Source organism: Heterodontus francisci, unplaced genomic scaffold, assembly GCF_036365525.1.
Source record: "Heterodontus francisci isolate sHetFra1 unplaced genomic scaffold, sHetFra1.hap1 HAP1_SCAFFOLD_43, whole genome shotgun sequence".
Lineage (NCBI taxonomy): Eukaryota > Metazoa > Chordata > Chondrichthyes > Heterodontiformes > Heterodontidae > Heterodontus > Heterodontus francisci.
The window spans coordinates 5,416,157-5,488,245 of NW_027141852.1; the positions used below are offsets into that span (position 1 = coordinate 5,416,157).

The 72,089-nt window shown below is 46.5% G+C and overlaps 2 non-coding genes across 2 annotated transcripts; both read right to left on the reverse strand.

Moving 5' to 3' along the window:
• Positions 1 to 29,331: 29,331 nt before the first annotated feature.
• On the reverse strand, positions 29,332 to 29,405 carry trnat-ugu (transfer RNA threonine (anticodon UGU)). The gene has a single exon. It is a non-coding gene; the product is annotated as a tRNA-Thr (tRNA).
• Positions 29,406 to 35,261: 5,856 nt separating this feature from the next.
• On the reverse strand, positions 35,262 to 35,343 carry trnas-gcu (transfer RNA serine (anticodon GCU)). The gene has a single exon. It is a non-coding gene; the product is annotated as a tRNA-Ser (tRNA).
• Between the last annotated feature and the right edge of the window lie 36,746 nt (positions 35,344 to 72,089).

Genomic DNA, 72,089 nt, shown 5'->3' on the forward strand with positions numbered 1-72,089 from the left:
GTCATTGGCGGACAGGATCAAGGAAAACCCGAAGGCTTTCTATAGGTATATCAGGAATAAAAGAATGACTAGAGTTAGTTTAGAGATACAGCACTGAAACAGGCCCTTCAGCCCACCGAGTCTGTGCCGACCATCAACCGCCCATTTATACTAATCCTGCACTAATCCCATATCCCTACCACATACCCACCCGTCCCTATATTTTCCCTACCACCTACCGACACTAGGAGCAATTTCGAATGGCCAATTTACCTGTCAACCTGCAAGTCTTTGGCATGTGGGAGGAAACCCACACAGACACAGGGAGAACTTGCAAACTCCACACAGGCAGTACCCGGAATTGAACCCGGGTCGCTGGAGCTGTGAGACTGCGGTGCTAACCACTGCGCCACTGTCCCGCCCCAGATTAGGGACAATCAAGGATAGTAGTGGGAAGTTGTGTGTGGAATCAGAGGAGATAGGGGAAGCGTTAAATGAATATTTTTCGTCAGTATTTACAGTAGAGAAAGAAAATGTTGTCGAGGAGAATACTGAGATTCAGACGACTAGGCTAGATGGGATTGAGGTTCACAAGGAGGAGGTGTTATTTTGGAATTTTGGAAAGTGTGAAAATAGATAAGTCCCCTGGGCCAGATGGGATTTATCCGAGGATTCTCTGGGAAGCTTGGGAGGAGATTGCAGAGCCTTTGTCCTTGATCTTTATGTCGTCATTGTCGACAGGAATAGTGCTGGAAGACTGGAGGATAGCAAATGTTGTCCACTTGTTCAAGAAGGGGAGTAGAGACAGCCCTGGTAATCATAGACCTGTGAGCCTTACTTCGGTTGTGGGTAAAATGTTGGAAAAGGTTATAAGAGAAGGATTTAGAATCATCTTGAAAAGAATAAGTTCATTAGCGATAGTCAGCACGGTTTTGTGAAGGTTAGGTCGTGCCTCACAAACCTTATTGAGTTTTTCGAGAAGGTGACCAAACAGGTGGATGAGGGTAAAGCAGTGGATGTGGTGTATATGGATTTCAGTAAGGCGTTTGATAAGGTTCCCCACGGTAGGCTATTGCAGAAAATACGGAAGTATGGGGTTGAAGGTGATTTAGAGCTTTGGATCAGAAATTGGCTAGCTGAAAGAAGACAGAGGGTGGTGGTTGATGGGAAATGTTCATCCTGGAGTTCAGTTGCTAGTGGTCTACCGCAAGGATCTGTTTTGGGGCCACTGCTGTTTGTCATTTTTATAAATGACCTGGAAGAGGGTGTAGAAGGGTGGGTTAGTAAATCTGCGAGTGACACGAAGGTTGGTGGAGTTGTGGATAGTGCCGAAGGATGTTGTAGGGTACAGAGGGACATAGATAGGCTGCAGAGCTGGGCTGAGAGATGGCAAATGGAGTTTAATGTGGAAAAGTGTGAGGTGATTCACTTTGGAAGGAGTAACAGGAATGCAGAGTACTGGGCTAATGGGAAGATTCTTGGTAGTGTAGATGAACAGAGAGATCTTGGTGTCCAGGTACATAAATCCCTGAAAATTGCTACCCAGGTTAATAGGGCTGTTAAGAAGGCATATGGTGTGTTAGCTTTTATTAGTCGGGGGATCGGGTTTCGGAGCCACGAGGTCATGCTGCAGCTGTACAAAACTCTGGTGAGACCGCACCTGGAGTATTGCGTGCAGTTCTGGTCACCGCATTATAGGAAGGATGTGGACGCTTTGGAAAGGGTGCAGAGGAGATTTACTAGGATGTTGCCTGGTATGGAGGGAAGGTCTTACGAGGAAAGGCTGAGGGACTTGAGGTTGTTTTCGTTGGAGAGAAGGAGGAGGAGAGGTGACTTAATAGAGACATATAAGATAATCAGAGGGTTAGATAGGGTGGACAGTGAGAGTCTTTTTCCTCGGATGGTGATGGCAAACACGAGGGGACATAGCTTTAAGTTGAGGGGTGATAGATATAGGACAGATGTTAGAGGTAGTTTCTTTACTCAGAGAGTAGAAGGGGCGTGGAACGCCCTGCCTGCAACAGTAGTAGACTCGCCAACTTTAAGGGCATTTAAGTGGTCATTGGATAGACATATGGATGAAAATGGAATAGTGTAGGTCAGATGGTTTCACAGGTCGGCGCAACATCGAGGGCCGAAGGGCCTGTATTGTGCTGTAATGTTCTAATTCTAATTCTAAAAAAAAGTTGTGAAAGAAATCAGTTTTCTTCAAAGCAGGAGTGAGTTGCCACACAATCCTTCCATTCCTTTTTTCATGTCGTGTACATTTTACAGCAAACCCACATTTGGTGTATACAGCCCGAGGGGTTTCCCATGGGTCCAGCCCCTCAGTTCACTATGGTGGGAGGACTTTACACTGTGGTCTTTCCCCATTGAGCCTTTGTGACGGCAGCCCCAAGCTTGAGTGCATCCCCCAGCCTGTAGTCCTGGACCTTGGAATGCGCCAGTTTGCAACACTCGGTGGTGGACAACTCTTTGCGCTGGAAGACCAGCAAGTTTCGTACAGACCAAAGAGCGTCTTTCACCAAATTGATAGTCCTTCAGCAGCAGTTGATGTTTATCTCAGTGTGTGTCCCTGGGATCAGCCCACAGAGCACAGACTCCCGTGTTACAGAGCTGCTTGGGATGAACCTCGACAAGTGCTTTTCCACACATGCTTTGCAAAGACACATTCCAGAAGGAGTCTCTTCCCCACTGCAGCCACCTCAAGGGCAGCGTGTGGAGGGGGATAGACTCCGGGTGTGCAAGAGGGATCTGACGGGGAGGGCCCTTCTCACCAGCAGCCAAGCTACATCCTGGTGCTTGTTTGATGGTTCTTGTGATGAGGCATTCCGCCAAATGACTTTGACGGTCTGCTTGGGGAACCATCCGACCGGATCCACCATCTCCTTTTCCCATAGGGCCTTGAGGACATTCTGTGCAGACCACTGCCTGATGGATTGGTGGTCAAAGGTGATTTCCCGCAGAAACATTCCCACATAGGATAGTTGGTACGACATGGTCCAACTGGATGGAGCGTTCCGCGGCAATGTGACCAGACCCATCCTTCACAACAACGGGGACAGATAGAACCTCAGCACGTAGTGACACTTGGAGTTTGCATACTGGGGGTCTACACACAGCTTGATGCAGCCGCACAAGAAGGTGGTCATCAGGATGAGGGCGATGTTGGGTACATTCTTCCCGCCCTTATCCAGAGGTTAGAACATCGTGTCCCTCCGGACCTGGTCCATTTTAGACTTCCAGATAAAGCGGAAAATGGCTCGGGTGACCACCACAGCGCAGGAGTGGAGAATGGGCAACTTGCGCCACGTACAGCAACAACGTGAGCACATCGCACCTGATGACCAGGTTCTTACCCACAATGGAGAGATTGTTGCTCCCACATGCTCAGTTTATGGTGGACCCTGGCTTCCCTGAACTTTTTTTTAATTTCCAAAATATACTTTATTCATAAAAATCTGTAAAAAATTACATGGCAAAACAGTTCTAAACAGCACCAAGTCAAAAATTACAAATAGTGCAAAGGAGGTCAGTTTCCTTCAATACAGGAGTGAGTTGCCTCACAACCCTTCCATTTCATTTTTCATGCCATTTACATTTTACAGCAAACGGAAATTTCCCAAAACAGTTCGAGGGGTTTTCCATGGAGCCAGCCCCTCAGTTCAGCTTGGTGGGGGGACCTTACACTGTGGTCTTTCCCCATTGAGCCTTTGCTGCAGCTGCCCCAAGCTTTAATGCGTCCCTCAGCACGTAGTGCTGGACCTTGGAATGTACCAGTCTGCAACATTCGGTCGTGGACAACTCTTTGCGCTGCAAGACCAGCAGGTTTCGGGCAGACCAAAGGGCGTCTTTCACCGAAATGATAGTCCTCCAGCAGCAGTTGATGTTTGTCTCGGTGTGCGTCCCTGGGAACAGCCCGCAGAGCACAGACTCCTGTGTTACGGAGCTGCTAGGGATGAACCTCAACAAAAACCACTTCATCCCTTCCACACCTGCTTTGCAAAGACACATTCCAGGAGGAGGTGGGCAATCATCTCTTCCCCACCACAGCCACTGCGGTGGGAATTGCGCGGAGGGGACGAGACTTCGGGCGTGCAGGAAGGATCTGACGGGGAGGGCCCTACTCACCACCAGCCAAGCTACATCTTGGTGCTTGCTTGAAAGTTCTGGTGATGAGGCATTCCACCAAATGACTTTGACGGTCTGCTCAGGGAACCATCCGTTAGGATCACCCGTCTCCTTTTCCCGTAGGGCCTTGGGGACATTCCGTGCAGACCACTGCCTGATGGATCGGCGGTCAAAGGTGTTTTCCCGCAGAAACTGCTCCACGAAGGATAGGCAGTACGGCACGGTCCAACTGCATGGAGCGTTCCGCGGCAATGTGACCAGGCCCATCCTTTGCAACACCGGGGACAGATAGAACCTCAGCACGTAGTGACACTTGGAGTTTGCGTACTGGAGATCTACACACAGCTTTATGCAGCTGCACACGAAGGTGGTCATCAGGATGAGGGCCACGTTGGGTACATTTTTCCCGCCGTTGTCCAGAGATTTGAACATCGTGTCCCTCCGGATCCGGTCCATTTTAGATCTCCAGATGAAGCGGAAAATGGCTCGGGTGACCGCCACAGCGAAGGAGTGGGGTATGGGCCAGACCTGCACCACATACAGCAACAAAGTGAGCGCCTCGCACCTGATGACCAGGTTCCTACCCACAATGGAGAGAGATCGCTGCCCCTCCCTTCCGAACCATATCCCCAGCACCTTCAGGTAGTCTGACCTGATGGTGAAGGGGACAAAGGATCGGTCAGCCCAGTTCCCAAAGAACATGGCCTTGCTCTTGCCATGGTTAACTTTGGCTCCCGAGGCCAGTTCGAACTGGTCGCAGATACTCATCAGTCTGCGCACGGACAGCGGATCCGAGCAGAAGACGGCGACGTCATCCATGTACAGGGAGGTTTTCACCTGAGTGCCTCCACTGCCTGGGATTGTCACCCCTCTTATGCTCGCATCCTTCCTAATAGACTCAGCAAAGGGTGCAATACAGCAAACAAACAAGACCGGGGAGAGAGGACAGCCCTGTCTGACTCCAGATTTGATCGGGAAACTTTCCGATTCCCACCCGTTGATTGAGACTGCGCTACTGATGTTTGTGTCGAGCAGTTGGATCCAATTGCAGATTCCCTCCCCAAACCCCATTTTGGAAAGCACGTCCATCATGTCGGTGTGCGATATCCTGTCAAAAGCCTTCTCCTGGTCCAGGCTGATGAGGCAGGTGTCCACCCTCCTGTCCATACATAGGCGATCGTATCCCTGGGTAGTGCGAGACTATCAGAGATCTTCCTGTCGGGTACAGTACAGGTCTGATCAGGGTGAATCACCAACTCCAGAGCAGACTTGACTCGACTGGTGATGACTTTGGACAGAATCTTGTAATCAACATTAAGCAGTGAGATGGGCCTCCAATTTCTGATTTTTGCCCTCTCCCCCTTCCGCTTGTAAATGAGGGTGATGATGCCTTTCCTCATGGATTCTGACATGCTGCGGGCCAGGAGCATACTCTCGTATACTTCCAGCAGGTCCGGGCTGACCCAGTCCCACAGGGCCGAGTACAACTCAACCGGTAAGCCGTCGCTCCCGGGAGTTTTACTCGTCTCGAAGGACTCAACGGCCTTTGTCAGCTCGTCCAGAGTTAGCGGCTTGTCCAGTCTCTCCCTCCTGCTGTTATCTAAGACCTCTGTGATAGATGATAGGAAGGACTGGGAGGCTCTGCTGTCTGTGGGCTTCGCGTCATGCAGCCCAGCATTAAAGTATTTGCTAATCCTTAGTATGTCGGACTGTGAAGACGTGACTGAGCCATCCTCTTCCTTCAGGCTGCTGATAACAGAGCTCTCTGTGTATACCTTTTGGAAGAAGTAATGCGAGCACATCTCATCCTGCTCAATGGAGCCAAATCTGGACCGGAAGATGATCTTGGAGGCCTCCGTGGCAAAGAACGAGGCCTGCTGGCTCTTCACCTCTTGGAGGTCCTCCTTGACCTCGACCCCCATTGATTGCAGCCGGAGCAGATTTTGCATACTTTTCTGGAGTCGGGACATTTCCCTCTGTCTCTCTCTCGCCCTCTGAACACATTTGTGGATGAACAACCTCTTGATGTTCTCCTTGATCGCTTCCCACCACTGAACTGGAGACTCAAAGAGAGGTTTCACGGTCCTCCAGCCTTTGTTATCCCTTTTGAGTTCCTCAACGTTCTCTGGGGTCAGCAGTGTTGCATTGAGCTTCTACCTCCCTCTGCCAACCCGCTGGACGTCCTGAAAGTGACAGTTGGCCAGTAAGAGGCAGTGGTCGGAGAAGAACACCGGCTTGACATCGGTGGATCTGACCGTGACAGCACGGGACACAAACAGGAAGTCAATCCTGGAACGGGCAGACCCGTTCGATCTTGACCATGTGTATCTGCGCTGCGCTCCGTCTGCAGGTTTGCTGAAGACGTCGTGCAGTTTGGCATCTTTAACTGTTTCTATTAGGAATCTGGACGTAGTGTCCAGTTTGCTGTCGTCACTGCTGGATGGTCCAGCCGCATTGATGATGCAGTTGAAGTCACCGCCTAGGATGACTGGCCTGGACGTCGCCAGCAGCAGTGGGAGCTGCTGGAAGACGGTCAGCCGCTCGCTGCGTTGTACCGGGGCGGACACGTTGATCAACCGGAGCGGAGCGTTGTTGTCCATTACGTCTGCTACGAGGAGGCGACCGCCCACCACCTCCTTAACTTCGGAGATGGTGAAGTTACCTCCCCGCAGCAGAATACCCAGGCCGGAGGAACGGCAGTCATTACCCCCCGACCAGATCGATGGCCCATGGGACCACCATCGTGACCACTGCCTGTAGGTGCTGAGATGTGGTATTCCACACTCCTGCAGAAACAGGAGCTCGGCTTTGACCTTGGCAAGGTAATCCAAGGTTGAAACATATCGCGTAGTGGAAGCAATCCTTATACCCATTTTTTAACAGTTGGTTGTTGCTTCCCATACCATTTGTCCTTGCTAGTCCCAGTCCTTCGGGATGTTCCTGCATACCCATAGTGTACGCAAGCTGTTTCACATTCGTTGGGCTCAGAAACCCCTCCTGGTTTTTCATGCAGGGTTTGTTCCGCTGGGTTGACATCGGGGGGGTCTTGTAGGCAGTAAGGATAGGGTTGTCCTCTGCTGTTCCCCTCTGTTCCTCCTCGAAAACATCACTGCTCCCTGCTTCCCGGAGCTGAGGTGCGCCAGACGTGTCTTTGCTCTCAGTGTCCCGGAGCTGGGATGCGGTGGCCATTTCGTTAGGTGTGGCACTTTGGGGTTGGGGCTCGTCAGGCCTATCACATCTTCCTGTGTCCGGGGGCTGGGGGGCGTTATCTTCCAGCTCCTTGGAGTTCTGCCGCTTCTTTTGAAGGGGCCGTCGTTCCAGCACTTCCTCATCCAGTGAAGAGTAGTTGTTGTAGTCTGTCTCAGAAGGTAGTCTCCTCTTGCCACTGGTTTGGGTGGTGACCTGTTCTGCTTTTGGAGGTCTTTTCTTTGTGGTTTTCCTTTGTACCACTTTCCACTGACCGGTTTGTCCATCTGCTGCCTCCTCCGCCATTGATTCTGTCTGTGGAGGAGGGGTTTCCGGGTGCAGGGGAGGTGCTGGGTCGCTGGTTTCAGCTGCCTCCCCTTTGTTCTCTTTCTCAGGGAGAAGTTCCTCACTGCGGAGAAGGTTGCTTGTCTTCTTTCCAGCACCGGACGCCTTCGTCGAACCTTCTCCCGGCCTTTCCTTGGACCTTGCCGCCTGAGCATAACTGAGGCAGCGTTTGGGGCAGGTTTTGTAGAGATGGCCTGCCGCACCGCACAAGTTGCAACACTTAGTCTGCTTACAGTCCTTGGTCTGATGGCCTTCCTCCTTGCATTTCTTGCAAACAACCAAGCTGCAGTTAGCTGCCGTGTGACCAGATTTGCCACAGGTGCAGCAAAATCTGGGCTGCCCAGCGTAGACCAAGAAGCCTCGACTTCCCCCGATAGCGAAGCTGGAGGGAGGGTGGATAATGGTTCCACTGCATCGACCTTCAAGGTCACCTTGACCTGCCGCTTGCTGGTCCAAATCTCAAAGGGGTTCTTGACATCAGTGCTGCTGCCGGCCACCTCGACGTACTTGGCGAGAAAGGTGAGTACATCCACCACCGGAACATGGGGGTTGTAGAGGTGAATCGTCACCACCTGGTCACGTTGTGAAGAGTGCCTTCACTGTGAGGATCGACAACGGCGCCTGGTCCCCTTTCTCCTTGAACGCCTTCAGGAACTTGATGCATCCTGCCACATTCTTGAGCATCATGTCGAAATACCCACTGCTGGGGAAATCCTGCAGGCAGAAGATGTCCGAAGCTCGAAATCCACAGCAATTGATGAGGATTTTCTTGATGAAGAAGGTGCGATCGACCAGTGCATCTCCTTCCTTGTCCTTCACCACCACCCGAACGGTGTTCCGCACTCCCTGGCCTGAAGCGCGAAGATTGGTTATAGCCATTTTACTCAAAGCCTACCCAGGATCAAAAGCCAATGATCATGCTTTCTTCTCTTCCAAATAAGCACCGATAAGAACAGATACTACACTTGATCTTAGCCAAAAGGCCCTTATTTATGTTTAAAATACTAGTCTGGGACCCACTCTTCTCTCCCTCAAACTGAATGTAAAATTCAATCATATTATGATTGCTACTACCTAGGCGCACCTGAACTATGAGGTCATTAATTAATCCTATCTCGTTGCACAATGCCAGGTCTAGTATAGCCTGCTCTCTGGTTGGCTCCAGAATGTTTTGTTCCAAGAAGTTATCCCAAAAACATTCTATGTATTCCTCATCTAGGCAACCTCTGCCCATCTGAATTTTCCAGTCTATATGTAGATTAAAACCCCCCATAATTATCGCTGTACCTTTCCGACAAGCTGCCATTATTTCTTCCTTTATACCCCATCCTACAGTGTGGTTAATGTTAGGTGGCCTATACACTGCTCCCACAAGTGACTTCTTGCCTTCATGATTTCTCATCTCTACCCAAACTGCTTCTACATCCTGATCTCCTAAACTTAGGTCATCCCTCTCTATTGTTCTAATACCATCATTAATTAACAGAGCTACCCCATCACCTTTTCCAAGCTTCCTGTCCTTCCTAAATGCCATGTCACCTCCAATATTCACATCCCAATCTATGTCGCCCTGCAGCCATGTCTCTGTAATGACTATCAGATCGAGATCGTACTTATTTATGCTATTTGTGCTCTCAGTTCATTTGTTTTGTTTCGAATGCTCCATGCATTCAGATACAGAGCATTTAGTTTTGTCCTTTTATTATTTTTGTCACCTCTAGCCTTATCTGTTGATTTACTCTTTGATTTGTATGCTTTGTCTCTTCCTGTCTCGGTCTCTTTATCATTTCCCCTATTTATACCTTTCTCTCTTGCCTTGTCTCTCCTCCTTGATTCACCATATCTTCCCAAATTTGATCCCTTGCCCCCACTATTCAGTTTAAAACCGTCTCTACTTCCCTAGTTATGTGGCTCGCTAGAACACCGGCCCCAGCATGGTTCAGGTGCAGACTGTCCCAACGGTACAGCCACCTCTTTCCCCAGTACTGGTGCCAATGCCCCACGAACCAGAACCCACTACTACCACACCAGACTTTGAGCTGTGCATAAGTTTCTCTAATCTTATTTGTCCTATGCCAATTTGCACGTGGCTCAGGTAATAATCCAGAGATGATTACCTTTGAGGTTCTGCTTCTTAATTTGCTGCCTAGTTCCTCATACTGACGATGCAGAACCTCGATCCTTGTCCTGCCTATGTCGTTGGTACCGACATGTACCACGACAACTGGATCCTCCCACTCCCATTGTATGTTTCACTCCAGCCCTGAGCAGATGTCCTTAATCCTAACACCGGCAGGCAACACAGCCATCTGGACTCTTGCTCTTTGCTGCAGAGAACAGAGTCAATCCACCTTACTTTTCTGTCCCCGACTACCACTACGTTCCTTTTTTCTCCCTCTTTGAGCCGCAAACACTTACTGCAGACGTGTTTGCCCTGGATCACACTGGCATCAAGGAGCTCCCACATGCTGCAGCTGTGACACATCACCTGTCCTGTCATCCTTAAAGTGTTCTAATTAACTACTTAATTATTTTATTCAATTATTTATTTTATTGTATATTTTATTAAGCTTACCACTAGTTTGTTTACTATTTTAAACGTTAGGACTAAAATGGACCTTAATCACTTACCAGATAGTCATCAAACATGCAGCTTTTTCCAAATCAATGAACTACCTGCTTGCCTGTGATGTCACAGCTTCCCAGATCCTCACCAAACAGCTCCTTCCACTGCACCGAAGCAAGAACCAAATCCTGTATCCTCACCCCAGCGGCTCTCTGTTTCCCTGCTCTCACTCTCCATTGTGATGTCACTCCTGCCTTGCTCTGTCTCCAAGTCTGTGTTTTTGACGCACTTTTTATCTCTCTGTTCTGTCGTGCTCCTGTGTCTCTGGTCCAAAGTTAGACTTTGATGAGACTCGAACCCACACCTTTGAATATTTTCTCCATCATTATTTACAAGGTCCAACACGCTATCCATTGCACCACAGAGACACATATGTTTTAAGGAACATCACCAGGGCCTTTGATCTTGTCAGCAGAGATGGTCTCTTCTTCTTTCCACAAGAACATGCACAGTTCCATCAGTTCCAATGGAGCAACATCAGACACTTTCAAGATCAGCAGTGGGGTAATGCAGGGCTGCGCGCTGGCGCCAACTCTCTTAGGAACAGCGGAACATCGGACTAGGCCATTCAGCCCGTCGAGCCTGCTCGACCATTCAATTTGATCATGGCTGATTATCTACCTCAAAGCCCCTTTCCCCTGCTATCCCCATATCCCTTGATATCATGAGTATCAAGATTTCTATCAATTTCTGTCTTGAACATGCTCAATGATTGAGCTGCCACAGCCCTCTGGGGTACAGAATTCCAATGATTCACCACCATCTGAGTGAAGAAATTCAACCCTATCTCAGTTTTAAATGGCCTACTCCTTATTCTGAGACTATGTCCCCTGGTTTTAGACTCACCAACCAGGGCAAACATCCTGTCGACACCCACACTATCACGCCCTGTACGAATTCTGTCAGTTTCAATGAGATCACCTCTCATTCTTCGAAACTTTATGGAATACAGGCCCAGTTTCCTCATCAGACAATCCCACCATCCCAGGGATTAGTCTGGTGACCCTCTGTTTCACTCCCTCTATGGCAAGTATATCCAACCTTAGATGAGGTGACCAAACTGTACACAATACTCCAGTGCGGATTCAACAGGGCTCTATACAATTGCAGCAAGACATCTTTACTCCTGTACTCAAGACCCCTCGTGTGAAGGCCAACATACCATTTGCCTTCCTAATTGATTGCTGCACCTGCACAAGAGCTTTTAGTGTCTCATGAACAAGGACACCCAGGTCCCTTTGGACATCAACACTTCCCAACCTCTCACCATTTAAGAAATACTCTGTCTTTCTGTTTATTCTACCAAAGTGGAGAACTTCACACTTACTCACATTATATTCCATGTTCTTGCCCATTCACTTAGCCTCTCCAGGTCCCCTGGAAGCCTCTCTGCATCCTCCTCACAACTCACACTTCACCGAGCTTTGTGTCATCTGCAAACTTGGAAATATTACATTTAATCCCCACATCCAAATCATTTATATAGGTTGTTAACAGCTGTGGCTCCAACACGATCCTTGCAGCACCCCAATAGTAACAGCCTGCCATCCTGAGGAGGACCCGTTATTCCTGCTCTCTGTTTTCGGTCTGTTAACCAATTCTCAATCCATGCCAGTATATTATCCCCAATCCATTGTGCTCTAATATTGTTTACTCACCTCCTGTGTGGGATCTTACCAAAGGAAAATGCAAATACCACACATCCACTGGTTCTCCTTTATCTGTTCTACAGGTAACATCCTCAAAAAACTCAGCAGGTTTTTGAAACCTGTTTTCCTTTTCATAAATCTATGTTGACTCTGCCCAATCATATCATTATTTTCTAACTGTCTAGTTATCACATCCTTTACAATTGGTGTATTCTTCTCCATGCTGCTATTGTACACTTTCAGTGACTCAGATGGGGGTGTTCACCTGCACATCAGAGCTGACGACAAGCTGTTCAACTTGGCAAGACTGTGCGCCAAGACCAAAGTGGGTAAATTCCTAGTCTGTGAGTTGCTGTCCACCACTGACCACCTCCAGGCGCGTATCCATTGTCTCTCGAGATAAGGAGGCCCAAAAGAAAGAAGAAAGAAAGAAAGAGTTGCTGTTTGCTGATGATGCTGTGCTGACATCCCATAATGAAGTTCAGTCACAGCAGCTTGCAGATCGGTTCTCCCTGGCCTGCAAAGAGTTTGAACTGACGATCAGCCTCAGGAAGATGAAAGTTATGGGCCAGGACGTAGAGACTCCACTTTCCATCAACATCGACAACCTCACTTTGGAGGTTGTCAACAGCTTCACATACCTTGGATCAACAATCACCAGCAATCTGTCCCTTGATACTGAAATCAGCACCAGGATTGTCAATGCTGCAGCTGTCATGTCAAAGTTGAGAAGACGAGTGTGAACCGACAGCAAATTGAACGATACAAAGCTCCACGTGTACTCGGCTTGTGTTCTCAGCACCCTCCTTTATCGTCAAGAAGCATCAACAACTTATATAAGCCAAGGAAAGCAGCTGAACAGCTTCCACCTCCGCTGTCTCAGATGGATATTGGACATCTCCTGGCCGGACAGAGTGCCGAATGCGGAAGTACACCAGCGTGCAGGGATCCACAGCATGTTTGCCCTCTTGTGTCAGCGGTGACTCTGTTGACTGGGCCAAATGAATGACGGTCACATTGCCAAATAAATGCTCTATGGTGAGCTTGCGATTAGCATGAGACCAACAGGTCAGGAAAAAAATTCAAGTCATTTGGAGAGGTTTGAGTTAACTAAGGAGAGTGAGCATGGATTTATAAATGGGAGTTCATGCTTGACAAATCTAACTGCATTTTTTTATAAACTATCTGAGAAAGTTGATGAAGGGAATGCAGTGGATGTTGTTTATTTGGATTTTACGAATGCGTTTGAAAAAGTACCACTTGCAAATTCCACACAAGCAGTACTCAGAACTAAACCTGGGTCATTGGAGTTGTGAGATTGCAGTGCTCACCAATGTATCACCTTTAGAATGTGGATAGAATAAAAAGTGAGATTGGATGGACAGAAGCAGTCTGAAAAGATGGCTCAAACAAAAGGTGAAAACCCTGAAATGTTAATTCTGTTTCTCTCTCCACAGATGCTGCCCGAGGTGCTGAGCATTTCCTGCACTTTCTGTTTTTATTTCAGATTTGCAGGATGTTGCTTTGATCAGAAAAAAATGGATGATCGGCTGTGGGCGCCAGTGAAATTCCACAGGAGCAAATAAAATGTTCACCAATAGCGGCTCGTTGGTCTAGGGGCATGATTCTCACTTTGGGTGTATAAATGATTAACATATCAGAGGTCCTGCGTTCAAATCCCAGACGAGCCCTTCTCTGTTGCTATTTTTAGTTTAAGGTCATCGATTGGTTTCAGCCTTCCAGAAGGTGGAATCAATTTCCATACTGAGCCTGCTTGAGGACGGGTGAACTGGATTCAAAGAGCTTGTCGACAAAATTGAAATGAACAAAATATACAGGTTGTCAAGTGGGAATATAAAGTTGCAGCAGTAACTAAAGGCCTGCTCAGGTCAGCAAATGTAACCCGACCCAAGCCTGACAGCACCACATCCGACCTGGTCCGAGTCCTTTCATTTTTTCCCGTGCCCGAACCGACCACCAGAATGTTCAGTTAAACTTGCTTCCGTTTTTCACTTTTTAAGCTTGTGCAGATAAGGCAACAAAAACTGTAACTGGACTTGAAAGGTTGTTTAAATGTACATTAAGATTCGAGCTACGTACCGGAGGTGATGAGCTGAAGATTGTTACCATAGAAGTTAGTGATTGTTAGGTCACTAGTTAAAGAGAAAGTCATGGAGTTGTGCCCAGACAGGTTGTCCCACACTGTATTGATTAAAATATTGCCCGAAGGCTAGAAAATATCATTATACATTCCCTAGACTCCTGCTTTACAGGTTGAAATACATGCTGCAAGTTTATCCAGAGAGCAGCTGAGATGCAGAGACCAGGAAGGTCTTGAGTGATTAATTATTATAAAATATACATTCTTATATTAAAGAGATTGTGCTCTACCTTCAATAGAATCGCTCACTGCAGACTAGTGCAGAGTGTTTCCCACCTTGACGTCCTGGCTGTCACTGGATCTTGAGTCCAGGCCTCTGGATTACTGGTCAAGTAATCTTTGAAATGTCTCCTTTGATTTAATATTTTAGTCTGGTAAGTCAGATTTTACAAAAAAAAATTAACTTATTTAAGACTGCTTCGTATTTAGCAGTGTCAAATGAATAAAGAAATTAAAATATATTCAAAATTATATATCAACTATTAAATACTAATGCCCAGCTTTGTAAATAAAAAATGCCTCTTAATTTCATTAATTATCCATAAACACTGAGGCCACATTAAACTAAAAGCAGCGATTTATCAAGTCTGACACTTAATTGATTAAATATATTCCAAATTTAGAGCATAATTCATTGTCTTTCCCCTTTAAATCTCTTAATTTGCATTACAAGCCTCCTTTACTTTACAATCTTTATTCAATACAATATGTTTTGAGGCAGGCACAAGAAGTCTTGCCAACCCCTAACGGGATGTAGTCAATTCATTTGCAAACTGTGCAATTAAAGAAAAGGGTGAAGTTGCTATTAATGCAGATTGTAGCTGTTCAACTGCTTTTGTCACCAAGAATACAAAGCACGAAGGAAAACCAAGAGAGAAACCAAAACACAAAAAGGTTAAATTTGTGTCAATGAAAAATAGAACTCATTAAAAACATCATATTACACAACAGTGCAGCAACTGATTACATTGTACATATTTCATTATGATTAAAATGGCAAAGGCCTTCAACACCCCTCGAATCAGGAAAGGGCAAGAAAGGGCTAACTGGATAATTATGTGCCTGGGGCTGAGTTCTGCTACAATGTACGCCAAAAACTGTTTATTGATTAGTACACAGTAAGTTGAAATACCAAGCAGAGTAGGAAGTACACTTCAAAAGATCTGCGGTTTCCAGTGTTTCACTAACACAATTTGAACACAAGGCATTTCGAGTATTCGAGTGTGTCTGACCCAGCCTGGCCTGACCTGAGCCCGAATGCCGAACCCAAATGCTGAACCAGGAGGAGCGACCCAAACCCGACACATGTCATCGGGACCCGTCGGGTTAGGGTCAGGCAGGTAGCCATGTTCTAGCATTAACTGAGACCTGGCTCCAAAAGCAACAATACTGTGTTCTGGTCAGGAATGGAATTCTTCAATTGTTTCTGTTTGGCTTGGATTGACTCATCGATTTTCTTGTTTTTCACTTTGTCGATGCCTTTGAATAATTGTGGCTCCTTCTTCAGGGTGTCTTCTTTCACCAGGTAGTTCTGACCTCTGATGATGTTGATCGTAATCAGCTTCAATTTGCTGATAATTTTGGAACTGAGCAGATTTCCTTTGCTTGAGTCTACAACATGTAACTCAGTCTGACATGTGGATTCATGGGAGGATTTGAAAGCTGCCCTTGCATTGGAGCATACAGTTGCATCCATCCAAACAGAGGTAGAGTAGAAGTGACAGTTCAGTCTGTCAATCATGGGACGTTTAATCTCAGGGTTGTGAGTTTGAGCGCCATTTAGTTTTTCCCTATTTTTCGGCTTCAGTAGCAGAGATGACAAGGAGTGTTTGAAATGAAATTCAACAACAGTATGAGAAAGTCTCACTTTCATTCGGGACCCTTAACTCTCTGCAGCATCTCGCTGTGAAAGATTGAACTTTATCTCATTTCTTTTTCAGCTGGGAGTCAGTGCGGCTCAGTGGGACTTCTAGCTGTCTCCCACCTCACAATCCATCAGTACTGAGAAAGCAACGGGAAATATTACTCATGGCTGAGCAAGCAGAGGACACCGATTTAAGGTGATTGGGAAAAAAACTAAAGGCAACATGAGGAAAAACCTTTTTTTAAGCAGCGAATGGTTAAGATCTGATATGTACTGCATGAGAGTGTGACGGAGGAAGATTCAACCATAGCTTTCAAAAGGATATATGATAATTATCTGAAGAGAAACAACAAATCAGGTTTTCATGGAATACATGAGGATGTGGCATGAGCTGAGTTGCTTGTGCAGAGAGGCAGCACAAGCACGATGAGCTGAATCCCTCCTTTTGTGCTGTAGGTATTCTGTGATCTATGATTCTATACAAAGTGAAACCAACATTCACATCTGAGAAACTGACAGGTACAGTGTAAACCCCACACTAACAAACCAGCAAATGCCAGGGGCAGAGTAAAACCAACAGTCCTAGACAAGAAACTGACAGATACTGTGTGAAACCCAAAAATCATTTATCAGGATTTGGCAGTTAATGTGTAAAAACCTCTCTTCAATATCCATACTGCAAGGTACAAAGAAAATTAGGTACAAAACCAGGCTCATACTTGAAGACTGAGAGATAAAAAGCAAAACACAGACTCACCTACAAGAGACTGACCATTACAGAGAATAAAACACACTCACCTAGAGGAGGTGCAGATTAAAAACACATGCATGTAACAGAAACTGATAGGGACAGAATCAAATCCTTTCTCACACATGACACAAAAATTGGTGGTGTCGTAAATAGTGAGGAGGAAAGCTTTAGATTACAGGACGATATAGATCGTCTAAGGCATAGAATATAAGAGCAGGGTGTTATGATGGAGCTGTATAAAATGCTAGTTAGGCCACAGCTGGAGTACTGTGTGCAGTTCTGGGCACCACACTATAGGAAGGATGTGATTGCACTGGAGAGGGTGCAGAGGAGATTCACCAGGATGTTGCCTGGACTGGGGAATTTCAGCTATGAAGAGAGACTGAAAAGGCGAGGGTTGTTTTCCTTAGAGCAGAGAAGGCTGAGGGGGGAGCTATACAAAATTATGAAGGGCATTGATAGTTTAGATAGGAAGAAAGTATTTCCATTAGCAGAGGGGTTAATAACGAGGGGGCGTAGATTTAAGGTGAGGGGCAGGAGGTTTAGAGGGGATTTGAGGAAATAATTTTACCCAGAGGGTGGTTGGAATCTGGAATACACTACCTGAAGGGGTGGTAGAGGCAGGAACCCTCACAACATTTAAGAAGTATTTCGATGAGCACTTGAAATGCCATAGCATACAAGGCTGCAGGCCAAGTACTGGAAAATGGGATTAGAATAGTTAGGTGCTTGATGGCCGGCACAGACACGATGGGCCGAAGGGCCTGTTTCTGTGCTGTATAACTCTATGACTCTATATCAGAAACTGATAGATCTGGACAAAAGCTGATGCTCACATACAAGTTGTTGAAAGATATGTGGTGAAACTCACATAGCAATAGCAGAAACAAACAGTCACAGACCAAAAACTGAAACATACAAAGTAAAAACCCACATTCTCGCACTCGAAATTCACAGTTATGAAGTGAAGTTGACTCTCTCCTCCCAGGCACTGACAGGTACAAAAGAAAACACACACTAACATACCAGGAAATGAAAGGCTGCATTTGCTGACAATGCCACCACTAGGTGGCGCTGCATCAGCACATGTGCAAAAGCAGCCTGTTCAAATCAGACCGCAATTGTTGACAACGCGATCGGTAGGTGGCGCTGTTTTGGCACATGCGCAGATACAGCATGTGCCACGAAAACGTCACAGCCTGCGACTGTAGCAGCTGCCAGGTCTAAAGATGGCGCTGGTCAAAAAATCACAGAGATGAAACCTAACAAACACGAGTCAGAATACAATGGCCGGAGTGTGAGAGTGGAGCGCGCCGGGGAGAGCAGTGCAGGGAGACCAGCGGTAGCGGTGCCCGGGGGAGGGGTGTGAAAGGGGGAGACCAGCGGTAGCGGTGCCCGGGGTGGGGGGGGGGATGAAAGAGGGAGAGGGAGGGGGGATGGGAGAGGGAGGGGGGGCATGAACGAGGGAGGGGAGCGATGAAAGAGGGAGAGGGAGGGGGGGATGAAAGAGGGAGGGGGAGAAAGAGGGAGAGGGAGGGGGAGGAAGAGGGAGGGGGAGAAGGGGAAGAGGGAGGGGGGAGAAGAGGGAGAAAGAAGGAGAGGGAGAGGGAGGGGGGGAGAAAGAGGGGGGAGAAAGAGGGAGGGAGAGGGAGTGGGGGAGATGGGGAAGAGGGAGGGGGGAGAAGGGGAAGAGGGAGGGGGGAGAAGGGGGAGAAAGAGGGAGGGGGGAGAAAGAGGGGGGAGAAAGAGGGAGAGGGAGGGGGGAGAAAGGGGTAGAGGGTGGGGGGAGAAAGGGGGAGAGGGTGGGGGGAGAAAGGGGGAGAGGGAGGGGGGAGAAAGAGGGAGAGAGTGGGGGGGAGAAGGGGAGAGAGAGGGGGGGAGAAGGGGAGAGAGTGGGGGTGAGCAGCGGAACGGAAGAGGAGTGCCTTTTTCTGTGCATGCGCTATTAACACAACAGCAAAAGACTTACTGGCCAGTCCCTGGACCCGGTGACACCAAGGTCTTCGCACGCTCGCTCCCCGCGGCTCTCTACGGCCTCTCGCTTCCGGCCCTCTCCATTCAGCCCTTCCCTCCAGCTGCGGATGCCCAATCCAGTTGCTTTCTCCCCTACCCAGTTGCTTTCTCTACTTCTCCACAGTACTTCAGGCATTGCAACTGTTTGGTCCCTGCATTTTGCATGCTCCCTCTCCCCACCCCTCCCCCTCTTCACCCACCCCTCCCTCTACCCCCCCACCATAGTTGAATATCTGAAGTGCAGTTGCAAAGTCAGGGAAATAACATGCAAAACAAAACCTCAACAATTCTGGGTTTAATTATTGAAAAGTTTTATTAAGTTCATTAAGTATCCGAGGAACTGCTGTGCATGGATACATGAGTGTTGTGTCCAGCATTCCCGTTAGACAGACAGGCCGAGTCTCTGCTATGCACAGCTAAAGAGATTGTTCCTGGAGAGCCTTGTGGTGAATGAACGCTTGGCTCTCTATTCCACGACTGTATTGTCCATGTGAAGAAGGCAAAGTCACAAGAGTCTGAGCTCAGTCTATTCTTGGTGAATGTTCCCCAAGCGCATCCCAATGTGCATTCCCAATTCATCCAAAAATGCAATGTTCCTTTCCACATCGTGATGAGCTCCGCAGCATGATCCAGTTGCCTTCATTGCTTGAATGCTGACCGTAAGTCTCGAGGATTGTTTTCTCGACGGCATGTTTTACATGAAAAGAAGAAAAGCAAATCAGAGTCAGAGCTTCCCTCCCTCCAATGAAATTAGGGTTGGGCATGCTTTATGCTCTGCAGTATAGGCCAATGAATCACTTAGTACCCACCTCAGCTGTAGGAGGCAGGATGATGTAACTGCCCTTATCTCGTGATGGTTCAATGCTGCTCTCAGGGAAAACATGAATGATGTGAGGGTGCTGGAAAAAGAAGCACATTTCTTTTGGACTATGAACATAAAGCAGGCCATTTAGCCCAGCTGTTCCCTGCTAGTGGTTATGCTACTCGTGCGTCTTTCCATCCATTCCCATTTAATCCTGCCTACTACTATCAGCATCATCTTCCATTTCTTTCACTCTTATCTACCTTTGCCTTAAAGCAACACTGAGGATGGAGAATGGTGTGGCTGCACTCCCACCTCACCAGTTGTGTACGCAGCAAGAGCATTCACATTTGTGCTACCACTGGACACGGCATGCTTGTTTCTTTTAGTGCTCAGTCTCTTCTTGCTGAATGTTCCCCAAGTTCTTGACCCCTTTGGACGCCTTCTCTGCTTGACAGGCAGCAGCTGGCAATTGCGGAGTCTCACAAGGCTCTGCATGGTTGTTTCAAGGGCGGATAGGGAAACATGTGGCAGTATGTCCACGTGCACTGCTTGGATGGGTGCAGGAACAGGTGACTGTGTAACTGAACAGCAAGGAGAGGGTACCGCAGGTGGGGGAAGTGGAGCTTTGAACAGGCAGGCATATGTATGGTCCATCAGATCATTAGGCCAGGGTGTGAAATGCTCAGGATCCATGGATTGTGGCACGCGACTGATGTCCAGCGCGTGGCCACCTCCATCCGAAGGTGCTTCCGGGCAATTGTTGGGCAAATTAATTGGCTCCATCTCATCAGCCAGTCCTTGTGTCCTCCCACCCTCCCCCCTTCCCCCCCCGTCCCTCCCTTCCCTTCCCTCCTTTCCCCCCTCCCTTCCCCCCCTCCCTTCCCCCCTACCTTCCCTCCTTCCTACTTCCGCCCTGCCCTCCTCCCTTCCCCTTCTCTCCTCCCTTCCCTCCCCCTCCCTTCCCTCCTCCCTACCCCCCTTCCCTCCCCTTCCCTTCCCTCCCTTCCCTTCCCTCCCCTCCCCTCCCCTCCCCTCCCTTCCCTTCCTTCCCCTCCCTTCCCTCCCCTCCCCTCCCCTCCCCTCCCCTCCCTTCCCTTCCCTCCCTTGAAATGTATTTTCAGAGCAACTTACCTTGGAACAATCTCCTCTGTCTAATAAAAATGAAGCAAATGTCCAAAATGACTAAATAATTGAGATAAAATGCCCGACGAAACCTCTCCTCCTTCCATTTTCAAAAACTCGCGCCGAAGCATTCGGAAGATTGACGCACATGCGCACACGGGCTCTGGTCATCTGCGCATGCGCTGCGGTCCGAATTGCCAGGACCAGTTTGCGCATGCGCTCAGGCCAACCTGACGTGTTCCCCGAGGAAGATGACGTTACGCGATGACGTCGTCTGCGCATGCGCAAACTGGGCCTGGCAATCCGGACCGCAGCGCATGCGCAGAGGGTCCGAGACCGTGTGCGCATGTGCGCACCGCGGCGCATTCTGATGACGTAGCGTTGTCATCAATCACTTTGTTCAAATAAAACGTCCCAGTCAGCGACGTTCTGGCAGCTGCCAGGACTAAAGATGGCGCTGCTCAAATAATCACACAAAGGCAATGTAAAGCAAAACAAAGGCCATGTGTTTAAATGACAGCAGGGAATGGCTGGTGAGATCGGGCGGAGGGGGTTAGGGTGGAGGGAGGGGGGGTGTGGAATGGCCGGAGAGATCAGGCGGGGGAGAAAGACCGGAGAGATCAGGTGGGAGAGAATGTCCGGAGAGAGCGGGGAGGAGGAGGAGAGCACACCCACCGCCACCAAGGTCTTCGGCCGCTCCCTCCCCACTTCCCCCATGCTCTCTACTTGCTTCCCCCACACTCTCTCCCCGCTTCCCCCACGCTCTCTTCCCACTTCCCCCACACTCTCTCCCCGCTTCCCCCACGCTCTCTACTCGCTTCCCACCCCTCTCCCCGCCCTCTCCCCTCACTTCCCCCGCTATTTCCCCCCACCCTCTCCAACCCGCACTACCCCCGCCCTCTCCTTCTGTTAAGTATTTCCGTGACCTTGTCCTATCAATACCTTCTCCTTTGTTATCTCTTGCCCCACCCCCGCTTTACTTGCTTAAAATCTTTTACATTTCTTATATCTGCCAGTTCTGAAGAAAGGTCACTGACCTGAAATGTTAACTCTGTTTCTCTCTCCACAGATGCTGCCAGACCCGCTCAGTTTTTCCAGCACTTTCTGTTTTTATCATCGATTTTCTTCTTTTTTACTTTGCCGATGTCTTTGAATATATTGTGGATCCTTCTTCAGAGTGTCTTCTTTCACCAGGGAGTTCTGACCTCTGTTGATGTTGATCGTAATCAGCTTCAATTTGCTGATAGTTTTGGAACTGAGCAGATTTCCTTTGCTTGATTCTACAACATGGAACACAGTCTGACATGTGGACCCATGGGAGGATTTAAAAGTAACTTGGATGATCCCTAGGACTGGTGGAGGAGTATCTGATCCATGGGAACCCAGGTTCAATCCCGGGTTTCAGCAATTCTGCTTCCTTATGCGTCCCTTGCCTTGGTTCTGATTTTCCAGTTGCACAATTTACTTTGAAATTATTTACCAAGCACCAGTGGATTGGATTTGAGAAACAACACAGAGTCATTTACAGCACAGAAGGTGGTCGTTTGGCCTATCACGTCCATGCTGGCTCTCCCCGGAGCAATCGAGTCAGTTCCACTCACCAGCTCGATCCCTTTCCTCCTGCAAGTTTCTTTCCTTCAAGTATCCATCCAATTTCCTTTTCAAATCATTGATTGTCTCTGCTTCACCACACTCGTGGGCCGAGACATTACCACCCACAACATAAAAAAGTTCCACCTCACCCAAGGATGCGAAATATTTATATCTTCTATATTTAGCTTATTCTCTATTTCTATGAGAATAGACTGGCAGTCAACATGAAAAGGAACCCAAAAATCTTTGAGCAGCATGTAAATGATAAGTGGGTAGTAAGAGGTAGAGTGCAGCCAATTAGGGACAAAGAGGGTAATATATGCTTCGAGGTGCAGGGCAATGTTAATCTACTTAATGAGTACTTCGTATCAGTGATCATTAAGGAAGTGGAATGGGACAAAATATCATTAGAAGTGCAGAGAGTAGGGGCAATGGATAGGGTACAAATTGAGAGAGGGAGGTACTAAAAAGGCGGAGCAAAGCAGCACCGCAAAGTGCTTCGTGATAATATCCAGGGCATCACTAAACCAGCAATCCGCCGCCTGGTTCGCCGTGGCGGGGTCAAGCGGATTTGGTTTGATCTATGAGGAGACTCGCGGGGTGTTGAAGGTATTCCTGGAGAATGTGATCAGGGATGCGGTCACCTACACAGAGCACGGCAAGCGCAAGACGGTCACTGCCATGGATGTGGTGTACGTTCTGAAATGGCAGGGCCGCACTCCACGGATTCGGCGGCTGAACAACTCGACCCTTTCCAGCAAACACACAACAAAGGCTCTTCTGAGAGCCACCCGACGCCTCACACAGAGAGAGCAGTGACCTGGAAACGGGAGCTGGGATAGGCTGCTCAGAACTGACTGGAATAAATCTGTCCTGTATTCGGGAATAAAACTGGAATCCCCGAATTTGACATTTCATTTGCAGCAAGGATGTGCAGTGGATTTGATTTTCTAAACGGGCTGTGTAAACAGTGCCCGAGGTTCTACAGTTAGTTATTTCCCCAGTCGACACATGCCCTCAGTGAAAAGCCACATCTTCTTCTTTGGCCTCCTTGTCTCGAGAGACAATGGGTAAGCGCCTGGAGGTGGTCAGTGGTTTGTGGAGCTGTGCCTGGAGTGGCTATAAAGGCCAATTCTAGAGTGACAGGCTCTTCCACAGGTGCTGCAGATAAAAGTGGTTGTCAGGGCTGTTATGCAGTTGGCTCTCCCCTTGCGCTTCTGTCTTTTTTCCTGCCAACTGCTAAGTCTCTTCGACTCGCCGCACTATAGCCCCGCCTTTATGGCTGCCCGCCAGCTCTGGCGATCATTGGCAACTGACTCCCATGACTTGTGATCAATGTCACAGAACTTCATGTCGCATTTGCAGACGTCTTTAAAGTGGAGACATGGATGGCTAGTGGGTTTGATACCAGTGGCGAGCTCGCTGTACAATGTGTTCTTGGGGATCCTGCCATCTTCCATGTGGCTCACATGGCCAAGCCATCTCAGGCGCCGCTGCCTCAGTAGGGTCTATAAGCTGGGGATGTTGGTCACCTCGAGGACTTCTGTGTTAGAGATACGGTCCTGCCACCTGATGCCAAGGATTCTCCGGAAGCAGCGAAAATAGAATGAATTGAGACGTCGCTCTTGGCTGACATATGTTGTCCAGGCCTCGCTGCTGAAGAGCAAGATACTGAGGACACAGGCTTGATACACTTGGACTTTTGTGTTCTGTGTCAGTGTGCCATTTTCCCACACTCACTTGGCCAGTCTGGACATAGCAGTGGAAGTCTTTCCCATGCGCTTGTTGATTTCTGCATCGAGAGACAGGTTACTGGTGATAGTTGAGCCTAGGTAGGTGAACTCTTGAACCACTTCCAGAGTGTGGTTGCTGATATTGATGGATGGAGCATTTCTGACCTCCTGTCCCATGATGTTCGTTTTCTTGAGGCTGATGGTTAGGCCACATTCGTTGCAGGCAGTCGCAAACCTGTCGATGAGACTCTGCAGACACTCTTCAATGTGAGATGTTAATGCAGCATTGTCAGCAAAGAGGAGTTCCCTGATGAGGACTTTCCGTACTTTGGTCTTCGCTCTTAGACAGGCAAGGTTGAACAACCTGCCACCTGATCATGTGTGGAGGAAAATTCCTTCTTCTGAAGACTTGAATGCATATGAGAGCAGCAGGGAAAAGATGATCCCAAACAGTGTGGGTGCGAACAGTTCCGGATCCAAAACGTTAACTCTGCTTCTCGTTCCAAAGATGCTGCCAGACCTGCTGAGTGGTTCCAGCATTTCTTGTTTTTATTACATTGGTTTAAATTGTCGACCTGGCAGAAAGTTTGAATTCGCAAAAGGCGCCAACTTCAGTGTCGGAAAGAAGCGATTACTGGAAAATCTATTTAAAGTTGTTCGTAAAATATTTTCCACCAACCTTTAAAAACCTTTGTTTATTCCACTATTTTCGCCACAAATTCCTGGCGCTATTTTACGCACAGTTTTAACCTGTCATTTTTTTCCCACTTCTTATCTGTAACTGGCGGTAAAAGACTCCATTCAGCAATCCTTAAGGGACCAATAACTCAAACTTGGTGTGGAAAGGAATAAATTAGACTTTTGGTAATTCCCCTTCACACAGGGAGCAGGGGGACAGTGAGAAGCCACTGAAATAGTTGCTTAAACATTTTAAATAGATCTTATTCTGTCCTGTTACTGACATGCTGGAATTAGACAGTAATCAGCCCTTTCACAGAGACTGTGGGTGGCTCTGAAAAGAGCCTTTGGGTTATTAGATGACATTTTGGCCGCTTTCCTTTTTCTGGAAGCTCTGAGCGCTGGTTTTCTTGGGCAGCAGCACGGCCTAGATATTAGGCAGCACCCCGCCCTGTGCGACGATCACTCCTCCCAGCAGCTTGTTGAGCTCCTCGTCGTTGCGGACGGCCAGCTGCAGGTGTCTGGGGATGATGCGGGTCTTCTTGTTGTCCCCGGCCGCGTTACCACCCAGCTCGAGGATTTCAGCGGTCAGATACTCGAGCACAGCAGCCAGATAGACCGGGGCTCCCGCACCCACACGCTCAGCATTGTTGCCTTTTCTCAGGAGCCTGTGAACACGGCCCACCGGGAACTGCAGTCCAGCCTGGGAGGAGCGAGACTTGGCCTTGGACCGAGCTTTTCCGCTGGTCTTTCCTCTTCCAGACATTTCCACAATCTCACAAATACTTTCACAAAGAATGGATAACTACCTCAGCATTAAGCATCCACATGGGGTAGACAGGATGGTCAAGCAGTCTGAAATGGTGCATTCAGATCACAACGCTCTCTGGAGGGGTGGGTTTAAATCCCACTTCTGACAAGTTGTGCTTTGACATGACTACAGGCATTTGGGAGCAGTGGTGAAAAACACAGAGCATGAAAGAATTTTGACAACCAAAATCAAAACGAATTCAAAGATATTTCTTCAATATATGGGAGTAAGAGGCAACAGAGGAAAATGTAGGGCCCATCAAAGAACTAAAAAGTAACCTATGTGTCAGGGTTGAAGATGTTGGTATGTTTGTTAATGAATAATTTACTGTCTTCACAAATGAGGGGGTGATGCAGACATTATAATTAAGGAGAAGGAGTGTGAAGCATTGGACATGATAAACTGAGGGGGAGAAGAAGTATAAATGGGATGAGCAACCTTGAAAGTGGATAAATCATCAAGGCCGGATGAAATGTACCCCAGGCTGTTAAAAGAAGCCAGTGAGGAAATAGTGGAAGGTCTGACCATCAGTTTCCAATCCCTCACTGGATACAGGTGTGATGTCAGAGGATTGGAGGTCTCTGCAATAAAAGCAAAATTCTGCAGATGCTGGAAATCTGAAATAAAAACTATTAGTGCTGGAAATACACAGCAGGTCTGGCAGCATCTGTGGAGAGAGAAGCAAAGTTAACATATCTGTTCTGATGAAAAGTCACTGACCTGAAATGTTAACTTTGCTTCTCTCTCCACAGATGCTGCCAGATCTGCTGTGTATTTGCAGTCCATTTTGTTTTTATTGCTAACATTGCACCATTGTTGAAAAAGGAAGCAGGAGATAGACCGAATAATTAAAGACCAGTCAGCCTAACCTCAATAGTGGGTGAATTATTGGAATTAATTCTGAGAGACAGTTTAAACTGTCACTTAGAAAGGCTCAGATTAATCAAGTATCATCAGCATGGATTTGTTAAGGGAAGCTCCTGTCTGACTATCTTGAGTGAATTTTTTGAAGAAGTAACAATGAGGATTGTGAGGATAGTGCAGTTGATGTGGTCTACATGGATTTTAGCAAGACTTTTGACAAGGTCCCACATGGCAAACTGGTTAAAAAAACATAAAAGCACATGGGATCCAGGGGAATGTAGCAAACTGGACATAAAATAGACTCGGTGGCAGGAAGCAAAAAGGAATTGGGTACGGGTGTTTGTGCAACTGCAGGTCTGTTTCAAGTGGTGTTCCACAGGGCTCAGAACTAGGTTCCCTGCTTTTTGTGGTATATATTAATGATTTGGACATGAATGTAGAGGGCATAATCAAGACGATTGCAGATGACATGAAAATTGAACGTGTTGCTGATAGCGAGGAGGATCGCTGGACACTGCAGGAAGATATCAATAGACTGGTCAGGTGGGGAGAATAGTGGCAAATGGAATTCAAATTGGACAAGGGTGAGGTGATGCATTTGGGAGGTCAAAAAAGGCAAAGGAATACACAATTAATGGGAGAACACTGAACGGTGCAGAGGAAGTGAGGGACGTTGGAGCGAATGTCCACAGATCCCTGAAGGTAGCAGGACAGGTCAATAAGGTGGTTCAGCAGGTATATGGAATCCTTTCCTTTATTAGTTGAGGTATAGAATATAAGGGTGACCTGGGTGTCCATGTCAATAAGTCACTGAAAGCTAACATGCAGGTGCAGCACTCAATTAGGAAAGCTAATAGTATGTTAGCCTTTATCACAAGACGATTTGAGTACAGGAGTAGTGAATTCTTGCTTCAATTGTACAGAAACTTGGTTAGACCGCACTTGGAATACAGTTTTGGTCTCCTTACCTTAGGAAGGATATTATTGCCGTGGAGGGAGTTCAACGAAGGTTCATCAGACTTCTTCCAGGGATGGTGGGACTGTTGTATGAAGAAAGGTTGGAGAAACTGGGGCTGTATTCTCTAGAGTTTATGAAGAATGGGAGGTGATCTCACTGAAACCAACAAAATACTTAAACGACATTCAGGGTAGATGAAGCTAAGATCCCTGGTTGGGGAGCCGAGAACCAAGGGAAGGAATTTCAAAATAAGGGAGTAGCCGCTTAGGACAGAGATGAGGAGAAATTTCTTTACTCAGAGGTTTGTCAATCTTTGGAATTCTCTACCCCAGAGGGCTGTGGAAGCTCAGTCATTGAGTATGTTTAAAGCAGAGGTTGACAGATTTCTAAATACAAATGACATAAGGGAATATGAGGAAAGTGTGGGGAAAAGGGCATTGAAGTGGACGATCAGCCATGATCATATTGAATGGTGGGCCAGGCTCGATGGGCTGAATGGCCGACTCCTGCTCCTATGTTCCTATGTTCCTAACTCCACATGATCAGCGAGGCACAGCCTCAGGCCGACTTGGTGGGTGGTGCAAACAGATATTACTGCTTCTGATCTTCACCAGAACAGAGTGAGATGTAACATTGAACATCAATCAGACTGCGAGAGAATACAACAGAATAATACACATGGAGAGACACTGTGGAATAACAAATAGATTTGATTGGAATGTTGAATTCTGATTGGAATGGATAAAACAGCAGATTAAATTGGGATTCTCATTGATCTGGGACAGAAAAGAGAAACTGATGGAAAGAAGGGAAGAAGAAAGAAAAGAAAGGATGGAACTGTTCACTTTTTTCAGTTTTTTCACTCACCCATCAAAGCTGGATAAAAAAAGTTGCAAATAACAGAGAATTTCACCAGAAAGGGAGATTAAGTGCTGTCGAAACCTTGGATCGAAGGATGCCCCAACAGATCACCTGTTTAACTGTCTCCTCACTGGGGGATTTCAAGCAGTGAGTAATATTATTCTCTACGTTTGTTAAATGAACCCAGAACTGTCACTTGGAGTTAATATCTGTGTTCCGACTCCTGAATTATGAAAGTGTGACTTTATCAATATTTTCTGGACACACTTCCAGCTGAAAGAACTAAGAACTCTTTTCTAATTTACACAATACTGTATACACACTCATCAAGCCTCCTAAGCTAGCATCCTTGGTGCTGCTCTCTCTTCTCCCAAATCTCGTCTCATTTGACTGTTACATCATCACTCTGACAGTGGGAGGGGTTGATCCCACTGTCTTCAGCATTAACCCTTTACACCCTTATCCTACACTGTCAGTCAGAAAAAAATGGTGAGAGGGTACTTCCTTCATTTATCGAAAAACCAGCTGCTCCCAGTTGAAAATCAACTCAAACCCATCAGCGAGAGAGAGAGACTGTCAGAGAACTTCCTGCATCCAGTCCTGACCCTGTCACACTCAGCAGCTGCTCGCCCAGACCCCATTCTCCTCAACACTGAACATTGTTACCGAGACACTTCAAATACTGTTGAGAAAAGGCAGGAAAGGTCAAAGTTCACAGCTGTTTTGAATAGAACAAAGTTTAATATCTTCTCACCGTTTCTCGGTAACCACATGAGACAATGGTTTTCTTATTTGGTTCCTTTGATTTTTCTTGTTCCTGACTGAGAAATATTCCAAACCTCAGATCAACCCTCCCACTTGTGTCGTGTCCCAGTCTCAGTTACAAGCAACACATAATGACACACACACTTTGAAACAGACAACACGGTCACACTTTCCTTCAGTGAGATTAGTGTCGAGCTTTTTTTCCAGGTCGAATGCAACTGTGAACAAATTTGTATCAAAGAAGTTGCCTTTGAAATATCAGCACTGAATTTCTGAACGAGGAGGAAGAGCCATTCCAAACTCACATCCTGCACAAAGGCTGTTTTCTCCTGTGAATGAAATTCATCATGTAATTTGAATTCTCAGTTAAAGTTCACAAGACACAGACATAAATGTTGATACGGAAACTTCTCAAGCATATTGCAAATATGAAATAAGGCTCCGCTGGGAATCGAACCCAGGATCTTCTGTTTACAAGACAGGTACTTCAACCAACTAAGCTACAGAGCCAGATCACAAGTGCGGTTGCAATTGAAATCTGAGGTGGTTACTATTTATTCTCATCCCACTTCTCCACAGGTCACAACAAAAATTTTAACTTTTCCCACTTACTGATACAGTCAATCATATGCTCTACTTTTCCCAGAATAGGAGACACTTAATGAACAACAAAATTATCAGTTTCTTATAGAACAAGTTTTAACTAATCATGAAGTAAAGCATAAACACACTGGTGGAAATTTTAAAAGTTCCCTTTTTACCTTAACCAACATTTAAAGTCCCTTTCTTACCTCAGCTGAACACACGCACACACACATACTGAAAAAAAAGGGATTTTTCTATACAATTCAGGGCTCTGTTAAAGACAAAAAAAACACTTGGACTGATTACTTGCTCATTTCTGAAGAAAACAGCAGATGAGATATGTTGTTCCAAAATTGACATGCAGTCTAATTTCCGAGTACATGTACACAGGTCACTCGGTTCTTTTAAAAGAGTTTATTTAGAGGCGGGGTTGAGAATTAATTTTAGCAGGCTTTCTTCAAAGACAGAATATGAGACGAATTGACACAGTGAACTTCTCAGAGTCTTTTCTAGATTTGCTGCAAAACAAGGTGGGTTGCGGTCTTCTCTCATTCCTTGACACTTCTTCTGGCTAACTTTATCAGCTGCTCACTCCAGAAGGTAAAACACAATGACTGCTCCAAACAAAAGCTTGCGATTTTTCTGCCCTCTTTGGTGCGCGCTGCTGCTGCCGGGCTTGTCCAATCAAGAGGCACGACTGACTTCTCTGTCCACATTTCCCCGTTACCAGGGCTTCTGTTCTACATTTATCTTGAGTTGTGACAACTTGTCAACATAGTTGTCAAATTAATACTTTCAGTGCCCTCTTGAAAAATAACTGGTCTTACATTTATTCAGTTTGATTATAATTTCCTCAACAAAATAAAATTCACAAAAAAAAAATTCAAAGTCCCTTCCATAACATCATGTACTTTCCCTGAGCTACAGGTTACTGCAAGTCTCTCTGGCTGTGTTTTTTTCTGTTGATTTTGCACTCAGGTTCTTTCTGAATCCATGTGTTTGCAGTTCTTTGTGCGTGAGAGACATGGAGATATGCTTAAAGATTTCCCAACAAATTATTCATATCTCCGTCTTTCTCCGAACTTTGTACAAACACATTAATGTGGGAATCACACACACCAGGCCGTCAAACCTCTCCGCTAAACATTGAAATGTGACAGTGTTTATTGTGACGGGGTTCCATTTATTCAGACACATCTGGTATAAAGGTAATAGTGATCAAGATGTGATTCACACATGTAATGTATTTGTATATTATGTTCATGAGGTAATGATGTAAATTAACAATTCCTTGCACTTCCCACACTTGGTGTACATTTTCTCTGCTGATGCCCCCTGAATATATCAGAGAAAATGGTGATGAGGATGAGATAAAAGTCCGAAAATATTGGCAGCAAACAGCAGCAGGGACGGCAGTGAACAAGATCAGCCAGCTCCTGGTGAGCTACCTGCTCGGATGATGGAGATTGAGGGTGGATTGTGTGAAGCCTGGGCCACAGACTGTCTCCTCAGTTGAATGAGATGCCGCAGGGTCTCAGTGTGCATCCGATTCAAAGTGATATTTTTGGAAAATATGGCTACACCCATGGGATACATGGCTCGGAACATATGAGAGGGCTCGAGAACCATTCAGTTCATATATTGAAAGAATTGAAATGTTTTTCAGAGCTAATAACATATTGGAATGTGAAGATGAAAATATAGAGGTCAAGACTCTGTATAAAGCAATTCTTGAGGGCAAGAAAGCAATTTTGCTAATGGAAATTAGCCTGGAAGTGTATGACCAGCTGACAAAGCTTCCTGCTCCCATCAAGGCAAAAGATGTGCCATTCAAAACAATCATCACCAAGTTAGAGGAACATTTCAACCCTAAGCCACTAGAGATCACGGCAAGCTAGAAATTTGGAACCAGAAAGCAGAAAAGTAGTGAATCAGTTGGTGAGTACATTGTGACACTGAAGAATTTATCACTGCATTGCAGCTTTGGCACATTCTTAGACGGTACATTATGAGACAGATTTGTGCTTATATTGGTGAATGAGAAAAGATACGAAACACACAAAATCCGACATTTGAGCTAGCGTGTCAGATTGCTCTTTCCATGGAGATAGCATCAAAGAATGCTCGGGAATTTCATCCTGTGCCAGTGATAGTAACACACTTGAGGGGAGCTTAAAAAAAAACTGGAAAATGGGCTTTCAAATGGCAGATAAAATTTACACAGAGAATTGTGAAGTGATACAATTTGGGAGGAAGAATAAGGAGAGGCCATCTAAATGAAATGTTACAATTCTAAAGTGGGTGCAAGAACAAAGAGACAATGTACACCAATCTTAGAAGGTTTGAAAAGGCTGCTAAGAGAAAACAGGACACTTGGCTTTATTAATAGAGACATAGAGTAAAAGCAAATAAGTTATGATAAACCTTTATAAAATACTGGGTCTGAATGGCCTACTCCTGTACCTCCACAGAAAGCTTCCATTCCAGGTTTACACACACTCATCAGGATCACTCTCCACAGATCCCACCACTCCATGCAAGGATATCTCCCTCACGATCAGATCACAGGTCCTTAGTCCTACCACATCCAGTCATGAATGATGGTGGACAGATGAGATGAGGAGGCTCCAAAAACATCCCCATCCTCAATGATGCTGGAGCCAAAGCTGAAGCATTTCTAACAATCTTCTGTCAGAAATTGCTCAGTGGATGATTCATCTCGGCCTCCTGAGGTCCCCAGCATCACAGTTTCCAGTCTTCAGCCAATTCGATTCACTCCACATGATAGCAAGAAACAGATGAAGGCACTCGATACAGCAAAAACTATGGGCCCTAACAACATTCCGGTTCTAGTACTGAAGACTTGTGCTCCAGAACTAGCTGCACTCTCAGCCAAGCTGTTCCAGTAGAGCTACAACACAGGCATCTACTGGACAATGTGGAAAATTGCCCAAGTGTGCCCTCTCCATAAAAAAAATCAGGACAAATGCAATCTGACCAATTGCCGCCCCATCAGTCTACTATCAATCATCAGCAAAGTGATGGAAGATGTCATCAACAGTGCGATCAAGCACCGCACACTTAGCAATAATCTGATCATCGATGCTCAGTTTAGGTTCTGCCACGGTCTCTCAGCTCCAAGCAAATACTAGCAGGTAGAGTATAATGTGGGAAAATGTGAGGTTATCCACTTTGGTAGGAAGAATGGAAAAGAAAAATATTACTTAAATTGCAAGAGACTACAGAATGCTACGGTGCAGAAGGATCTGGGTGTCCTTGTACATGAATCACTAAAAGTTGGCATGCAGGTAGAGCAAATAATTAGGAAGGCAAATGGAATGTTACCTTTTATTTCAAGGGAATGGAGGACAAAAGTAGAGAAGTCTTGCTGCAAATGTACAAGGGTGTTGGTGAAAACACACCTAGAGTACCGTGTACAGTTTTGGTTTCCTTATTTAAGGAGGGATATCCTTGCAGTGGAGGCAGTTCAGAGAAGGTTCACTGGATTGATTCCTGTGATGAAGGGGTTGTCTTATGAGGAGAGTTGAGCAGGCTGGACCTGTACTCATTGGAACTGAGAAAAAATGATAGGTGATCGTATTGAGACATATAAAATTCTGAGGGGGCTTGACGGGGTAGATGCTGAGAGGATGTTTCCCCTCATGGTGGAATCTAGACCTCAGGGACACGGTTTAAGAATTAGGGGTTTTCCATTTAAGAAGGAAATGAGGCCGAATTTCTTCTCTCAGAGATTCATTAATCTTTGGAATTCTCTAGCGCAGAGAGCAATAGAGGCTGGATCATTGAATGTCTTCAAGACTGAGTTCGACAGACTTTTATCTACCAGGAAGTCAAGGGTTATGGGGAGCAGGAAGAAAGTGGGAGTGAGGCCATGATCAGGTCAGCCATGATCCTATTGAATGGCGGAGCAGGCTCAAGGGGCAAAATGGCCTACTCCTGCTACTATTTCTTCTGTTCTTCTGTTCTTATAACCTCATTGCAGATTGGTTCAACCAGAGACGAATGAGTGGAATTCCAGAGGAGAGGTGAGAGTGATTGCCCTTGAGTGAGTGTGGCATCAAGGATCCCTAGCAAAATTGAAGTCAATTGGAATCGGGGGAAAACTCTCCACTTGGTGGAGTCGTACCTCGCACAAAGCAAGATGGTTGTGGTTAGTGGAGGCCAATCATCTCAGCCCAGGACATTGCCTCAGGAGTTTCTCAGGGTAGTGTCCTAGGACCAGACATCCTCAGCTGTTTCATTGTTGACTCAGAAGAGTCAGAAGCGGGAATGTTCCCTGCTGATTCACAATTCCTCAGATACTGAAGCAGTCTGTGCCCACAAGCAGCAAGACCTATACAACATTCTCAGCTGATAAGTGACAAGCAACCTTCTGGCCACACAAGTGCTAAGCAGTGAATATCTCTAATGAGAGAAAATCAAACCATCCACCTTTTGATATTCAGCAGCATTACTATCGCTGAATCCCTCACCATAAACATCTTGGGGGTTACCATTGACCAGAAACTAAACTGGACCAGTCACATCTATGCTGCGGCCATAAGCGTAGGTCAGAGATTGGGAATTCTGCAGCAAGTATCTCACCTCCTGATACACCAAAACCTGTCCACTATCTACAAGGCACAAGTCAGGAGTGTGATGGAATACACCTCACTCAACAACACTCAAGAAGCTCAACACCATCCAGGACAAAGCATCCCACTTGATCAGAACCTAACCCACCACCTTAAACATTCACTTCCTCCACCACCAGTACACAGTGGCTGCAGTGTGTACCATCTCCATATGAACTGCAGTAACTTGCCTAGTATCCTTCAACAGCACCTTCCAAGCCCGTGACCACTACCACCTCGAAGGACAAGGGCAGCAGATGCATGGGAACTCACTACCTGCAGGTTCCCCTCCAAGTCACTCACCATCCTGACATGGAACTATATCGCCATTTCGTCGCTATTGTTGGGTCACAATCCTGGAACTCCCTCCCCAACAGCACTGTGGGTGTTCCTACACCATATGGACTGCAGTGGTTCAAGAAGGCAGCTCACCACTACATTCTCAAGGGCAATTAGGGATGGGTAATAAATGCTAGACTTATCAGCGATACTCGCGCCCAAGAATGAATAAAAACCAAATCACTCTCCAAAGATTCCCCACAATTCAGGCTGGGACATTTACTTCAGGAGCACAGAGCTTTATATAACTACAACATGAGTTCCAATCTTCAGATTCCATTAGCCTTTCACATTATTTTCTACCAGTCCACTAGCTTTTAGTGATTCAGCACTCGGGTCTCTGCTTCTCCAGTTTCTAACATCTCACCATTTATAAAAAACACTCTGATCTATCTTTGGTAGGTACTAGATGACCCCTCATTTTAAACTCCATCTGCCAAAGCATTGCTCACTCACTTAATCTATCAAGAAGATTTGAAAATAAATTTCTTGCCAAAGGATAATGTTCTGCTTCTGCTCCCTCGCCGTTTGCTTTTCCCGTTAGTCTTTCATTTGGTGTAAATCCAGAGAAAGTAAAGATGGAAGGAAGGGAGGGAGGGAAAAATCTTCCTCCTTTTCGTGATCCCAATTTGATCTTAATTCCAGTCCAATTTGGGTGAAGAATTCCAATTGTCTGTCTCAATTTTAATAAAGTATAAACAATTCTGGAATCACCTTCTCGATATTGACAAGAACAGGTTTCCAGGCCGACTTAACACAAAATTTCCCCCCCTGGAAACAACAATGCACTAGACAGTTCATAAACTGACAACAAGGATGGGATTTGAACCCACGCGCGCGAAGCACAATGGATTAGCAATCCATCATGTTAACCTCTCCGCCACCTTGTCAACTGTTTTGGCGTAGTGGTCACCTTCAGCTCAGATCCTGACTGTGCAGCCAGATGTGCAATGATGGAAATGTAGCTTCTGTCAGTGAATGAAATTTCCATCACATCAGGTCATGGCCTGTTTGGAATGGAGCGGTGTGAAACATTCCAGACCATGTCCAACACGTTTCTACTCAGTGTGAAAACTCACCACGGAAAGACTGGAACATACAAACATTTGATCACACCATGATTAACATCACTCAGACATCTGAACCATTGGGTCACTGACGAAGTCATGATGACTTCTAATTTCTCATGAAATGACGACTGAACTGACTGGAAGAATTGCTTTAAGTCCACATGATCAGAGAGACACAGCCTCAGCCGACTTGTCAGGTGGCGTAAACAGATATTACTGCTTCTGATCTTCACCAGAACAGAGAGTGAGATGTAACATTGATCATCAAACAGACTATGAGAGAATACAACAGAATAAAACACATGGAGAGACACTGTGGAATAACACCTAGATTTGACTGGAATGTTGAATTTTAATTGGAATGGATAAAACACCAGAAACAACTGATTAAATTGGGATTCTCATCATTATATTGATCTGGGACAGAAAAGAGAGACTGATAGAAAGAAGGGAAGAAGGAAGAAAAGAAAGGATGGAACTGTTTACTTTTTTCAGTTTTTTCACTTGCCCATCAAAGCTGGATAAAAATGTTGCAAATAACAGGGAATTTCACCAAAAAGGGAGATTAAATGCTGCCGAAACCTTGGATTGAAGGATGCCCCAACAGATCACCTGTTTAACTGTCTCCTCACTGGGGGATTTCAATCAGTGAGCAATATTATTCACTACTTTTTTTGTGAAATAAACCCAGAACTGTCACTTGGAATTAATATCTGTGTTCCGACTCCTGAATAATAAAATTGCGAGTTTCTCGATATTTTCGGGACACATTTCCTGCTGAAAGAACTAAGAACTCTTTTCTAATTTACACAATACTATATACACACTCATCAAGCCTCCGAAGCTGGCATCCTTGGTGCTGCTCTCTCTTCTCCCAAACCTCATGTCATGTGACTGTTACATCATCACTCTGACAGTGGGAGGGGTTGATCCCACTGTCTTCAGCATTAACCCTTTACATTCTTATGCTACACTGTCTGTCCAAAAAATGGTTAGAGAACTTCCTTCATTTATCGAAACACCAACAGCTGCCAGTTGTAAATCAACTCAAACCCATCAGAGAGAGAGAGAGAGAGAGAGAGAGAGACTGTCAGAGAACTTCCTGCATCCAGTCCTGACCCTGTCACACTCAGCAGCTGCTCACCCAGACCCCACTCTCATCAACACTGAATACTGTTACCGAGACCCTTCAAATAATGTTTATAAAAGGCGGAAACATTCAAAGTTCATCGCAGCTGGACTGAATAGAACAAAGTTTAATATCTTTTCACCGTCACTCGGTGACCACATGAGAGACAGTCCTTAAATCAGTCGTATAAATTATCAGCTGTAAGAATGTTTGTCATTGGGTTGAATAATTTCTGTGTGAGAAATATTCCAGCATCATAAATCAGGGGAATGTGCTGACTGAGCTGTGTCTTCACCTCTTCTGGTCAGTCGGACAGTTCACCCTTCATTCTGCTCTGATTCGCTTTCCCCAAGCGGATCTTCAGATTCTCAAATAGTCATAGAGTCGTACAGCATAGAAACAGGTCCTTCGGCCCACCGCATCCATGTCGACCATAATGCCTATCTATACTAATCCCACCTGCCTGCATTAATTTCATATCCCTCTATGCCTTGCTCATTCAAGTACCTGTCCAGATGCCTCTTAATTGTCACTACTGTTCCTGCCTCCACCACCTCCTCAGGCAGCTCATTCCAGATACCCACGATTCTTTATGTGAAAAATTTACCCCTTTGATCCCCTTTAAACCTCCTCCCTCTCACCTTAAATCTATGCCCTCTAATTTTAGTCACCCCTCCTATGGGAAACAGACTCTGGCTATCTATGCTATCTATGCCTCTCATAATTTTATATACCTCTATCATGTCTCCTCTCAGCCTCCTTCGCTCCAGGGAAAACAGACCCAGCCTGTCCAATCTCTCTTGATAACTCAAGCCCTCCAAACCAGGCAACATCCTTGTGATTCTTTTCTGCACCCTTTCTAGCTTAATCACATCTTTCCTGTAATGCGGCAACCAGAACTGCACACAGTACTCCAAATATGGCCTAACCAACGTTATGTATAACTGTAACATGACGTTCTAACTCTTGTACTCAATGCCTCGGCTAATGAAGGCAAGCATGCCATACGCCCTCTTCACCACCCTGTCTACCTGTGTTGCCACTTTCAGGGAACTATGTACTTGCACACCAAGGTCTCTCTGCTCAACAACACTCCCCAGAGCCCTGCCATTCACTGTATATGTCCTGCCCTGGCTTAACTTCACAAAATGCATCACTTCACACTTGTCTGCATTAAATTCCATTTGCCAAGCCCTTGTCCACTTTCCCAGTTGATCTATATCCTGTTGTAACCTTAGACAACCTTCTTCACTGTCCACTATACCACCAATTTCGGTGTCTTCTGCAAACTTACTAATCATGCCCCTTACATTCACATCCAAGTCATTAATATATATGAAAAACAACAGGGGGTCCAGCACCGATCCCTGCGGCACACCACTGGTCACCGGCCTCCAATCTGAAAAACAACCATCCACTACCACACTCTGCCTCCTATCACCAAGCCAATTTTGCATCCAATTTGCTAGCTCATCCTGGATCCCATTTGTTCGAACCTTCTGGACCAGCCTACCAAGTGGGACCTTGTCAAAGGCCTTGCTAAAGTCCATGTAGACAACATCCATCGCCCTGCCCTCGTCAATCCTCTTGGTCACTTCCTTGAAAAACTCAATCAAATTCGTGAGACATGATTTCCCACGCACAAAGCCATGCTGACTATCGCTAATCAGACCATGCCTTTCCAGAAGCATATAAATTCTGTCTCTCAGAATGCCTTCCAATAACCTTCCCACCACTGATGTAAGACTCACCGGCCTGTAGTTTCCTAGCTTATCCCTTCTGCCCTTCTTAATAAAGGCACAACATTAGCTATCCTCCTGTCTCCCGGTACCTCACCCGCGGCTAACGATGACACAAAAATCTCTGCCAGGGCCCCAGCAATCTCCTCCCTTGCTTCCCATAGCATCCTAGGATACACCTGGTCAGGCCCTGGGGATTTATCCACCTGAATGCACTTCAAAACCTCCAACACCTCCTCCTTTGTAATGTTGATATGCTCCAGGATATCAGTGTTCCTTCCCTTGAACTCACTAGCTTCCATGACCTTCTCCACGGTAAATACGGATGAGAAATATTCATTTAAGACCTCGCCCATTTCCTGTGGCTCCACACATAGATTGCCACACTGATCCTTAAGGGGACCTACTCTCTCCCTAGCTACCCTTTTACTCTTAAAATACTTATAGAATCTTTTAGGATTCTCCTGTATCTTATGTGCCAGGGAAATCCCATGGCCCCTTTTCGCCCTCCTAATTTCCTTCTTAAGTGTACTCCAACATCCCCTGTACTCCTCGAGTGAGTCGCTCGATCCCAGCTGCCTATACCTGACATATGCCTCCTTCTTTGTCCTGACCATACCTCAATATCACTCGTCAACCAAGGTTCCCTAAACTTGTCAGCTTGCCCTTCCATCTAACAGGAACATGCCTGCCCTAAACTCTTCCTATCTCATTTTTAAAAGCCTCCCACTTACCTGCAAACAGCCTCTCCCATTCAACTTTTGAGAATTCCTGTCTGATGCCATCGAAATTAGCCTTCCCCCAATTTAGGACTTCAACCTGAGGACCAGTCCTATCCTTTTCCAGAACTATCTTGAAGCTAATAGAGTTATGGTCACTGGTCCCATAGTGCTCCCCCACTGACACATCAACCACCTGCCCAGCCTCATTTCCTAAGGGGAGGTCGAGTGTAGCCCCTTCTCTGGTAGGGCCATCCATATACTGCTTCAGAAAACTATCCTGGACACATTTAACAAATTCTTCCCCATCTGATCCCTTAGCACGAAGGCAGCCCAGTCAATATTAGGGAAGTTAAAATCACCCACTATTACAACCCTATAATTCCTACACCTATCTGTGATTTCCCTACGTATATGCTCCTCCACTTCCCTCTGACTATTGGGGGGCCTATCGTATAATCCCATCAAAGTGATCACCCTTTTCTTATTTCTAACTTCTACCCACAGGTCCTCGCTGGACATTCCCCCCCGGATATCCTCTCTAAGTACTGCCGTGATGTCCTCCCTAATCAATAGTGCAACTCTCCCTCATCTCTTACCTCCACCTCTGTCACGCCGAAAGCTTCGGTACCCCGGAACATTGAGCTACCACTCCTGTCCATCCCTCAACCACGTTCCCGTAATAGCTACAATATCACAATCCCATGTACCGATCCATGCTCTGAGTTCATCTGCCTTACCTGTCAGGCTTCTTTCATTAAAGTAAATGCAGTTTAGCCTACCAGACCTTCCACGCTCCCTGTCCTGCCCCTGCCCAGCCTGCCTACTGGACTTGCTTGCTTTAACCTCTACATTTGCCTCAACCATCTCATCTGAGAGATTACTACTTTAGATCCCACCCCCTGCAAGACTAGTTTAAACCCTCCTGAGTAGTACTAGCAAACCTCCCTGCAAGGATATTGGTCCCCCTCCAGTTCAGATGCAACCCATCCTTCTTGTACAGGTCACCTCTGCACCAGAAGAGATCCCAATGATCGAAGTAGCTGAAGCCCTCCCGCCTTCGCCAGTCTTCAGCAACGCATTCATTTGCCTTATCCTCCTATTCCTACCCTCACTATCACGTGGAATAATCCTGAGATTACAACCCTAGAGGTCCTGCTTTTTAACCTTCTGCCTAACTCCCTATATTCACTTTGCAGGACCTCATCTCTCTTCCTGCCTATGTCGTTAGTACCAATATGGACCACGATCTCTGGCTGCTCACCTTCCCCTTTCTGAATGTCCTGCAGCCGCTCCGAGACATCCTTGACCTTAGCACCAGGGTGGCAACATACCATCCTGGAGTCTCGTTTGTGACCACAGAAACGCCAAACTGCACCCATTACTATCGAATCCCGATCAGTATAGCTCTTGCAACATTTTTCCTCCCCTGCTGTGCAGCAGAGCCCTCCGTGGTGCCACAAACTTGGCTGTTGCTGCTTTCCCCTGGGAGGTCATCCCCCCGCAACAGTATCCAAAGCGGTATATCTGTTTGAGAGGTGGATGGCCACAGGGGACTCCTGCACTACCTGCTACTCCGTCTGGTGGTCACCCATCTCTTTTCTGCCTGTGCAGCCATTACCTGCATTGTGACCACCTCACTAAACATGCTATCCACAACGTCCTCAGCATCGCGGATGCTCCACAGTGAATCCACCTGCAGCTCCAGTTCCGTAATGCGGGTAGTCACTAGCTGCAGCTGGATACACTTCCTGCAGACATGGTCACCAGGGACACTGGAAGCGTCCCTGATTTCCCTCAAAGCGCAGGAGGAGCATATCATGGGGCTGAGCTCTCCTGTCATGACTTACCCTTAGGTTAATTAGTTACTACCTTCATTAAAAAATACTAATTATACTAGGGTAATTGTTCTACCCACTTCAATCTAAAGTCCTTAAAAAAAAAAACACTTTAGTAGTACTCACCTTATCACCAGAGGATTTTTTTTCCAACAAAAAAAACAACTTTCCCCTTATTTTTTAAGATATTCAAACAGCTGCTACTTACCAAGCAATCGGCTTGCAGCTCTCCTCTGATGTCACTGTTTGCCTTTTTTGTTCAATATTCCGGCGCATTGGAAGAGGTTCGACTGCTCTCCGCTCCCGGAAGGGAAGAGACTGGACCTTGATCCTCGGGGTCAATTTACAGGCTCCGCTCCCGGTGTTCCCCCCACAGGTCCGCTCTGCTCCTCGCCTCTCCGCTCCCGGAAGGTAAGAGACTGGGCCTCGATCCTCGGGGTCGATTTACAGGCTCCGCTCCCGGTGTTCCCCCCACAGGTCCGCTCTGCTCCTCACCTCTCCACTCTTGGAAGGTAAGAGCAAATCTGGACACTGGGTTTTCTTATTTAGTTCCTTTCGATTTTTCTTGCCCCTGAATGATAATATATTCCAACCTTGGATCAACCTTGCCCTGTCTCCCAGTCTCGGTTAAAAGTGACACATAACGGCACCAACACTCTGAAACATACAACATGGTCACACTTTGCTTCAGTGAGATTAATGCTGAAGCAATTTCCATGTCGAATGCGATTGTGAACAAATTTCTTTCGAGGAAATTGTGGCTGATTGAGTATTTGCACTGAATTTCTGTGCAAGAAGCGACAGTTTCAAACAGCCATTCCCAAATCACTTCCTTCACAAAGACAAAAACTGTGCTGTCTTAACGTGTGACTCAACTTCACAAACAAATCTGAACTCGAAGTTCAGGAGAAGACAGAGAAGTGAATAATTGACAGTGTAATCTTTGAATCATAATTTTCTGTTTCTTCGCTGAAGTGAGGCTCAACCTGAAGACACGCGAGATTATGGAAATCTACAAATTTGGAATGAGAAAGCATAAAGTAGTGAAACAGTTGGTGAGTACATTGTGGCACTGAAGAATTTATCATTACAAGGCAACTTTGACACATTCTTAGACCGTACATTATGAGACAGATTTGTGCTATCTTGGCGGATGAGAAAAGATACCAAACGCACAAAATCCCACATTTGAGCGAGCGTGTAAGATTGCTCTTTACATGGAGATAGCATCAAAGAATGCTCGTGAATTGCGTCCTATGCCAGTGACAGTAACACACTTCAGAGGAACTTAAACACACTGGTAAAATGGGCTTTCACATAACAGATAACATTTTACACAGAGAAGTGTGAAGTGATACAGTTTGGGAGGAAGAATGAGACAATGTACACCAATCTTTTTTGATCAAGGTTTGAAAAGGTTGCTCAGAGCAAACAGGACACTTGGCTTTATTAATAGAGGCATAGAGTAAAAGCAAATAAGTTATGCTAAACCTTTATAAAACACTGGGGCTGAATGGCCGACTCCTGCACCTCCACAGAAAGCTTCCACTCCAGTCTCAGACACACTTGTCAGGATCACTTTCCATACATCCCGCCACTCCACACACGGATATCTCCCTCAGGATCAGATCACAGCTCCACAGTCCTGCCACATCCAGTCGTGAATGGTGGTGGATAATTAAATAACTAACAAGATGAGGAGGCTCCAAAAACATTCACATCCTCAATGATGGTGGTGCTGAGCACGTCAGTGCAAAAGATGAAGCTGAAGCATTTGCAACCATCTTCAGTCAGAAATATTAAGTGGATTTGATCTGTGCTAATTTCAGCTCCTCATGCTTGCTGGTGCCTTGGTTCTCTGGTGCTAATTTCAGAGTAAATCATGCAGCTTGACAATTGGAGCCAAAGAAAAAGACACAGGAGAGGTTGAAAGTGCCAAAACCTGGGATTGAATCAAGAACTGTTTAACTGTTAGTCCAGCACGAACTCAACAAAGCTATTTCAACAACACACTAAAGCCACCATTCTGTCACTGCTTTGGAAGACAATATATACATTAAAGTGTTTGTAAAAAGTTACAGAACACAACATGTGAGTAATATTCCCCATTGTTATCTCAGTACTGATGGATTGTGAAGTGGGAGACAGCCAGAAGTCCCACTGAGCAGCACTGACCCTGAGCTGTGAGTGAAATGAGATAAAGTTCAATCTTTAGCAGAAAGATTCTGGAGAGAGGTAAGAGTCCTGAATCAAGGAAAGACTTTCTGACATAATAAAAGCCAAATACTGCAGATGCTGGAAATCTGAAATAAAAGCAAAAAGTGCTCGAAATATTCAGTAGGTCTGGCAGCATCTGTGGAGAGAGAAACAGAGAAAACATTTCAGGTCTGTGACCTTTCATCAGAACAGACAAAGGTTAAAAAAGAATTAGGTTTTAAACAAGTGAAGGGGAGGGGTGTGTGGGAGAGAACAAAGGGGAAGGTGTTTGATAGGGCAGAGGGCAGGAGAGATTAAATAACAAAGCTGTCCTGGGACAAAGGCAAAGAGTGTGTTAATGCTTGTGGTTGCCTGACACCAGTCATGCTCTGAAGTTATTGAACTCAATGTTCAGTCCACAAGGCTGTAGAGTGCTGAATCGAAAGCCAGGTGCTGCTCCTCGAGCTTGCGTTGATGTTCACTGGAACACTGGAACAGGCCGAAGACTGAAATGTTGACATGAGAACAGGGGGGAGTGTTGAAATGGCAAGCAACCAGAAGGTTTTGGTCATGCTTTCGCACTGAGCAGAGGTGTTCCACCTAATCTGCGTTTGGTCTCCCCAGTTTAGAGGAGACCGCATTGTGAGCAGTGAATACAGTATACATAATTGAAAGAAGTACAAGTAAATCGCTGCTTCACCTGAAAAGAGTGTCTCGGGCTTTGGATAATGAGCAGAGAGGAGGGAAAAGGGCAGGTATTATATCTCCTGCGATTGCATGGGAAGGTTCCTTGGGAAGGGGACGAGGTGTTGGGGTAATGGAGGAGTGGACCAGGGTGTTGTGGAGGGAACAATCCCAGCAGAATGCTGACAGGGGAGGGGAGGATGCGTTTGGTGGTGGCATCACGCTGGAGGTGGTGGAAATGGTGGAGGATGATCCTTTGGATGTGTAGGCAGGTGGGGTGGAAAGTGAGGACAAAGGGAACCCTGTCGCAGTTCTGGGAGGGAGGGGAAGGCGGAGGGCAGAGGTTGAGGGTCCTGTCAACTACACTGGGAGGGGGCCGGGGCGGGGGGGGGGGTGGTTGGTAGTTGAAATCTGATGAAGTTGTTGAATTGAATTTCAAACACTCCTTGAACTCTCTGCCGATGAAGTCTGAAAAAGGGAAGAACAACCACACAACAAGGGTCTCAAATCCAAGACCCTGAGATTAAAAGTCTCATGCTCTACCAACTGAGCTAACAAGACCTGATACAGTACTTCTACTCTGTCTGTTATTGGACGGATGCAGCTGTTGGCTCCACCCCAAGGGCGGGAGTTTGTTCCACCAACCATGAAGCAGCTTCCCATCAATTCCCCAGATTATCAGTAATCCACTTCCAGAAGCCCCAAAGTGTGATATATTCCTCTCACTCATCAATAATAAAACTGAAATCTTTTTACCTTCCAAATGCTGCCATCTATTTTGTCAGTGTTTATTTCTCTCTCCTTTTTATTTAGTTCATGCATTCCTTAGGAATTTGTTTTCCAATTATTTCTGAGGGAAGAAATGAACAGATCTGGCAGCTCAAAACTGGGCATCCATGAGGCACTGTGGGCCATCAGCAGCAGCAGAATTGTATTTAAACACAATATGTTACCTCATGGCCTGACATATCCCTCACTCTACCATTACCATCAAGCCAAGGGAACAATAGTGGTTCAATGAAGTGTGCAGGAGGGCATGTCAGGAACAGCACCAAGCAGACCTAAAAATGAGGTGTCAACCTGGTGAAGCTACAACACAGGATTACTTGCATGTCAAACAGTGGAAGCAGCATGCAATAGACAGAGCTAAGCGATCTCACAACCAACAGATCAGATCAAAGCTCTGCAGTCCTGTCACATCCAGTCCTGAATGGTGGTGGATAATTAAACAATTAACAGGAGGTCAAGGCTCCACAAATATTCCCATCCTTAATGATAAGGGAGACCAGCATATCAGTGCAAAATACAAGGTTGAATCATTTGCAACCACCTTCAGCTAGAAGTGCCAAGTTGATGATCCATCTCGGCCTCCTCCTGAGGTCCCCAGCATCACAGATGCCAATCTTCAGCTAATCCAATTCACTCCACATGATATTTGAAGCGGTTCAAGAAGGCAGCTCACCACCACCTTCTCAAGGGCAATTAGGGATGGCGCCCATATCCCATGAATGAATAAAAAAAAAATCAAGAAATGGCTGAAGGCTCTGGATACTGACAACATCCCGGCTGCAGTGCTGAAGACTTATGCTCCAGAACTAGCCATGCCACCAGCCAAGCTGTTCCAGTACAGCTCCAACACTGGCATCTACCCGGCAATGTGGAATATTGCCCAGGTGTGTTCTGTACACAAAAAGCAGGACAAATCCAACCCGGTCAATTACTGCCCCATCAGCCTCCTCTTGATCATCAGTAAAGTGATGGAAGGTGTCGTTGACAGTGCTATCAAGCAGCACTTACTCAGCAATAACCTGCTCTTCATTGCTCATTTTGGGTTCAGCCAGGGCCACTCAGTTCCTGACCTCATTATGGCCTTGGCCCAAATATGGGCAGAAGAGTTGAATTCAGGAGGTGAGGTGAGGTGACAGTGACTGCTCTTGCCAAGAGCATCAAGGAGCCCTTGCAAAATTGAAGTCAATTTTAATCAGGGGAAAACTCTCCACTAGTTGGAGTCATACATCGCGCAAAGGAACATGGTGATGCTTGTTGGTGGTCAATCATCTCGGTCCAAGAACATCACTCAGGACTTCCTCAGGGTAGTGTCCTAGGCCCCAACCATCTTCAGCTGCTTCATCAATGACCTTCCCTCTGTAATAAGGTCAGAAGTGGGGATGTTCGCTGATGATTGCAAAATGTTCTGTCGCATTAACATCTCCTCAGATACTGAAGCAGTCCAAGTCCACATGTAGAAAGACCTGGACAAAATTGGGCTTGGGCTAACAAGTGGCAAGTAACATTCACGCCACAAAAATGCCAGACAATGACCATTTCCAACAAGAGAGTATCTAACCATCTCCCCTTGATATTCAATGACATTACCATTGCTGAATCCTTCACTATCAACATTCTGGGGGTTACCATTGAGCAGAAACTGAATTGGATCAGCCATATAAATAGAATAGCTACAAGAGCAGGTCAGAGGCTGGAAATTCTGCTGTGACTGACTCACCATCTACAAGGCACAAGTCAGGAGTGTGATGCAATACACCCCACTTGCCTGGATGAGTGGAGCTCCAACAACACCAAAGAAACTCAACACCGTCCAGGACAAAGCAGCTCGTTTGATCAGCACCTCATCCACGACTTTAAATATTCATTCCCTGCACCACCAGTGAACAGTGGCAGCAGTGTGTGCCATCTACAAGATGCACTGCAGCAACTCACCAAGCCTCCTTCAACAACACCTTCCAAACGCCCGACCTTGAGAACCTGGAAGGACATTGAATGAATGGGAACACCACCATCTGCAAGCTCCCCTCCAAGCTACACACCATCTTGACTTGGAACTATATCACCGTTCCTTCACTGTCACTTGATCAAAATCCTGGAACCCCCTTCCCAACAGCACTGTTGTTTTACGTACAACACATGGACTGCAGTGGCTCAAATAAGCTGCTCACCACCACCTTCGCAAGGGCAATTAAGGATCGACAATAAAGGCTGCGTTTGCTGACAACGCAACCACTAGGTGGCACAACTCGCTTTCTCCCCCTCCTTCGCACCGGCCGCTTCCACCCTCCACAGTCGCTCACTCCAGACCTCACTGCTCCCCCCACTTCCCTGGACGATTGTCCCCCGATCGCGTCACCCCATTCTCTGGTCGCTTGCTCACTCCCCACCCCCCCTCCCCTCCAGCCGCTAGCTCTATGCTGCGCTGCTTCCCTTCTCTCGGCCACTTGCTCCCACGTTTGTCCAGTCTCCACGCGCCGCCCGAAGAAGTAAGGTGGGCTGCAAAGTGTGACGTAGGAGCGAGTAGTGAGTGGCCTAGAGGAGGGAAGTGGCACAGCCTAGAGCTAGCAGCTGGAGCGGGGATTGGGAGGTTGCGAGAGAGCAGCCAGAGAGCTCGATGACGCGAGCGGGGAACGATCGGCCAGGGGAGCATCGAGGTGTGGAGCGAGCAGCTGATAGGAGGAAGCGTCGAGGCCTGGAGCGAGTTGCCGAGGGGGGAGAGCTCCAGCCTCAAAGTCTCCTATTCAGCCGCTTCCTCCAGCTGAGTGAGGGGCTGGATACCCGATGCCGCCTTAGCGCACATGAGCGAAGATGGACCATGCGCGGATATGCGATGCTGTTGGCGCTGCGCAATGACATCATCCTGCGCATGTGCCACTTAATCCTGGCAAGATGTAGCTGTGCCGATGAGCAGCTTGGCACAGTCCGATGATGTCAGCGGGCCGCTGCATTGACAGGAATCACATTGTGTCAGCAGTGCCCACATCCCATGAAAGAATAAAAAAGAGGTTTACCACAATGGTAGCAGGGTGAGGGATTTCAGTTATGTGGAGAGATTGGAGAAGCTGGGGTTGTTCTCCTTGCAGCAGAGAAAATTCAGAAGAAATTTGACACATTTGTTCAAAATCATGAAGTTCTTTAATAGTTTAAATAAGGAGAAACTGTTTCCAGTGGTAAAAGGGTCAGTAAGCAGAGGACACAGATATCAGGTGATTGGCAGAAGCACCAGAGATGACATGAAGAACCATTGTTTACACTGCAATGTGTTGTGATAAAGAAAGAAAAGACTTGCATTTATATAGCACCTTTCAAGACCACTGGACATATCAAAGCACTTTGTAAACAATGAAATACTTTTGAAGTGTAATCACTGTTGTAATGTCAGAAATGCAGCAGCTGATACCCACAAACAGCAATGTGATAATGACCAACTGATCTGATTGAGAGGCAAATATTGATCACAACAGAGTGAATAATTGATGCGTCAGTTTCTGTATCTGAAATGTGACTTAGATCTGCTGTTATTAACCGAGGCAGCGCTGCAGAAGGATATGTTAATAATCTCTCACTAATCAACTGCAAACAGTCAGAATGTATAACTGTGAACAGCACTTCCTGCAATGTCAGGGCTGGAAAATTGAGGGAGGGAGAGACACTGTCAGTATCTGAGTGTATACAGCACTGTACAGAGAAAGAGCCAATATACCGGGGCTGAGACACAGTGCATCTTTTCACATTTAATCACAATAATATCCACAGTCAGGAATTGAAAAGGATGAAAAACCAAATAACAAGAGCAAAAGTAAGAAAACTAAGCAATTATAGATTAGCTGATAAGCTTTCACTGTGTTACCTGGTAGTCTACTGTTTTATATTCAATGCTCTCTCCACTGTGGCCAGGGAATGATTTCTTCTCAAGGGCTGAATATTAACAAAACTTCTTAGAATTTAAAATCTTTCAAAATTAATTCCATGGAGCTAATGGGGAAAAGTCAAATAACTGCATCAATTACAGGAGAGCTGGTTGGTGATGACGTGGATGTGTCTGCAGTGTGCAGGACCAGACTGTTTCTATAGATTCACAATGAATGTTCCACCCTTTATTTGGAACAGTAAAACTGATCGTGGACAATGGTTATTCTGGTTGCAGCAACCTGAAGATTTAACTCATTAACACCCTGCTTTAGGGGAATCGAGAAAGCATAACACCCAGCTCTGTCAGTTAGTGTGCTTGTTTGCTAACCCACAATTTGTTGGTTCAAGCACTTAAAAGGATGAGGCATTATTAACTTAAACTCTTCTACATCTGCTATATTACTCTTGCTGTTGATTCTTCAAAGATAAGGTTAATCAAGACTTTCTTTGTGAAATCCATGCTGACTGTGTTTTATTATATTTTCATTTTCATATGTATTTTCTACTTTTGGGGATTACAGGATATTGTCATTTTTTATTGATGTTATTTTTATTTATTGCATTTATTGCCCATCCCTAATTCCCTGGAGAAGGTGGTGGTGAGCTGCCTTCTTGAACCACTGCAGTCGATGTGGTGCTGTTAGGAAGGGAGATCCAGGATTTTGACCCAGCCACAGTGAAGGAACGGTGATATAGTTCCAATTCCAGGATGGTGTGTGGCTCAGAGGGGAACTTGCAGGTGGTGGTGTTCCCATGCATCTGCTGCCCTTGTCCTTCTAGGTGATAGAAGTCATGGGTTTGGAAGGTGCTGTGTAAGGAGGCTTGCTGCGTTGCTGCAGTGCATCTTGTGGATGGTACACGCTGTGTGTTGGTGATGGAGAGAGTGAATATAGTGAATGAGGCGCCAATCAAGTGGGCTGCTTTGTCCTGGATGACGTTGAGCTTCTTAAGTGTTGTTGGAGCTGCACCCATCCAGGCAATGGGGAGTATTGCATCACACTCCTGACTTGTTCCTTGTAGATAGGGGACAGGCTTTGGGGAGTCAGGAGGTGAGTTACTTGCCGCAGGATTCCTAGTGTCTGACCTGCTCTTGTAGCCATGATATTTATATGGCTACTGCAGTTCAGTTTCTGGTCAATGGTAACCCCCAGGATGTTGATAGTGGGGGGATTCAGCAATCGTAATGCTGTTGAATGTCAAGGGGAGATGGTTAGATTCTCTCTTGTTTCAGAAGGTCATTGCCTGGCACTTGCGTGACTCGAATGTGAAATATCCTTATTGTAGGGTATTGTATTGTACTGTACAGTGACTACACTTGGAAAGTCCTTCATTGGCTGTAAAAGGCTTTACAAAGTCCTGTGGTCGTGAAATGCATGTGTTGCTTTTTCCATTGTTCTCAGTGTCATTTTCATCAAAAGATAGGTTTCGTGAGCACAAGGTTTAAATCAATGTTGATTCAAATAATGTAAAAGCATCTATATTCTTGCACTGTACTTAATAATAACCATCTTACCATCCTTACAGAGTGCAATGTTTTTGACCCTGAAATTGATTCCACAATCTCAGTCCCTCAGACAATTTCAGCCCAGTTCTGATGAAAGATCACAGATCTGAAACGTTAACTCTGTTTCTCTCTCCACAGATGCTGTCAGACCTGCTGAGTATTTCCAGCATTTTCAAGAGTCTCGAGGGATCTAGACTGGACAAAGATGACCGTGACACTTTGAGACCAAGCTCGAACAGTCCACACACCTACTAGAGCTGTCAAGTTATATTCCCCAAGTTTGTTAAGTATAATTTTACTTCCAATTATTAAGTACTATTTGACTCTCAATAAAAGTTCTGGACTTATTAATCAAGTATCCTGTTGATTTAATTGGTTAAAGTCATGCCCAAAGAGATTGTCCACAATCGACTTTCCAGAACTGAAAGATAAGTCTGCAAGGATTGCTAATTTTACAGCCCTGTTTAAAAAGAGAGATAAACCCAGGAACGACAGACCAGTTCATCTAATGTCAGTGGTGGGCAAAGTTTTGGAGACAATTATCCAGGAGAAAATTAACTGTCACTTGGTAGAACATGGGCTAATAAAGGACAGCCAGTACAGATTGGTTAACAGAAGATTGTGTCTGAAATAATTAATGAATTAATTTCTTTGATGAAGTTTCACAGAGAGTTGACCAGGGTGGTGAGGCTGATGGTGTGTGTCTGCACTTCAAAATTTTGTTTGAAAAAGTACCATAAAATAGACTTGTTAACAAAATTTGAGCAGATGGGATTAAAGAGGCAGTGGCAGCGTGGATACAAAATTGGCTGAGAGACGGAAAGCATAAAGTAGGGTGAATGCTTGTTTTTCAGAATGGAGGGACTAATCCAGTAATGTCACTGTTGTTGCAGTGTGTGCAGTGTCTGACCCTGAGCTGTCCTAAGGAGGGGGCTGTTTGTGATGTTCCTGTGGGGTGTATTATCATCAGGGTATCTCTCTGAGCTGTCACAGGGATGGGGCAGTGTGTGAGATCCTTGTGCATGTCATGCAGGCCCACTGGCGTGTGGTTCCATCCTGATGCCAAGAAACAGAGCCCCATCTATGGGCAAAAAGTCTCACTTCCCTGTGGGTGTCTTGAGAGAGAAGAAGGCTTAGGGAGTAAACCTGGACAGTAAATCCGGAGTGGAGTCCCGGAGGTGGTTACCTGTTACTTATCAGGTAGTTTTCCAGCAACTCCTACAGCAGAGCTGGGACCAAACAGTGCTGTTTTTTTCCTTTCCTTTGGACAATACTAGCAATGCTGAGAGGGGGTCCTGATGCTCAGTGCCTCCATACTATTTGCCCAGGCCTGTGCCCTGGAGAGGACACTCCAGCTTCATGGTTAAACATCAGCAAAACATGGGAAGAAACAGTTACCGATTAGAAGCTCTCACTCAATTGGTGTAGAGTATGAGCACCAGGGGTTACTTTTGACAGTGGGAGAGATCATCGCGTCTCAATGGATAACTACCACCTACTCCAAGCTGTGCAGCCGCCAGTCAGTTAGGTGCTGTCCTGCCACGACCTACCTGCTTCAATGGGTGCTTGCACCTTCGAGAGATATCTCTCAACTGGCGGATTGATAATCTATGCACCAGGCAAGACAAACAAAACAAAGAAGACACCAGTGCTTCGCATCACAAGCTGGAATGTAAGGACCATGTGTCCTGGCCTTACCGACAACCTTCTGCAGCACACACAAGACAGCTGTGATTGACAAGGAACTGACAAGGCTCAATGTGGACATTGCTGTGCTGCAAGAAACTGGACCCATTCAAAGTGGATCCCTCAAAGAGAAACACTACACCTTCTTCTGGCAGGGGAAATCCCAAGAGGCAACTCGTGAGCATGGAGTGGGTTTCACAGTAAAAAAAACACGCCACTTGCAATGAGTGAACCCTCCACAGTTGGCTCAGAGAGACTTCTTCCCCTTCACTTGTTAACAAGCGCGGGCCCAGTTAATCTCATGTGCATCTATGTCCCGACACTCACCTCCACCCCAGATGTCAAGGATCAATTCTATGAGACACTTGACACTGCCATCAGTAGAATTCCCAGCACTGAGGGACTGTATCTTCTAGGGGATTTCAACGCAAGCTTGGGTACTGACTACAGCTTGGCCAATGAGCATAGGGCACCAGGGGATTAGCAAGATGAACAAAAATGGACAGAGGTTTTGGAGCTATGCTGTCACCATGGACTCTGTGTGACGAACAGCTCCTTCCAGGTCAGGCTGTGCCACAAGGTGTCCTGGAGACATCCGAGATCATGCCACTGGCAGCAGCTAGAACTTATCATCACCAGACATACCACCCTCAGCAGTGTCCTCATCACTCGCAGCTATCACAGCGCTGACTGTGACACTGACCACTCCCTGGTGTGTAGCAAGGTCAGGCTTCAGCCAAGGAAGCTTCATCCATCCATGAAGAAAGGTCGTTCTCGGATCAACACTCACCGAACCACTGATCCAGAAAGGACCCAGGAGTTCCTCAACATCCTAGATCAGGCTCTTTCAGTAAACACCAAAGGCTTCAGTGCAGTGTCAAAGTGGAATCATCTGCACGCCACCATCTATAACTCTGCACTCACTGTATGGGAAAAGAGATGGGAGGAATGCTGACTGGTTTGAGGCTTATTGGACTGAAATGGAGTCAGTTACTGCAACTAAGAAGAGAGCCCTCATGAACTACAAACAAGTCCCCAGCAAACAAACTCTAGATGCTCTCAGAGCTGCCAGAAACAAGTCTCTGCAGACTGCTCGGCACTGCACCAATCAATACTGGTTAAAAGTCTGCAACAGCATACAATCTGCCACTGAATCTGGGGGATGCTAGAGGGACATATGAAGGAATTCAACACACCAAGGTTCCTTAGACAGCACCTTCCATACCCGCAACCTCTACCAACTAGAAGGACAAGGCAGCAAATTCATGGGAACACCACCACCTGCAAGTTCCCCTCCTAGCCACACACTATCGTGACTTGGAACTATATCGCCTTTCCTTCACTGTTGCTGGGTCAAAATCCTGGAACTCCCTTCCTAACAGCACTGTGGGTGTACCTACCTCACACAGACTGCAGCGGTTCAAGAAGGCAGCTCACCACCACCTTCTCATGGGAATTGAGGGATGGGCAATAAATGCTGGCTTAGCCAGTGATGACCACATCACATGAATGAATAAAAAAATTTTTTGAAAGCAACGGGCCCAGCAGTAACTAAATCAGCACCTTTGAAGACAAAGACAGGGACAATCATCACTGAACCGAACAAGCAGATGGAAAGGTGAGTGGAGCATTACCTTGAACTCTACATAACGGAGAACATTGTCATTGAAATAGCTCTCAGCACCATTCCAGACTTCCCTGTCATGGAGGAGCTGGACAGCGACACCACCATAGAGCTCAACAACGCCATTGACCGTCTTGCCAGTGGTAAAGCCCCGGGAAATGATGGTATTCCACCTGGAATCATCAAAAGTGGAAAAGCAGCTCTGCTGCAGCATCTCCATGAACTTCTGTGTCTCTGTTGGAAGGGGAGATCTGCGCCTCTAAACATGCGTGATGCAAACATTGTCACCTTGTGCAACAATAAAGGTGATCGCAGTGACTGCAGAAATTACCGAGGCATCTGCTTGCTAAGTATTGTGGGGAAGGTCTTTGCTCGCATTGCTCTGACCAGATTGCAGACCCTGACATCACACATCTATCCTGAGTCTCAGTGCAGCTTCAGAGCTGGTAGATCGACAGTCGACATGATTGTCTCACTTCGGCAGTTACAGGAGAAGTACTGTGAACAGTACAGACCACTCTACATTGTCTTTATAGACATCACCAAGGCCTTCGATCTTGTTTGCAGAGACGGACTCTTCAAATTGCTGTGGAAACTAGGCTGCCCTCCTGAACTCTTGGGCGTCATCTCTTCTTTCCACGAGAACATGCACAGTTCCGTCAGTTACAATGGAGCAACATCAGACACTTTCACGATCAGCAGTGGGGTAAAACAGGGCTGTGTCCTGGTGCAAACTCTCTTCGGAACGTAGGAGGAGGCAGTTTAACCTGTCGAGCCCGCTCTGTCATTCAATTACATCCTTGCTGATCATCTACCTCAACACCACTTTCCCGCGCTCTCCCCATCTCCCTTGATGTCATGAGGATCAAGATTTCTATCAATTTCTGTCCTGAACATGCTCAATGAAAAACTTTCACAAACCCCTGAGGTAGAGAATTCCAAAAATTCACCACCCTCTGAGTGAAGAAATTCCACCCTATCTCAGTTTTAAATGGCCTTTTAAATGAAACTTTAAGGAATACAATCCCAGTTTCCTCATAAGACAATCCCACCATCCCAGGGATTAGTCTGGTGACCCTCTGTTGCACTCCCTCTGTGGCAAGTATATCCTTCCTTAGATAAGGAAACCAAAACTGTACACAATACTCCAGCACGATCTCACCAAGGCTCTATACGATTGCAGCAAGACATCTTTACTCCTGTACTCATGACCCCTTGTGTTAAGGCCAACATACCATTTGCCTTCCTAATTGATTGCTGCACCTGCATGCGAGCTTTTAGTGTCTCATGAACAAGGACACCCAGGTCCCTTTGGACATCAACACTTCCCAACCTCTCACCATTTAAGAAATACTCTGTCTTTCTGCTTATTCTACCAAAGTGGATAACTTCACACTTATTCACATTATATTCCATCTGTCATTTCATTCACTTATCCTGTCCAAGTCCCCTGGAAACCTCCTTGTAACCTCCTCACAGCTCACATCCTTTACAATTGGCATATTCTTCTCCATGCTGCTATTTTAAACTTTCAGTGACTCAGATGGGGGTGTCCACCTGCATACCAGAGCTGATGACAAGCTGTTCATCTTGGCAAGACTGCGCACCAAGACCAAAATGAGTCAGTTCTTGGTCTGTGAGTTGCTGTTTGCTGATGACGCTGTGCTGACATCCCATAATGAAGTTCATTAACAGCAGCTTGTATATCGGTTCTCCCTGGCCTGCAACGAGTTTGGACTGACGATCAGCATCAGGAAGATCAAAGTTATGGGCCAGGCCGTAGAGACTCCACTTTCCATCAACATCGACAACCTCACTTTGGAGGTTGTCAACAGCTTCACAGACCTTGGATCAACAATCACCAGCAATCTGTCCCTTGATACTGAAATCAGCACCAGGATTGTCAATGCTGCAGCTGTCATGTCAAAGTTGAGAAGACGAGTGTGAACCAACAGCAAACTGATCGAAAATACAAAGCTCCGCGTGTAACAGGCTTGTGTTCTCAGCATTCTCCTTTATAGTAGAGAAGCATCAACAACTTTTCTAAGCCAAGAAAAGCAGCTGAACAGCTTCCACCTCCGCTGTCTCAGATGGATATTGGGCATCTCCTGGCAGGACAGAGTGCCGAATGCGGAAGTACACCAGCGTGCAGGGATCTGCAGCATGTTTGCCCTCTTGAGTCAGCAGTGACTCTGTTGACTGGGTCATGTGTGCTGAATGGATGACGGTCGCTTTGCCAAAGACACGCTCTTTGGTGAGCTTGCTATCAGCACGAGACCAACAGGTCACCTACGTCTGTGATACAAGGACATCTGCAAAGCGAGATCTCAAGCTGACTGGGATTGGAGTCGATGCATGGGACGTCCTTCCTGCTGACTGGAATTCCTGGAGAAAGGCATTCAGGAAGACCAAGGGAAAAGCAGAGGACAAAAGAAATGACCAGATGGTGGGAAAGAGAGCTCAGAGGAAGGAAAAATTATCAGTCGACCTCGGGCCAATGATATTCATCTGTACCAGCTGCGGAAGGGATTGTCACTCACGAGTCATCCTCTACAGCCACAACAAACGATGTTTCATACAGAAGTGACGTACACCCCGGGTGTAGCCCATCGTCTTCCAAGACGGACGGTTGCCTATTACAATTAAAACGACAGCTACAACTACAAGAGCGAGTCAGAGGCTGGGAACTCTGCCGTGACGAACTCAACTCTTGACTCGCCAAAGCCTGCCCACTATCTACAAGGCCTTCCTCTGATTTCAATTGTACACACATTTGTGATCTGGCTCTGTAGCTTAGTTGGTTAAAGCACCTGTCCAGTAAACAGAAAATCTTGGATTCAACTCCCAACAGAGCCTTGTTTCACAGTAACAACATGCTTGAAACGTTTCATTCTTAACATTGACATTTGTGAACTTTAATTCAAAACACATGATGAATTTCAATTACTTAAAAAAACAGCCTTTGTGAAGGATATGAGTTTGGAATGGCTGTTCCTCCTTGTGCAGAATTTCAGTGCTGATACATCAAAGGTAACTTCTTTGACATAAATTTGCTCACAGTTCCATTCAACCTGGAAAACAGCTTGATATTAATCTCACTGAAGGAGAGTGTTTGTGTCATTATGTGTTGCTTTTAACCGAGACTGGGACATGACGCAAGTGGGAGGGTTTCTCTGAGGTTTGGAATATTTGTCAGTCAGGAACAAGAAAAATCAAAGGAACCAAATCAGAAAACCTATGTCTCATGTGGTTACCGAGAAACGGTGAGAAGATATTAAACTTTGTTGTATTTAATACAACTGTGTGAACTTTGATCTTTCCTGCCTTTTATAAACAGTATTTGAAGGGTCTCAGTAAAAATGTTCAGTGTTGATGAGAGTGGGGTCTGGCTGAGCAGCTGCTTAATGTGACAGGGTGAGGACTGGATGCAGGAAGTTCTCTGACAGTCTCTCTCTGATGGGTTGAGTTGATTTTCAACTGGCAGCTGTTGCTGTTTTGATAATTCAAGTTCCCTCCACCAATTTTTTTGGACAGACAGTGCAGTATGAGGATGTAAAGGGTTAATGCTGAAGACAGTGGGATCAACCCCTCCCACAATCAGAGTGATGATGTAACAGTCACATGAGATGAGGTTTGGGAGGAGAGAGAGCAGCACCAAGGATGCTAGTTTAGGAGGCTTGATGAGTGTGTAGATAGTATTGTGTAAATTAGAAAAGAGTTCTTAGTTCTTTCAGCAGGAAATGTGTCCAGAAAATATCGCGAAACTCACAATTTTATTATTCAGGAGTTGGAACACAGGGATATTAACTCCAAGTGACAGTAGTGGTTTCATTTAACAAAAGAAAAGTAGAGAATAATATTGCTCATTGATTGAAATCCCCCAGTGAGGAGACAGTTAAACAGGCGATCTGTTGGGGCATCCTTCCATCCAAGGTTTCGGCAGCATTTAATCTCCCTTTTTGGTGAAATTCTCTGTTTTTTGCATCTTTTTTTAATCCAGCTTTGATGGACCAGTGAAAAAACTGAAAAAAGTGAACAGATCCATCCTTTCTTTTCTTCCTTCTTCCCATCAGTTTCTCTTTTCTGTCCCAATTTAATCTGCTGTTTTATCCATTCCAATCATAATTCAACATTCCAATCAAATCTATTTGTTATTCCACAGTCTCTCTCCATGTGTTTTATTCTGTTGTATTCTCTCACAGTCTGTTTGATGATCAATTTTACATCTCACTCTGTTCTGGTGAAGATCAGAAGCAGTGTTATCTGTTTGCAACACCCGACAAGTCGGCCTGAGGCTGTGTCTCATAGATAATGTGGAGTTAGGAACATAGGAACATAGGAGCAGGCGTCGGCCATTCAGCCCATCGAGCCTACCCCACCATTCAATATGATCATGGCTGATCATCCACTTCAATGCCCTTTTTCCAACACTTTCCTCATATTCCCTTATGTCATTTGTATTTAGAAATCTATTAATCTCTGCTTTAAACATACTCAATCACTGAGCTTCCACAGCCCTCTGGGTTACAGAATTCCAAAGATTCACAACCCTCTGAGTAACAACATTTCTCCTCATCTCTGTCCTAAGTGGCTTGCCCCTTATTTTGAAATTGCGTCCCCTGGTTCTCGACTCCCCAACCAGGTGATACATGTCAGCTGCATCTACCCTGACTGTCCTTTAAATATTTTGTAGGTTTCAATGAGATCACCTCTCATTCTTCAAAACTCGAGAGAATACAGCCCCAGTTTCCCCAATCTCTCTTCATAGGACAGTCCCACCATCCCAGGAACAAGTCTGATGAACCTTCTTTGCACTCCATCTATGGCAATAATATCCTTCCTGAGGTAAGGCGACCAAAGCTGCACACAGTACTCCAAGTGCAGTCTAACCAAGGTTCTATACAATTGAAGCAAGAATCCACTACCCCTGTACTCAAATCCTCTTGCGATAAAGGCTAACATACTATTCGCCTTCCTAATTGCTTGCTGCACCTGCATGTTAGCTGTCAGTGACTTATTGACATGGATACCAGGTCACCCTTATATTCTATAATTCAGTTATTGACCTGTACTGCTACTTCAGGGATCTGTGGACAGTCACTCCAACGTCCCTCACTTCCTCTACACCGTTCAGTGTTCTCCCATTAATTGTGTATTCCTTTGTCTTTTTTGACGCCTGCTCTCGCTGTTCCCTGCTCTCCGAGTGAACTCTTGCTCCCTCTCTCTCCTGGGCTCTTTATGCTCCACTCTGCTCTCACTGTTTCCTGCTCTATTAATGTATCAATATTTGTTTGCCTTGTGTTTAATTTAAAATATGGATTAACTGTATTTTACAGTTGTAGGTTTTATTTGGTAGTCCTGTGCAAGTTGTGGATTGGTATTTAATATTTAGCTCTGTGAAAACGTTTGTGAATGGAAATATAACTTTCAATCTTATACATGGGCTGGTCTGCAAGCTCCAAGTCCTTCATTTTGTAGTAATGGAATTGATACTGTATCTTTCAGTCTTAATCTCTGTGGGATTTTTGAACTGGTATGTCATGCATAACTTGGTCTAACGTCTGATGTACATTATTGGGATTCATAGGATCATAGGAAATAGGGGCATTAGGTCATTGAGCCCATCAAGCCTGCTCCAACATTCAAACAGATCGTGACTGATCATCTACCTCTACGCCATTTTTCCCTGCTATCACCATATCCCTTGATCTTGTTAGTATTTAGAAATCTATCGATTTATGTCTTGAATATGTTCAATGATTGATCTTCCACAGCCCTCTGGGATAAAGAATTCCACAGATTTCTCACCCTCTGAGTAAAGAAATTCCTGCTCATCTCAGTCTCAAATGGCCTGCCCTTATTCTGAGACTGTGTCCCCTTGTTCCAGACTCACTAGACAGAGGAAACATCCTATCCATATCTACCCTGTGACACCCTGGAAGAACTTTGTCTGTTTCAATGAGATCACCTCTCATTCTTCAAAACTCCAGAGAATTTCGGCCCAGTTTCTGCAGTCTCTCATCATCAGACAATCCCACCATCCAAGGGGATGAGACCGGTGAATCTCTGTTGCACTCCTTCTGTGACAAGTCTATCCTTCCTTAGATAAGGAAACCAAAATTGTACAGAATACTCCAGGTGCGGTCTCATCCAGACTTCATACATCTTTACTCATGTACTCAAATACGCTTTCAATGAAGCCAACATACCATTTGCCTTCCTGATTGCTTGCTGCACCTGCATACTAGCTTTTAGTCTCATGAACAAGGACACCCAGGTGCCTTTGGACATCGACACTTCCCAGCCTCTCACCATTTAAGAAATACTCTTTCTGTTCATTCTACCAAAGTGGAGAACTTCACACTTATTTACATTATATTCCATCTGCCATGTTCTTGCCCATTCATTTAACCTGTCCAAATCCCCTTGAAGCCTCCTTGCATTCATTCTGTACCTTTCAACCAGGTAAATTTTGTCTGTTCTATTTCAGATTTTATATTTAAAATGTAACCATGGTGACAGAGTTTATTTAGATCTGATAGTGAGTTTGTTTTTGGACTGTGATTGATGTATCAACCTGTCAGCTGTATTGAATTGGAGTGAAATGGAAACAACTTCTGTCTCTCCTGCTGTTGTTTGACTGTTGTATTGAAAATGTGTTTCTTGACTTTGGGATCAGTGTCTGTCTGACTACTTATTTTGTTTGCTCCAGTGGAACTGATGAGCTGGCAGTATCTCTGTGCTTTGGGAGTGATCCTGTACCGACTGGGTGTTGGAACGAGATCACTTTCCTTGTGTCCAAGAATCACCACATCCATTCAGGTTCCTTCGTGTATTTTCCTGCAGGAATGAAAGAACTGGTGAGGTAGAAGATACAAAAGCGATCAATGTAATCGTCCCAATAATAATCATTATGAACAATCACAAAATGAAAACCAGGAACACTAACAGTGTCAGTGTCTGACGCCACTGCAGTACTGCAGCATTCAGCTTCTGTTTACCAGGTGTTTGCAGAGGTTTTACAAACACTCCCCGACTCCCCCTCAACTTCCGGCCACTCAATGCTAATCTCTGAGCACATCTGCGGACACGCTCCCAAAGCAGTGGCTGCTGGAAGCAGATGCTGTTTGTTCCCTTCCCCCGGGCCCGGGAAGTCTCCATTAGCAGCTGATTTAAAGCATCTTCCCCTGATTGAGTGAATGGCCTCACAGACTGGGTTGGGGAAAGACTGCGCATGCGCTCCACTCCTCATTGTGACGTCCCACTGGGGCGGGGCTGCATCGCGCGTGCGCAGATCTTTGCAGCAATTCAGCATTCAAACATCAATGGGAACTTACCCCATTTCACCCTCATCAAAGTCCCAAAGAAAGTGAAGAGGGGCTTGGACTGGAGGGAGGGAGGGGCGGGGTAGGGGGAACCTAGAACCCAGAAAGCTGCCCACTTGCCCCATTTTGATGCTCAATTTGCGGTCATTCCCTGCAGGGGGTTTGTTATTATTGAGCCCCTCCTGGTAAAACAATCCGATAGAAAGAGGGGAGAAAGGAGGGAGCCGGTGTGTTTGCTGGGACCTTGCAGAATTCATTTCAGCAGCAAAAGTCCCGGGTTATATTAACCCGAGTGAAACACGCTGTCAGTGAGAGGGAAACCGAACGGCCCTTTTCATCTTTTCATTGGAAACAAAGTAGAGCCGGAAGTACGGCGAGCAGAGCAGACACACAAGCTCAATGACAGGAGAGCTCGGCCGTCCCTGAGTTTCAGCTCCCAGCTCTTACATTTCTTCATCCACACTGTCTTTCCTGTGGATGCTCAGGGGTTCCTTGTCGGATCTGAGGACTGTATCCATTAAACATTCTGAGTCAGGGGATCCATACACTCTCTGTTACCAATATTTATGGGCAGCAATGTTTCAAAACTTTGTCTATTAAATCATTGTATTATTCACAGAACTAATGAGGCAATCGGTTCATTATTCAGGCCTTGAACTTGGTTTGGGTAGACCGAAAACTGAGAGGTTCAGCACCTTTCCAGTTCTTCACTAATATAACTGATTTTTTTTGATGAAGTAACAGAAAAGGTTGATGAAGGGAAAGCAATGGATGTTGTCTATATGGATTTTAAGAAAGCGTTTGACAAACTACCACATAAAAGACTGGGTAACAAAACTGAGGCTCCTGGAATAGGAGGGTCAGTATCTGCTTGGATTTAAAAATGGATGAAATATCAAGAAAAGCGAGTTGTGATATTTGGTTGTTTTTCAGAATGGAAGATGGTGAACAGTGATGTCCACAAGGGTCAGTGTCAGGACCACCATATATATAAATGACTTGAATATTGGAATCACAGAATCACAGAATTGTTACTGCACAGAAGGAGGCCATTTGGCCCATCGTCTCTGCACTGACTCTCCAAATGAGCAATTTACCTCATGTCACTTCCTCGTCTTCTCCCCATAATCCTGCACATTCTTCCTTTTCAGATAACAGTCTAATTCCTCTTTGAATTCTTCAATTGAACCTGCCTCCATCACATTCTCAGGCAGTTCATACTTTAACCACTCGCTGTGTGAAAAACTTTTTCCTCATGTCGCTTTTGCTTCTTTTACCAATGACTTTAAATCTGTGCCCTCTCGTTCTCGATCCTTTTACAAGTGGGAACAGTTTCTCCCTATCCACTCTGTCCACACCCCTCATCATTTTGAATACCACTATGAAATCTCCTCTTAGCCTTCTTTTCTCCAAGCTAAACAGTCCTAACTTCTCCAATCCATCTTCATAACTAAAGTTCCTCATCCCTGGAACCATTCTCATGAACCTCTTCCATAATCTCTCCAATGCCTTCACATCTTTCCTAAAGTGTGGCACCCAGAACTGGATGCAGTACTTCAGCTGAGGCTAGTGTCTTATACAAGTTCGACATGACCTCCTTGTTCTTGTACTCTATGCCTCTATCACTAAAGCCGAGGATACTGTATGCTTTATTAACCACTCTCTCAACCAATAACATATAACCCCAGGTCCCACTGCTCCTGCACCCCCATTAGAATTGTACCCTTTATTCTATATTGTCACTCCATGTTCTTCCTACCGAAATGAATCAATTCACATTTCTCTGCATTGAACTTCACCTGTCATCTGTCCTCCCATTCCACCAACTTGTCTATGTCCTTTTGAAGTTCTACACTATCATCCTTGCAGTTCACAATGCTTCCAATTTTCGTATCATCCATAAACTTTGAAATTCTGCCCTGTACACCAAGGTCTAGGTCATTAATATATATCAGGAAAGGCAAGGGTCCCAACACTGACTCCTGGGGAACTCCACTACAAACCTTCCTCTAGCCCGAAGAACATCCATTGCTCACTACTCTTTGTTTCCTGTCACTCAGCCAATTCCATATCCATGTTACTGCTGTCCCTTTTATTCCATGAGTTATAACTTTGCTCACAAGTCTGTTGTGTTGCATTGTATCAAATTCCTTTTGAAAGTCAATAAAAGCGAAATACTGCAGATGCTAGAAATCTGAAATATAAACAGAAAGTGCTGGAAATACTCAGCAGGTCTGGCAGCATCTGTGGAGAGAGAAGCAGAGTTAATGTTTCAGATCAGTGACCTTTCAGATGCTGCCAGACCTTTTGAAAGTCCATGTACACCACATCAACAGCATTGCCCTCATCATCCCTCTCTGTTACCTCATCAAAAAACTCCAGCAGGACAGTTAATCATAACTTTCCCTTAAGAAATCCATGCTGGCTTTCTTGAATTAACCCACATTTGTCCATGGGGCTATTAATTTTGTCCCGAATTATTCTTTCGAGAAGAGAGTGAGACGAGGTGAGTTGCTTTAGCAGAGAGCCAGCATGGGTTCGTCAGGCCGAATGGCCTCCTTCTGTGCTTTAGCCATTCTATGATTGTATGATTCTAGCAGCAACTGTTGGTGGAGAGGCAGTGATGCAGGAATGGGTTGACAGAAAGGGGAAAGTCTGGGCTGGTGTGTGTTTGCAGCATTTGCAGCTTGTGTTCGGGTTTGAATAAAGGTGATTTGGAAGCTGTGTTCCAAATTGAAGTGTTTATTGGAAGCCTGAAGTTGATGTCAATGAAGAATAAAATGTGTTAAGATGAAGCGTGGTGTGATTGTGGATAGCAGTAAATATATTGTTGGTGAATTATTTGTGTTAATAAACTTCCACTGCACCCTCTGCTGCAGGCTGCTGTTTATATCCAGCTGTGTATTAGTGCTTTGTGTTAGATAAATGTTTGTTTCAACACTGTTTATAAAGCAATAGCATGGCACTCAAACAGTCCCAGACATAGCAACACACGAACAAAAGCAAAATACTGCAGATGCTGGAAATCTGAAATATAAACAGAAAATGCTTGAAATAGTCAGCAGGTCTGGCAGCATCTGTGGAGAAAGAAACAAAGTTAATGTGAGCTAAGGAAACAGACCTGAACTGTTAACTGTTTCTCTCTGCACAGATGCTGCCAGATCTACTGAGCATTTCCAGCATTTTCTGTTTTTATTACAGCAACACCTTTGATCAGCAGTAGCGGTGATAGTGCGAGCCTGGCATCAGCCGGGAAGGTACGTTTCACTATAAAGTACTTACCTGGCGATTCGGCGGACGCGGACACGGGGACTGCTGGGTAAGTGAACTTATATATTCGGGCAGTGGCTAAACCCGAAACACTACACGTGTAGTGTCTCCCACCCACCCTCCTCCTCCAACCAAAAAAAAGGACTTTTGTGTGGAGGGTTTGGTAAGGTCAAGTTTTCCTTTATATTTTTTTATTCTCTGTTGTCAATTTAGAGCAGAGGGGATGGAAGCTAGGGCAGTTGCATGCTCCTCTTGCAGGATGTGGGAGGTAAGGGTCACCACTTGTGTCCCTGCTGACTTCACCTGTGAGAAGTGCACCCAACTCCAGCTCCTCACAGACCACGTTAGGGAACTGGAGCTGGAGCTGGATGAACTTCGGATCATGCGGGAGGCAGAGGGGATGATAGAGAGCAGTTCTCGGGAAGTACTGACGCCTAGGTCACAGGATAAAGGTAGCTGGGTGACCGTCAGGGGAGGGAAAGGGAATAGGCACACAGTGCAGGGATCCCCTGTGGCCGTTCCCCTCAATAATAAGTATACCGTTTTGGATACGGTTGGGCGGGGGACCTACCAGGGGAAAACCACAGCGGCCAGGTCTCTGGCACTGAGCCTGGCTCTGCGGCTCAGAAGGGAAGGGTGGAGAATAGGAGAGCGATAGTGATAGGAGATTCAATGGTTAGAGGAACAGACAGGAGATTCTGTGGTCGCGAACGAGACTCCCGGATGGTATGTTGCCTCCTGGGTGCCAGGGTCAGGGATGTCTCAGATCGAGTCTACAGGATTCTTAAGGGGGAGGGGGAGCAGCCAGAAGTCGTGGTACATATCAGCAAAAATGACATAGCTGGGAAAAGGGATGAGGACCTGAAAAGCCAATATAGGAGTTAGGTTGGAAGCTAAAAGGCAGGACGAGCAGAGTAGTAATCTCAGGATTGATACCGGTGCCACGTGCTAGTGAGGCTAGAAACAGAGAGCGGGTGCAGCTGAACACGTGGCGACAGAGCTGGTGTAGCAGGGAGGGCTTCAGTTATGTGGATCATTGGGATACCTTCTGGGGAAGGTGGGAAATGTACAAGAAGGACGGGTTGCATCTGAACTGGAGGGGCACCAATATCCTGGGCGGGAGGTTTGCTAGAGCTCTTCGGGAGGGTTTAAACTAGTTTGGCAGGGGGATGGGAACCGGAGCTATGGATCAGTGGATGGGGTAGCTGTTGAACAGGCAGATGCCGAGTGCAGAGTGTCTGTGAACAAGGTTAGACAGTTAACAGGGCAAAGTTTCAGCCAGTATGATGGGTTGAAGTGTGTCTATTTTATTGCAAGAAGTGTCAGGAATAAGGGTGATGAACTTAGAGCATGGATCAGTACTTCGAGCTACGATGTTGTGGCCATTACGGACACTTGGAGATCACAGGGGCAGGAATGGATGTTGGATGTTCCGGGGTTTAGATGTTTCAAAAGGAATAGGGAGGGAGGTAAAAGAAGTGGGAGAGTGGCATTGTTAATCAGGGATAGTATCACAGCTGCAGAAAGGTAGGTCATCGAGGAGGGTTTGTCTACTGAGTCATTATGGGTGGAAGTCAGAAACAGGAAAGGAGCAGTCACTTTATTGGGAGTTTTCAATAGACCCCCCAATAACAACAGAGACACGGAGGAACAGATTGGGAGGCAGATTTTGGAAAGGTGCAGAAGTAACAGGGTTGTTGTCATGGGTGACTTCAACTTCCCTAATATTGATTGGAACCTCCTTAGTGCAAATAGTTTGGATGGAGCAGTTTTTGTCAGGTGTGTCCAGGAAGGTTTCCTGACTCAATATGTCGATTTTTTTTTTATTTCCAAAATATACTTTATTCATAAAGATCTGTAAAAATTACATTGCCAAACAGTTTCCAAACAGCACCAAAAAATACAAACATTGCCAGGGGGATCAGTTTCCTTCAATACTGTCATGAGTTTCTTCCCAACCCTTCCGTTTCACAATTGTCATGTCAATTACAGTTTTACATTTACACCAATTGAGAATATTAACGATACAGTTCGAGGGATTTCCCATGGATCCAGCCCCTCAGTTCAGCTTGGTGGGGGAACCAGACACTGTGGTCTTTCCCCATTGAGCCTTTGCTGCGGCTGCCCCAAGCTTTATTGCGTCCCTCAGCACGTAGTCCTGGACCTTGGAATGTGCCAGTCTGCAAAATTCGGTGGTGGACAACTCTTTGCGCTGGAAGACCAGCAAGTTTCGGGCAGACCAAAGGGCGTCTTCCACCGAATTGATAGTCCTCCAGCAGCAGTAGATGTTTGTCTCGGTGTGCGTCCCTGGGAACAGCCCGTAGAGCACAGACTCCTGTGTGACAGAGCTGCTTGGGATGAACCTTGACAAAAACCACTGCATCTCTTTCCACACCTGCTTTGCAAAGGCACATTCCAGGAGGAGGTGGGCGACCGTCTCTTCCACACCACAGCCAACGCGGGGGCACTGTGCGGAGGGGGCGAGACTTCGGGTGTGCATGAAGGATCTGACGGGGAGGGCCCTTCTCACCACCAGCCAAGCTACATCTTGGTGCTTGTTTGAAAGTTCTGGTGATGAGGCATTCCGCCAAATGACTTTGACGGTCTGCTCGGGGAACCATCCGACAGGATCCACCGTTTCCTTTTCCCGTAGGGCCTTGAGGACATTCCGTGCAGACGACTGCCTGATGGACCGGTGGTCAAAGGTGTTTGCCCGCAGAAACTGCTCCACGAAGGATAGGTGGTACGGCACCGCCCAACTGCATGGAGCGTTCCGCGGCAATGTGACCAGGCCCATCCTTCGCAACACCGGGGACAGATAGAAACTCAGCACGTAGTGACACTTGGAGTTTGCGTACTGGGGATCTACACACAGCTTGATGCAGCCGCACACGAAGGTGGTCATCAGGATGAGGGCCGCGTTGGGTACATTTTTCCTGCCCTTGTCCAGAGATTTGAACATCGTGTCCCTCCGGACCTGGTCCATTTTAGATCCCCAGACGAAGCGGAAAATGGCTCGGGTGACTGCCACGGCACAGGAGTGGGGTATGGGCCAGACCTGCGCCACGTATAGCAACAACGTGAGCGCCTCGCACCTGATGACCAGGTTCTTACCCACAATGGAGAGAGATCGCTGCCCCCACATGCCCAACTTTTGTCGTACCTTGGCTACTCGCTCCTCCCATGTTTTGGTGCACGCCACGGCCCTTCCGAACCATATCCCCAGCACCTTCAGGTAATCTGACCTGACGGTGAAGGGGACAAAGGATCGGTCAGCCCAGTTGCCAAAGAACATGGCCTCGCTCTTGCCGTGGTTAACTTTGGCTCCCGAGGCCAGTTCGACCTGGTCGCAGATGCTCATCAGTCTGCGCACGGACAGTGGATCCGAGCAGAAAACGGCGACGTCATCCATGTACAGGGAGGTTTTGACCTGAGTGCCTCCGCTGCCTGGGATTGTCACCCCTCTTATGCTCGCATCCTTCCTAATAGATTCAGCAAAGGGTTCAATGCAGCAAACAAACAAGACCGGGGACAGAGGGCAGCCCTGTCTGACTCCAGATTTGATCGGGAAACTTTCCGATTCCCACCCGTTGATTGAGACTGCGCTACTGATGCTTGTATAGAGCAGTTGGATCCAATTGCAGATTCCCTCCCCAAACCCCATTTTGGAAAGCACGTCCATCATGTAGGTGTGCGATATCCTGTCAAAAGCCTTCTCCTGGTCCAGGCTGATGAGGCAGGTGTCCACCCTCCTGTTCCGTACGTAGGCGATCGTATCCCTGAGTAGCGCGAGACTATCAGAGATCTTCCTGCCGGGTACAGTAGAGGTCTGATCGGGGTGAATCACCAACTCCAGAGCAGACTTGACTCGACTGGCTATGACTTTGGACAGAATCTTGTAATCAACATTAAGCAGTGAGATGGGCCGCCAATTTCTGATTTCTGCCCTCTCCCCCTTCTGCTTGTAAATGAGGGTGATGATGCCTTTTCTCATGGATTCTGACATGCTGCCGGCCAGGAGCATACTCTCGTATACTTCCAGCAGGTCCGGGCCGACCCAGTCCCACAGGGCCGAGTACAACTCGACCGGTAAGCCGTCGCTCCCGGGAGTTTTACTCGTCTCGAAAGACTGGACGGCCTTTGTCAGCTCGTCCAGAGTTAGCGGCTTGTCCAGTCTCTCCCTCCTGCTGTCATCTAAGACCTCTGTGATAGATGACAGGAAGGACTGGGAGGCTCTGCTGTCTGTGGGCTTCGCGTCATACAGCCCAACATAAAAGGATTTGCTGATCCTTAGTCTGTCGGACTGCGAAGACGTCACCGAGCCATCGTCTTCCTTCAGGCTGCTGATAACAGAGCTCTCTCTGTGTACCTTTTGGAAGAAGTAACGCGAGCACGTCTCATCGTGCTCGATGGAACGGACTCTGGATCGGAAGATGATCTTGGAGGCCTCCTTGGCAAAGAGCGAGGCCTGCTGGCTCTTCACCTCTTGGAGGTCCTCCTTGACCTCGACCCCCATTGACTGCAACCGGAGTAGATTTTGCATAATTTTCTGGAGTCGGGACAGTTCCCTCTGTCTCTCTCTCGCCTTCTGAACACCTTTGTGGATGAAGAACCTCTTGATGTTCTCCTTAATCGCTTCCCACCAGTGAACTGGAGACTCAAAGAGGGGTTTCACGATCCTCCAACCTTTGTAATCCCTTTTGAGTTCCTCAACGTTCTCTGGGGTCAGCAGTGTCGCATTGAGCTTCCACGTCCCTCTGCCAACCCGCTGGTCGTCCTGTAAGTGACAGTCGGCCAGTAAGAGGCAGTGGTCAGAGAAGAACACCGGCTTGACGTCGGTGGATCCGACCGTGACAGCACGGGACACAAACAGGAAGTCAATCCTGGAACGGGCAGACCTGTCCGATCTTGACCATGTGTATCTGCGCTGCGCTCCGTCTGCAGGTTTTCTGAAGACGTCGTGCAGTTTGGCATCCTTAATTGTTTCTATTAGGAATCTGAACGTAGCGTCCAGTCTGCTGTCGTCACTGCTGGATCGTCCAGCCGCATCGATGATGCAGTTGAAGTCACCGCCTAGGATGACCGGCCTGGACGTCGGCAGCAGCAGTGGGAGCTGCTGGAAGACGGTCAGCCGCTCGCTGCGTTGTACCGGGGCGTACACGTTGATCAACCGGTGCGGAGCGTTGTTGTACATCACGTCTGCTATGAGGAGGCGGCCGCCCACCACCTCCTTAACTTCGGAGATGGTGAAGTTACCTCCCCGCAGCAGAATACCCAGGCCGGAGGAACGGCAGTCATTACCCCCCGACCAGATCGATGGCCCGTGGGACCACCATCGCGACCACTGCGTGTAGGTGCTGAGGTGTGGTATTCCACACTCCTGCAGAAACAGTAGGTCAGCTTTGACCTTGGCAAGGTAATCCAAGGTTGAAACACATCGCGTAGTAGATTTAATGCTACGCACATTATTGGAAGCAATTCTTACACCCATGTTTTACTAAAAATTAGTTGTTGCTTCCCATACCATTTGTCCTCGCTAGTCCCAGTCCTTCGGGATGTTCCTGCATACCCATCGTGTGCGCAAGCAGTTTCACGTTGGTTGGGCTCAGAAACCCCTCCTGATTTTTCATGCAGGGTTTGTGCCGCTCGGATGACATCGTGGGGGGGGAGGTCTTGTAGGCAGAGAGCATTGGGTTGTCCTCAGCTGCTTCCATCTGTTCCTCCTCGAAAACATCACAGCTCCCGGTCTCCCGGAGCTCAGGTGCGCCAGACGTGTCTTTGCTCCTGGTGTCCCGGAGCTGAAATGCGTTGGCCACGTCGTTACGTGTGGGGCATTGGGGTTGGGCCACGCCGGGCCCATCACAGCTTCCAGTGCCCGGGGGCTGGGATGCTTTATCATCCATCTCGGAGTTCTGCCGCCTCTTTTGAAGGGGCTGTCGTTCCAGCATTTCCCCGTCCAGTGAAGAGGGGTTGTTGCAGTCTTATTCAGAAGAGAGCCTCCTCTTGCCACTGGTTTGGGTGGTGGCTTTGGGATGTTTTTTCTTTGTGGTTTTCCTCTGGACCACTTGCCACTGACCTGTTTGTGTAGATAGGCTGACTGGAGGGGAAGCTATGTCGGATTTGGTGCTTAGCAACGAACAAGGCCAGGTGGCAGATCTCTCGGTGGGAGAGCATTTCGGTGATAGTGATCACAACTCCCTGACCTTTACTATCGTCATGGAGAGGGACAGGAGCAGACGGGATGGGAAAATATTTAATTGGGGGAGGGGGAATTACAATGCTATTAGGCAGGAACTGGGGTGCATAAATTGGGAACAGATGTTCTCAGGGAAATGCACGACAGAAATGTGGAGGTTGTTTAGGGAGCACTTGCTGCGACTGCTGGATAGGTTTGTCCCGATGAGGCAAGGAAGGGATGGTAGGGTGAAGGAACCTTGGATGACAAGAAATGTGGAACAGCTAGTCAAGAGGAAGAAGGAAGCTTACTTAAGGTTGAGGAAGCAAGGATCAGACAGGGCTCTAGAGGGTTACAAGGTAGCCAGGAAGGAACTGAAGAATGGACTTAGGAGAGCTAGAAGGGGACATGAAAAAGTCTTGGCGGGTAGGATTAAGGAAAATCCCAATGCGTTCTACACTTATGTGAGGAACAAGAGGATGGCCAGAGTGACGGTAGGGCCGATCAAGGATAGTGGAGGGAACTTGTGCCTGGAGTCGGAGGAGGTAGGGGAGGTCCTAAATGAATACTTTGCTTCAGTATTCACTAGTGAAAGGGACCTGGTCGTTTGTGAGGACAGCGTGAAACAGGCTGATATGCTCGAACAGGTTGATGTTAAGAGGGAGGATGTGCTGGAAATTTTGAAAGACATGAGGACAGATAAGTCCCTGGGGCCAGACGGGATATACCCAAGGATATTAAGGGAAGCGAGGGAAGAGATTGCCGCGCCTTTGGCGATGATCTTTGCGTCCTCACTGTCCACTGGAGTAGTACCAGATGATTGGAGGGTGGCAAATGTTATTCCCTTGTTCAAGAAAGGGAATAGGGATAACCCTGGGAATTATAGACCAGTCAGTCTTACGTAGGTAGTGGGCAAATTATTGGAGAGGATTCTGAGAGACAGGATTTATGATTAGTTGGAAAAGCACAGTTTGATTAGAGACAGTCAGCATGGCTTTGTGAGGGGCAGGTCATGCCTCACCAGCCTTATTACATTCTTTGAAGATGTGACAAAACACATTGATGAAGGAAGAGCAGTGGATGTGGTGTATATGGATTTCAGCAAGGCGTTTGATAAGGTTCCCCATGGTAGGCTCATTCAGAAAGTAAGGAGTCATGGGATACAGGGAAAGTTGGCTGTCTGGATACAGAATTGGCTGGCCCATAGAAGACAGAGGGTGGTAGTATATGGAAAGTATTCAGCCTGGAGCTCGGTGACCAGTGGTGTTCCGCAGGGATCTGTTCTGGGACCTCTGCTCTTTGTGATTTTTATAAATGACTTGGATGAGCAAGTGGAAGTCTGGGTTAGCAAGTTTGCCGATGAAACGAAGGTTGCTGGAGTTGTGGATAGTGTGGAAGGCTGTTGTCGGTTGCAACAGGACATTGACAGGATGCAGAGCTGGGCTGAGAGGTGGCAGATGGAGTTCAACCTGGAAAAGTGTGAAGTGATTCATTTTGGAGGGTTGAATTTGAATGCAGAATATAGGCAAAAAGACAGGATTCTTGGTAGTGTGGTGGAACAGAGGGATCTTGGGGCCCATGTCCATAGATCGCTCAAAGTTGCCACCCAAGTTGATAGGGTTGTTAAGAAGGCGTATGGTGTGTTGGCTTTCATTAACAGGGGGATTGAGTTTAAGAGCCGCGAGGTTATGCTGCAGCTCTATAGGTTATGCTGCAGCTCTATAAAGCCCTGGTTCGACCACACTTGGAATATTGTGTTCAGTTCTGGTCGTCTCATTATAGGAAGGATGTGGAAGCTTTAGAGAGGGTGCAGAGGAGATTTATCAGGATGCTGCCTGGACTGGAGGGCATGTCTTACGAAGAAAGATTGAGGGAGCTGGGACTTTTATCATTGGAACGAAGAAGGATGAGAGGTGACTTGATAGAGGGGTACAAGATGATGAGAGGCGTAGATAGAGTGGATAGCCAGAGACTTT